The sequence below is a fragment of the Cricetulus griseus genome, chromosome 8, assembly GCF_003668045.3.
Source record: "Cricetulus griseus strain 17A/GY chromosome 8, alternate assembly CriGri-PICRH-1.0, whole genome shotgun sequence".
Taxonomy (NCBI): domain Eukaryota; kingdom Metazoa; phylum Chordata; class Mammalia; order Rodentia; family Cricetidae; genus Cricetulus; species Cricetulus griseus.
The window spans coordinates 92,604,317-92,675,938 of NC_048601.1; the positions used below are offsets into that span (position 1 = coordinate 92,604,317).

Genomic DNA, 71,622 nt, shown 5'->3' on the forward strand with positions numbered 1-71,622 from the left:
TCTCCAACCCCATCTGAACTCTATCTATTGGCCATAACAAGCGTCACAACTAGACTTTTCTAGAGCTGCCCAATGTCCCCTTCCCTTGACTTTCTTTGAAAAAAGTTGCAATGTGCTCATTGTACGGGAGTTGGGATGAAAACTAACCAGTAATAGCCATGGGACCCTAGGGGAGGAGGCATGGCTTTGGATCTTGGGAGGGTGCAGGAGAGACAAGGACTACTGAGTGTGTGGATGGCCTTTGTCTGATGGCCTGGCGTGTGGGGTTCGCCTGAGGTCTGCCCTGGTCCACAGCCCTGCTCCAGTGCTGCTCTCTTCTCTAGAAGCAGCACAGAAAAGCAGTAGCTGGCAGGACTCTGGGCTGCAAGGCACTTGCAGCCATTCATTGTCTGGGTTACATGTAAGAAACTTGTAAACTGAGGCTGGTTGCATGAGTCTCTGATGAGTCAAACCCAGGAGGCCAGAGTAGTGTGTTCAAGTTCATGGAGGAACTAGAAAGGAGGGGCACATCACAGCCAGGGACCAGAAGAATGTAAGAACAGCCAAGCAGGAAATGAGCTGAGAGCAGACTTGGGTCAGCACAGGGCATTCAGGTCCCATCGTAGTCTGTTTATTCACTAAACAAATCCTCCTTAAAGTGCAGGCCGTGCACTAGAAACTGGCCTAGGTGCTGAGAACTTGGTAGCAAACTTTTTCCTTATGGAATTTACCTTCTAGCAGGAAGAGCAAATTATAAATAAGAAACAGAATTAAATTACATAGTATAGTGTAGTGTAGTATAGTGTAATGTAGTATAGTATATATAGAATTATGTAGTATATTAGTGACAGATGGTGGGTAAATACTAACAAAGGAGGTGGGCAAGTGTGTAGGTGCTGCAGTTAGAGCACAGACATTGCTAAACTTCTGTAGCTGTATTTGAATCTGCTAAAATAAGAAATTCACAATGGTGGCACACGCCTTTAATTCCAACACTCAGGAGGCAGAGTCAGGTGGATCTCTGATTTCCAGGCCAGCCAGAGATATACAGAGAAACCCTGTCTCAGAAAAGAAGGAGGAGGAGGAGGAGGAGGAAGAGGAGGAGGAGAGGAAGAAAGAAAAGAATGAGGCTTTGAGGTCTCTTGGTGATGCAAAGGCACCTGCCCTATAAGCATAAGTCTGATGACCTCTGGAACCCACATAAAAGTGGAAGACAAAACTGACTCCAGATTGTCCTCTGACCCCCCTCATGGGCTCTGTGACAAGTCCCCCCCCCCATGTTAAAATGAGAAGGTCACACCCACCTCATTTTCTGTTCTCAGTAGCCAGTCAGGGAGGCTACATCCCCACCATTCCAGAAAGTTCCACTTGTTGGTATTGGTCTAGAAAATAGTTTCCCTCCCCTCCCCTCTATCCTTCCCCTCCCCTTCCCCTCCCCTTCCCCTCCCATGTTCCTTTCTCCCTTCCTCCCATCTTTCCTTCCTCTTTCTCTCTCTTTTCTTTCTTTCTTTCTTTCTTTCTTTCTTTCTTTCTTTCTTCCTTTCTTGGGTCAGGTGTCCTTGTTGCTCAGGCTGGTCTCAAACTGGTAGACTCAAATGTTTCTTCTGCCCTGGGCTCCCGAGTAGTCAGAACTATAGATCTGTGCCACTCTGGCCAGATCCAGTTACACTTTTCAGATTGGGTGGGTGGAAATGACCTACCGAGAAGAGGACTTTTAGGTAAGGAGATGAAGAAGTTAGAGGCCTGAAGAACATTCCAGATAGAGGGAGCAGCCAGCAAGTGGAAGAGCCAAAGGCAAGAACGAGGTTCCTGTGGCTGGGGAGTCATCCAAGGGAGCAGTGTGGAAAGATGAGGGGAGACTCAGAGAGGCGACGTTTTGAGCTACTGTGAGGACTTCGGGTTTTTCTCTGAGTAAAACGCCAATGTTAGGGGCTTTGTGCAGAGTTCTGTGACCTGGTTTTCTACCACCCTGGCTGCAGTGACGAAGAGAGACCAACAATGTGTTGAGATGAAGTGGGGATGAGTTAGGGGACCATTGTTCTCATCCAAGAGGGAGACATGCTGCTCCCTTCTCTCTTTCCTTTTGTCTTTCTTCCTTTCTTCCTTGTGGCAACCCCCCAGGCTCAGCCTCCTGGGTGAGCGGATTGCAGAGCAAGCACCAACACCAATTCTTCATCTTCCATAATTGGCACACACACCTTAAATCTAGACTCTCTTTCGCCTTCTCTCTTCCCCAGACCTCTGCACCACTGTTCTCCAAACCCCAAGAGCTAGGTCCACCCCAGCACTGTGCCTAGCTCACCTCCTTCATGCTCTCTGATTTTGTCCAGGGGTAATATTCCCTGAAGGTTCCTGTCCTATCTCCCCAGTCTGGCCTGGCTGAGGCTACTAAAGTTGTCCAGTAGGCCATTTCCTTTGGAGTAGGGAATGCAGCATCAGGCCTTGCTTTCTTTTCTCTACACTTGAGAAAAGGGACAGAGCTGATTATTTCCGCACTGCCACTCAGAACAAGGAGAAACGGCTACTTTAAGCTAATGGAAAATCTGGGAATTCCCTAATTCATTTATAGTTCATATATTTTTCTTTTGCCTGCATTTTTCTTTGCCTAGGCTGCTTCCTGAAAGCATAGTCATGCTAAGCAATGGTTTACTTTCTCAGAGTTCCAGGCAAATTTGCTTTGAATATATGTTCATTTTGAATTTAATAATCTCAATGATTTGGATGTCTGTGTTTCAGGAGCAACTTTGATCTACTTCACGAGTCCAAGATTTTTGATCTATGTAAGCTGTGCCTTGTCAATATGGGTAAGATGTAATGGTTTTACATGGTTAGAGAACTTACATTAAAGATATTGGAATGTCTCAAAATAATGGGTGCAGAATATATGTTTGTTTAAAATGTTTTAAATGATCAACTATAGAACAAATAGAGGAAATGCACAAACATATGTATAAACATGATTGTAAAAAATTATAAAGTGGGTCATGTGAAACCCCAGAGAACAGCTAGGTGCAGCCAGCTCCAAAGTCATCTCTCAGGGACCCTTCTCAGACATTCCCCTTCCTCACCAATGCCAAGTAGCTGTGAGTCTCACTTTAGAGCATTGCCTCCTTGCTTTTTGTTTGGTTTGTTTTTCTTTTTTTCCAGAGTAGCTCTGGTGTAGACAACCCTCAATGATATAGTTGTTTACTCTTCAAAGTCCATATAAATGAAATCCTGCTGTGTATATTCTGTCTTCTTTTGTTCACTATCATGTTTCTAGTACTTACGTTGTCATAAGCAGCCCTGAAACTTTTCATTACTTATTTCATTACTTGCATTCATATTTTCTTGCATAACATAGCACAATTTACTTTATTAGGAGGTTCCCAAAAGCCAGCTTTGGGCTATGTTGGGGTTTTTTTTGTTTTGTCCACAATTAAAACTTTATTGAAAAACTGACACCAAAATAGGAGGTCATCATTGTATACTTTATAAAATCAAACATAGTTACATAGTCTTGGTAGAGTCACTGAACTTGATAAGGCTTTCTGTGAAAAACACGAACTCAGGACCACGTATAGATGATTAGTGTTGCTTTCTTCTAAATGAACAGCCTTCTGTGAGCCTGGCTTTTCCTCCTGTGGGCTGGCACAGCACTGTTGAACAACCTACACAAAGAACCACTGTCTGAGCATGGCTGAAAACTGAAGTAATCTTGTAGCAACCTGGACAGTTCACATCCATGAAGTAAGAATTTGGGCTCTGAATCAGCCATTTCTTCGTGTGCTTTTTCTTTTCCTCTTCCAAGGAAGGGTGTAATATGTCTCTGGTCAAAGGCATGGTGAAGGTTCCGCCAGCACTGGCGATCCTATGTTGGTTTTTAAAATTAATTTATTTTTAATATTTTAATTATTCTTTGAGAGTGTCATGAAACGTATTTTGATAATATTTACCCTTAACTCTTCCAGATCCTCTCTCCTTCACCCAACTCCATATCCACTCCTTTGTGTGTCTTCATTTTCATTATATTTGATCTCCCTCCTTCCTTCACTCCCCTCTCTTTTCTTTCCCTCCCTTCTCCCTCCCTCCCTCTTTCCTCTTTCTTTCTTGCTTGTTTGCTTTCTGTGCTTGAGAGAGAAACCAGTGTCTTGCTGTCACTGAGCAAGAGTTCTAGCCCTCTACTCTAAGTTTTGGTTTTTCGAGACAGGGTTTCTCTGTGGCTTTGGAGGCTGTCCTGGAACTAGCTCTTGTGGACCAGGCTGGTCTCGAACTCACAGAGATCCGCCTGCCTCTGCCTCCTGAGTGCTGGGATTAAAGGCCACCAATGCCCATCTTATTCTTACATTTCTTACTTTTATTTTTACCTTTCTTTTGCTTTCTTTGAGGTTCATTTGTTGTTCGTTTTTTTTTTTCTTTCTTTTTTTTTTTTTTTTTTTTTTGGTTTTTTGAGACAGGGTTTCTCTGTGTAGCTTTGGAGCCTATCCTGGCACTCTCTCTGGAGACCAGGCTGGCCTCGAACTCACAGAGATCTGCCTGCCTCTGCCTCCCGAGTGCTGGGATTAAAAGCTTGCACCACCAACGCCCGGCCATGTTGCTCGGTTTTCACTTTTGTTTTTTTCCTCTTGTGGCAGGCTCTCAGCTCGATCTGTGTATCTTAAATTAGCCATGAACTCATGATCTTCCTGCTTCGGCCTCTTTAAAAAAAATAAGATTATAGACATAGAACATCATGTCCCACCCATTTCTAACTTCTAAACACATGTAATTTGCTTATTAAATTTTGTCTTTCTTTTTTTTTTTTTTTATTAGTTCAAGTTAGGGAACAAGCTTGTTTCACATGTAAGTCCCTTCTCCCTCTCCCTCCCCTCATCCTCATCCCCATCCCTCCTCCCCCACCCCCCTACCCCCCACCCCATCCACCCTCCACTCCCCAGGCAGGGTAGGGCCCTTTGTGGGGCTCTGCAAAGTCCACCAAATCTTCCTGTGCTGGTCCTGGGCCCTTCCCCATGTGTCCAGGGCCAGAGTGTATCCCTTCATGTGGGATGGGCTCTCAAAGTCCCTTCTTGCACCAGGGAAAAATACTAATCCACCACCAGAGGCTCCCCGGAGTGCAAAAGCCTCCTTATTGACATCCATGTTCAGGGGTCTGGATCAGTCTTGTACTGGCCTCCCAGACAGCATCTGGGGTCGATATGCTCCCCCTTGTTCAGGCCAACTGTTCCTGTGGGTTTCTCCAACCTGGTACAGACCCCTTCGCTCTTCATTCCTCCCTCTCTTCAACTAAATTCCAGATTTCAGCTCAGTGTAAATCTGTGGATGTCTGTCTCTGCTTCCATCAGCCATTGGATGAGGGCTCTAGGGTGGTATAAAGAGTACTCATCAATCTCATTTTAGGGGAAGGGCTTTTAGGTTATCCTCTCCACCATTGCCTGGATTGTCAGATCGTGTCATCCATGTAGGTCTCTGGAGATCTCCCTGGTTCCAGATCTCTTCTTGGACCTATAGTGGCTCCCTCTGATATGGTATCTCTCATCCTGCTCTCTCTCCTCTATTCTTCCCCCCCCCGACTCAATATTTCTGCTCCTCCATTTCCTCTCCTCTACTCCTCTTCTCCTGCTCTTATTGTGGCAGCTCCCTCTCCCCTACCCTCATGCTCCCAATTAGCTCAGGAGTTCATGCCACTTCCCATTCCTGGGGTCCATTTATCCCTTAGAGTCCTTCATGTTTCCTAGTTTCTTTGGTGAAGAGGATTATAGGCTGGTAATCCTTTGCTCTATGTCTAAAATTCATATATGAGTGAGTACATACCATGTTTGTCTTTTTGTGACTGGGTTACCTCACTCAGGATGGTTTCTTCTAGTTCCATCCATTTGCCTGCGAATTTCAAGATTCCATTGCTTTTTTCTGCTGAGTAGTACTCCATTGTATAAATGTACCACATTTTCTCTATCCATTCTTCAGTTGAGGGGCATCTAGGTTGCTTCCAGGTTCTGGCTATTACAAACAATGCTGCTATGAACATGGTTGAACATATGTCCTTGTTGTATGAATATGCACTATTTGGGTATATGCCCAAGAGAGGAATTGCTGGATCTTGAGGTAGACTGATTCCCATTTCTCTGAACAACTGCCTTACTGATTTCCAAAGTGGTCTTACAAGTTCGCACTCCCACCAGCAATGGAGGAGTGTTCCTTTTTCTCCACATTCTCTCCAGCATAGATTGTCATTGGTATTTTTTATTTTAGCCATTCTGACAGGTGTGAGGTGGTATCTCAGAGTTGTTTTGAGTTGCATTTCTCTGATGGCCAAGGATTTTGAGCACTTTCTTAAGTGTCTTTCAGCCATTTCAGATTCCTCTGTTGAGAATTCTCTATTTAGTTCTGCACCCCACTTTTTAATTTCATTGTTTGGTGTTTTGGTGGCTAGCTTCTTGAGCTCCTTATATATTTTGGAAATCAGCCCTCTGTCAGATGTGGGATCCGTGAAGATCTTTTCCCATTCTGTGGGCGGTCGTTTTGTCTTACTGACTGTGTCCTTTGCCTTACAGAAGCTTCTCAGTTTCAGGAGGTCCCATTTATTAATTGCAGACCTCAATGTCTGTGCTACTGGCGTAATGTTCAGGAAGCTGTCTCCTGTGCCAATTTGTTCAAGGATAATTCCCACTTTCTCTCCTAGAAGATTCAGTGTGGCTGGATTTATGATGAGATCTTTGATCCATTTGCACTTAAGTTTTGTGCATGGTGACAGGTATGGATCTATCTGCAATCTTCTGCATGTCCGAATCCAGTTGTTCCAGCACCATTTGTTGAAGATGCTATCTTTTTTCCATTGTATAGATTTAGCACCTTTGTCAAAAATAAGGTGTTCGTAGGTGCGTGGGTTAATATCAGGGTTTTCAATTCAATTCCATTGGTCTATCTGTCTATTTTTGTGCCAGTACCAAGCTGTTTTCAGAACTATGGCTCTATAGTAGAGCTTGAAGTTAGGGATGGTGATGCCTCCAGAAGATCCTTTATTGTAAAGAGCTGTTTTGGCTATCCTGGGTTTTTTGTTTTTCCATATAAAGTTCTTTCAATGTCTGTGAAAAACTGCGTTGGGATTTTGATGGGGATTGCATTGAATCTGTAGATTGCTTTTGGCAGGATTGCCATTTTTACTATGTTGATTCTACCTATCCAAGAGATGGGAGATCTTTCCATTTTCTGGTATCTTCTTTAATTTCTTTCTTTAAAGTCTCAAAGTTCTTATTGTACAGGTCTTTCACTTTTTTGGTTAGTGTTACCCCAAGATATTTTATGTTGCTTGTGGATATTGTGAAAGGTGATGTTTCCCTGATTTCTTTCTCATTGGATTTATCATCTGTATATAGTAGGGCTACTGATTTTTTTGAGTTAATTTTGTATCCTGCTACCTTGCTGAAGGTGTTTATCAGCTGTAGGAGTTCCCTGGTAGAGTGTTTTGAGTCACTAATGTAGATTATCATGTCATCTGCAAATAGTGAAAGTTTGACTTCTTCCTTTCCAATTTGTATCCCTTTGATCGCCTTTTCTTGTCTTATTGCTCTAGCTAGAACTCCAAGTACAATATTGAAGAGATATGGAGAGAGTGGCAGCCTTGTCTTGTTCCTGATTTTAGAGAAAACACTTTGAGTTTCTCTCCATTTAGTTTAATGTTGGCTATTGGTTTGGTGTATATTGTGTTTATCATGTTTAGATATGTTCCTGTTATTCCTTTTCTCTCCAAGATCTTTATCATGAAGGGATGTTGGATTTTGTCAAAGGCTTTTTCAGCTTCTAGTGAGATGATCATGTGGTTTTTCTTTTGCAGTTTGTTTATATGGTGGATTACATTGATGGATTTTCATATGTTGAACCATCCTTGCATCCCTGGGATGAAGCCTACTTGATCATGGTGGATGATTTTTTCTTATATGTTCTTGGATTTGGTTCGCTGTAGGGAGCCGTCCCTGCATTCTCCATTACAAGATGGCGCCTGCATCCGGCAGGCACCGAATGTAAACAAGATTATTGCGCAGGCGCTGGGTAATTTTCCATTCCTTGATCTCTGCCTATTCCGTGGCGTCATATGGCCGGATGAGCTGCAGCCAATCATGGGGTGACACGTCCGAGGTGGCGGTTGCCAGCCTTTATTAGGGAACGGGATTCTTGGCTCGGGGTCTCCGCTCTGGGAAGCTTATGCTCTTTCACTCTCAAGATGCATTAAAGCTTGTCTGCAGAAGGATCCGAGTGTCCCGTGTATGATTTCTTGCTGGCGAGAAATACAGAACGCTCGGGACAGTTCGCCAATATTTTATTGAGTATTTCAGCATCGATGTTCATGAGGGATATTGGTCTGTAGTTCTCTTTCTTAGTCATATCTTTGTGTGGCTTGGGTATCAAAGTGATTGTAGCCTCTTAGAAAGAGTTTGACAATATCCCATCTGTTTCTATTGTGCAGAACAGTTTGAGGAGTACTGGAATTAGCTCTTGTTTGAATTTCTGGTAGAATTCTGCAGTGAAGCCATCTGGCCCTGGGCTTTATTTGGTTGGGAGACTTTTGATGACTGCTTCTATTTTATTAGGAGTTATAGGTCGATTTAAACTGCTTATCTGTTCTTGGTTTAATTTTGGTAAGTGATATCTATCCAGAAAACTGTCCATTTCCTTTCAATTTTCAAATTTTGTGGAGTACAGGTTTTCAAAGTATGACCTGAAGATTCTCTGGATTTCCTCGGTGTCCGTTGTTATATCCCCCTTTTCGTTTCTGATTTTGTTAATTAACATGCTCTCTCTCTCTGCCTTTTGGTTAGTTTGGCTAGAGGTTTGTCTATCTTGTTGATCTTCTCAAAGTACCAACTCTTTGTTTCATTGATTCTTTGTACTGTTTTCCTAGTTTCTACTTTACTGATTTCAGCCCTCAGGTTGATTATTTCCTGGTGTCTACTCCTCCTTGGCGTGTTTGCTTCTTTTTGCGATAAAGCTTTCAGTTGTTCTGTCAATTCTCTAATGTGACTTTTCTCCAGTTTCTTCATGTGGGCACTTAGTGCTATGAACTTTCCTCTTAGCTCTGCTTTCAGAGTGTGCCATAAGTTTGGGTATGTTGTGTCTACATTCTCATTAAATTCTAGGAAGTCTTTAATTTCTTTTTTTATTTCTTCCTCAACCCAGGAATGGTGCAATTGGGTGTTATTCAATTTCTATGAATATGTAGGTTTTCTGCAATTCGTATTGCTGTTGAATTCTAGCTTTAAAGCATGGTGATCTGATAAGATACAGGGGGTTATTTCAATTCTTTTGTAACTGTGGAGGTTTGCTTTGCTGTCAACTATGTGGTCAATTTTAGAGAAGGTTCCATGTGGCGCTGAAGGTATATTCTTTTGTGTTTGGATGGAATGTTCTATAGATATCTATTAAACCCAGTTGGGTCATAACTTCTGTCAGATCCTTTGTTTCTTTGTTAAGTTTTTGTCTTGGCGGTCCTGTCTAGTGGTGTAAGGGGGGGGGTGTTGAAGTCTCCTACTATAAGTGTGTGTGGTTTTATGTGTGGTTTGAGCTTTAGTAATGTTTCTTTTACAAATGTGGGTGCCTTTGTATTTGGGGCATAGATGTTCAGGATTGAGACTTCATCTTGATGGACTTTTCCTGTGATGAGTATGAAATGCCCTTCTTCATCTCTTTTGATTGATTTTAGTTTGAAGTCTAATTTGTTAGATATTAGGATTGCTACACCAGCTTGTTTCTTGGGCCCATTTGATTGGAAAATCTTTTCCCATCATTTTACTCTGAGGTAACACCTGTCTTTGAAGTTGAGGAGTGTTTCTTATAAACAGCAGAAGGATGGATTCTGTCTTTGTATCCATTCTGTTACCCTGTATCTTTTTATGGGTAAGTTAAGACCATTGACATTTAGGGATATTAATGTCCATTGTTCATTGGTTCTTCTTTGTTTTGGATTTATTGTTGGTGGTGTCATTGTGTGTGGATTTCGCCCTCCTGTTTCTTTTTGTGTTTGGTAAAATTAGATTATCTATTGCCTGTGTTTTTGTGAGTGCAGTTATGTTTGTTGGGTTGGAGTTTTCCTTCCAGAACCTTCTGTAGTGCTGGATTTGTGGATATGTATTGTTTAAATCTGTTTTTGTCATGGAATATCTTGTTTTCTCCATCTATAGTGATTGAAAGTTTTGCTGGGTACAGTAGTCTGGGTTGACATCCATGCTCCCTTAGTGCTTGTAGGGTATCTATCCAAGACCTTCTGGCTTTCAGAGTTTCCATTGAGAAGTCGGGTGTGATTCTGATTGGTTTGCCTTTATATGTTACTTGGCCTTTTTCCTTTGCTGCTCTTAATATTTTCTCTTTATTCTGTAGATTTGGTGTTTTGATTATTATGTGTCGGGGGGACTTCTTTTTGTGGTCCAGTCTGTTTGGTGTCCTGTAAGCTTCTTGTACTTTCATAGGCATATCCTTCTGTAGGTTGGGGAAGTTTTCTTCTATGATTTTGTTGAATATGTTTTCTGTACCTTTGAGCAGTGTTTCTTCACCTTCTTCTATACCTATTATTCTTAGGTTTGGTCTTTTCATGGTGTCCCATATTTCCTGGATATTTTGTGTTAGAGATTTGTTGGACTTGAGGTTTTCTTTGGTCGATGAATGCATATCCTCTAGCGAGTCTTCAATAGCTGAGATTCTCTCTTCCATCTCTTGAATTCTATTAGTTATACTCACATCTTTAGTTCCTGATCGTTTATCCAGCCTTTCCATTTCCAGCATCGCCTCATTCCGTGTTTTTTTTTTTTATTGTGTCTATTTCAGCTTTCATGCTTTGAACTGTTTCAAGAGCTTTCTTCACTTGTTTGGTTGTTTTCTCTTGGCTTTCTTTAGATTCTTTAAGAGATTTGTTTATTTCTTGAATTTTTTGGTTTGTCTTTTCCTCCATTTCGTGTAATTTTTTGCTTGCTTTTTCTTCTATCTCTTTAAGGGATTTTCTTGTTTCCTCTTTAAAGGTCTGTATCACCTTGCCGAGATAATTTTTGAGGTCCATCTCTTCTTCATGCTCTGTGTTGGGCTTTTCAGATCTTGCTGGTGTGGAGTCCCTAGATTCTGGTGGTGTCGTATTGATCTTTCTGTTGTTGAGTGGGTTCTTACTCTGTCTTCTTCCCATATCTTCTTCCAGTGGGTGCAGGTGGGGTCTCTCTATCTCCTCTTGTGACCCAGTAGTGTGTGTGGGCCAGGGATTCAATGTCCGTAGCTCTGGATGGTCTTGGTAGTCTCCTCACTTTGAAGGAGTTAGGCCTCCGTAGGGGTCAGGTTGGCAGAACTGGAAGGAAGAGTGGGTTGTTTCCAGACTCAGGGAGTTCCTCCCTGCCTGGGTAGGTCTACTCCAGGCGGGTGCAGGACCAGAGAGATCGGGATGAATGGGGCTTTGGACGGGAGTTGGATAAGAGCAGAGGGTCACTCACCTCGTTATGGATCAGGTCGGTGGAACCTGTCTTTCCTTTCTAATAGAAACTTGGAAGATCACGATTTTCTCTAACCATGGATGTGACATGTTCTAATATAGTTTGCTAGAATTTTTAGTATTTATTACTGGATTGACCTATGGGCTTGTTAAAAACTCATTTATAAGCCTATGAGAGTTTCCTGGCTTCTGTGAGTAGTGGTTTTTATCTTAATTCCTTTAAGATCAGGGAACTCGGAGATTGCATGACTAATTTCACAATATGCTGCATGTGCTTTAGATGGTATGTCTTCTGAATTTGTTGCAGAGTTCATGACTTTTAGGCTGACCACACACAGACATACAATATACACATTTAATGCATATTTATCTATTTTTTATTCTATCAATTAGGAAGAGGTAGATAGGGACTTAACAACACCTCCAATGATTGCTGTTTCTCACTTTAACTTGGTACATCCTTGTGTCAGGTATTGGAGCCCTTGTTCATGGATACAAGGAAAACTGGAATTTGTATAGCTTTCTAATGAATTAAACTTTCATCAGTATAAAGCAATTCCCTTTGTTTCAGGTAAAGCTTTTAACTCTGGAGTAGACTTTACCTGGTGTGAATTTAGTGACATATATTTCTTTGGAATAGCATTTACATGCTATGTCGTTACTCATCCTTTTATTTCTGTCTTTTTTTTTTTTTTTAGAAATACTTGTCTTTGAACAGAATATAATTATATTGTATTTGCCAATCTTAGCCTTTAACTGGCACAATTAGTTAGTCTTTACTAGTTATTATGCTAATCCCAGAGATAGGAGGAGAAAGATCACTGACCCAAATCATCATGGTCAAATTAATTAAAGCAAGCTTTTTGTAAAATTTGTATGTACAGGCTGCCTTCCCCTAAGGTGGGGTATTCGAGCACTGGATGTGAGGAAGACAAGAATTTTATTGCTCAGGGGTAGTGGGTTTCCTAATGGGGATTTGGCAGGCAAAATAGGCAGGGTTCCAGGAGCAGAACATCAAAACAAGTTAGTCCTAATGACCTCCTGAGACAAAGACATGGTTGCAAAGTGGGCATAACAGGTGGTCATAACAAGGTAGGCATAACAACAACAGGTGGTCATAACAAGATAGTCACAGGTGGTCCACATAATCTTTTGAAACAAAGGTAGGGTTGCAAGATGTTTAAAAACAACTTTTTGAAACATACACATGATTGTCATTCCTGGGACACACTGTACAGAACCATTTGTAGTTAAGGTTATAGGTGGGGCATAGCCCAATCCTTGAGAAACAGAGGTTTAACCAGAAAGAGGAATGAACGTAGTTTGTCTTTACTATGAGATGGCTTTAAAGCCTAAGATGGAGGCACTGGTTCTTCAGGTGACTGAATGAAAAAAAATAAAAAGGTAGGACATGACTGCTCCTAGGTGTAGTGGAGGAGAAGGTTTATTGTAGACATGACGGAGAGCACAGCCAGAGGCAGAGACATCTGGGAGAGACTGGAGTGAATGGCCTAAGTCTGGCCATGTGAGATGGAGGAGGCGGGAGGAGAGAGCCAGGAGACCAGGAGACCAAGAGGCCAGGAGGGTAAAGGGTAAAAAGGACTGGCATTGCCCAAATGTCTGGATTGTATAGGGAAGAGCAGCCCAGCCCCTGGGCTGGAGAGTGCATAGCTTGCTAGGGGCAGGGTATGCCAGCCAAGAAGACCCTGTGACAGGCAGGGACTGAGGGATACTGGGAGAACCTGGCAGCTGGGTCTGCTTTGCTATGTCAATGGGCATCTCAGCCATTTGTCCCAGGTTTGAGACCTAATAGTAACTAAGGTTCCATTTAAGTCTGTTGTGTACTTTGTTTTCTTTCTACCTGGCTTATTGTGTCTCTTGTTCTCTCATCTCCTTATCATTGTATCGTCGGTGCTTCATTATAAGTTGCTTCTTCAGACATATCAGCTGATAAGCTGACTTTATCCAGTCTACTACCTGTCCATCCTCCTGCCTCTGCCTCCTAAGAGCAAGGATTACAAGTGTGCATCAACCTATCTAGCTGCTAACAATCTGAGTTTTTAATTTTAGCTTCCATTGTTCTATTATCAGCTCTAGAAGATTTATTGTTTGTTTGTTTGTTTGTTTGTTTGTTTATAATACTTTCTGACTCCCTGCGCAGATTGTCAGGCTTGGCTTTGCTTTTGATGGAATAACCATTATTTTTTTACAGGCTGTGGCTGATAGCCTAGATGTGTGTAGTCTCCTTGGGTCTGTCTCTGCTGTTGTTTAGTGTGGATTTCATCTGCAGTGTTTTTCTTGTCTTCTCTGACTGGCTGTCTTGGACTATGTGCTGGATAGTCTGTTTTAAAATGAGCCTAAGATACTGGCTTTCCCTTTTAGAAAGCTTGTAGTTGCCTCTTCTCGGATGCATGCAGGGTACTAGCTGACCTTGACTTCCAGCTGCAATTGCTGGTGGGAATGCTGATGCTGATTGTTGGGAGAGATGTTGGGCCCCAGCCCCCACGGGGTCTCCGTGAGTTGATAACCACAGATGCATCCTGTTTTATAGCCCTGGATTACAGTCTGGGCCTTGTCCCACTGGCATCAAAAATATGAACTCTTACACCTAGGTTTTTTCCACTGTGTTGTAAGCGTATATAAGGCTGCTCTCTCTCTGCAATAAAGAGACAGACAGACAGAGACAGACACACACACATTCTCCTAGCACAAACGACTGGATGTCTCTGCTTTTAACTAAATCTCCAGGCTTTCGCCGATACTTGGACTTAGTTGTGGCTTGGACACCACAGCTGATGAGCACTGGTTAATCCAGGTCTAAGGAGAAGTCTCCTGGACCAAATGTTCTCAGGGTGTCCTGGTGGTGGTGACTTCCTGTTCTTCTAAATGTTCCATTATTTTCTCATTAGCTTATTTCTTCTTTTATGCTTTTGATTAAAAAAAAATACTTAAACTCAGTTACTCTCCATAAAAGTATGCTTTTGACACTCTGTTTTTAAAGTTGGTGTGCCCTTTGGGGCAAATGTATCTTTCTGGTGTTAATTTTACTCCGCCTTTCTCGGTGACCAAAGCTTTGCCTTTTCTGTCTTGCAGGGAGACGGAATGTGGCACTTTGCTATGTCTGTGTTCCTGATAGAGCTATATGGACACGATCTTCTCCTTACAGCGGTGTTTGGCTTAGTGGTGGCTGGCTCTGTGTTAATATCTGGGGTTTTAATTGGTGACTGGATTGACAGAGAACCAAGAAATAAAGGTAATGCTTTTCTTTGGGATGCAGATGACATGTGGCCGGTTATGACCGCACCAGCTTCAGGACTTACACAATGAAATAAAATCACCAAACCATGCTAAATAGCAGTGAAACTCAATTGGAAAGCTCTGTGGGAAGAGTTGTTCAGCTTTAGGTCACATTCTTGACTTCTCCATTTTAAAGGCATCAGTGTGATTTTAGTTAGTTGGTTTTATTGTGAAGTGCTGTGGATCAGGCATGCTTCACACATGCTGGCAGAGCATGGCCACGGAGCCGCTTTGTGACCCTGAGTCCCTGAACACTTGAACAAGGCTTTTTGTATTTTAAAAAATGGCTTTTTTTGTTTGTTTGTTTTTGTGGGGTTTTTGTTTTTTGTTTGTTTATTTGTTTCCCTAGACAGGATTTCTCCATGTAGCCCTGACTCTCCTGGAACTTGCTCTGTAGACCAGAAATCCATCTGCCTCTGCCTCCTTAATACTGGGACTAAAGGCATGCAATACCACTGCAAGATTTAGGGTTTTAGATTCTTTGTTTGTTTTTCAAGACAGGGTTTCTCAGTAGCTATAGGACCAATCCTGGAACTCACTCTGGAGACCAGGCTGGCCTTGAACTCAGAGATCCGCCTGCCTCTGCCTCCTGAGTGCTGGGATTAAAGGCATGTGCCACCATGCCCCAAGTTTTTAGTACTGAATTACTGGAAAGCATGTTTTCTCTTAATATTGTAGCATTACCTGTGCAGTCAGTGCCTATGTTTATTTAATCACAACAATTTCTATGTGTGAAAGATCTCCCCTGTTCCAGATTCCTAGCCTCAGCATTGGGAGACTTATTTACTCAAATGGAAATCTCCTTTAGTGTTTAGTAGTTAGTGATAATATCTTCATAAAATCTCCCTTGCCCAGTAAAAGGCTAGGTCTTCCTAAACTGTCCTGTTCTTTGATGACTAGTCAGCAAGGCTATTTTTTTCACACCCAGCAGATCTGGGGAGACAGATCATTTAAAAAGTCAATTGCTTTAAAACCTGGAGTATTATTCCTTAGGTTAATTTGATCAGCCTCCATGAGAGATTCAGTCCAGGAAGGAGAGAGTCCCAGGCAGCCAGAGAATTTCAAATTACTTCAACTAGCTGGAACCTGGTTTTGTGTTTGGTAGGTTAGTTGGTTTTGTTTTTGTTTTTGTCATCTTTCTTGACAAGTGTGCTCTCCTTCACTTGCAAAACTCAGCTCTGCTTTTGCCTGCTTGTTTTCATTCGATAGTTTGTTTGTTTCATTTTGTTGCAAAGGCTTTGGTGATTGTGGAGTTTGCCTTTGGGTCCCACATAAGCCTGGGAAGACAGATGGAAACGATGAGCCTGGCGGGCACAAGCATGTGGTCAAACACAATGGCTCTGCTTTAGATGTCCTGTGGCTGTGATCTGCCTCTTAAAACCAACAGTAAATGCTGGGCCCTGGGTGTTTCCATTTGCAGTTGCTCATGCCTCGCTCTTCATTCAGAATGCTGCTGTGTGGTCCTGATGCTGGTGTTCTCCTACAGGAGGGAGATGGAGCAAATCTGGCCCGGCTGGCTCACTGTGAGTGTCTCCCCTCTCACACCTGCATCTAGAGTGCATGTCATCATCACCAACACACCCAAGTGTCTGCTGGGCGGTGCTCTCTCCCTAGCTCCCTCATCGTGCCCTTCCATCAGCACCCTCTTGGTCCCCAATTTCTGAATTGGAGCCCAGACCCCACAGAGAGTGTGGCAGTAGAGCAGCAGCATCTGTCTGCAAGGTACAAATTAGCATTGCATCTAATGCTGACAGGCTAAGAGGGAGAAAGTGCATTTGGCTTAGACACAGAGCCGTTTCCCCCCAAAGGTCACTGGGTTCATTATATGTTCCTCAAGCTATCAGACAAATAACCGTGTTCTACACTGAGCCAGAAGGTCTATTCTTGGCCTCCTTCCAACCTCTTCTTCCCTCCTCTGGTAGGAGGTCTGCTATGCCGTGGTGATTACCCTAGCGGCTGTGGCCAACCTGGCTGGCACTGCACTATCACCATTCAGAGGGACTGAATTCTGAGCCTCACAGGGGACATCAGAGGCCAGTTGGCTGGTGAGCAGTGCTCCCTCACCAGTCCTCTGATGGGCAGAGAAGCAGAGGTGACAAGCCATTCAGGGCTCTGGGAGGTGACAATATCCTAGCCTGTAGAAGAAAGGGAATTTGAAACCAACCAGATCTGGGAGTGGATTCAGATGAAACCTGTTCTCTCTCTTACCAGCTGCATGTACTGGGGCAAATTACTTAACCTCTCTGAAATCAACTTTCCTTATCTGTGGCATGGGGCGCGCGCACGTGTGCACACACACACACACACACACACACACACACACACACACACGCATGCACGCACACACATGCACGCTTATATGCATGCATCTCCACATACTACACATTCATTCTCTCTGAGCTCACTTTGGGAAGTCTGGATTTTGTGAGTGCTTAGCACAAATTTGCACCGAAGAACCCTTAAGAAATAAATGGCCATCGCTGTTCTCACCTAATGCACAGGTTGATGGGGGTTGGGGGGCAGCTCCTCATACAGACGGTCTGAAGCCATTTTAGACCTAGACAGTAACTACATGAAAATATTTCTAAATTCTCACCTGTGACAACCCTCCACCCCACCCCCCACAAACTATCGCTAGTGTGACTATTGATTATCGTTGATTGTGGAAGCAGAAATTAGTTTCCTAGAAAAGGAGTGCAGCAGAATGCCCTGACATCTTCGTCCTTTTCTCCCATTTACAAAGCGTGCGCGGCTCCTGTTGCAGTGCTCTAATTGCCCACTTAGAGCTGAAGATCTCATGGTACCCTGTACTCGAGCAGTCGCAGTGCCTGAGTGTTGATGGCCAAGATAAAGGAAGCTATTAAGGAGTCTAAAATAACACGCCTTGCAGAGTAGAAGCACTTAGAGTCATGTTTTCTTTTAAATCACACCCATTTGGATGTACTGTGGCTTCAATAATGCCACCCAGAATAAGAACCATGTGGATAAAAGCGGGGTGATACTTCAGTGTGTCCTCTTGTCTTGGAGTCAAAAAAACCTTCCTGTTCTCTGTTAGTTCATTTTTAAAAGACTTCAAGCTATAGCAGATTTTGGCTCAAGTTTATTACAAGTTTGAAGGTGAACTTGTGGATTCTATTCTTCAATAGTAGATTCAATAGTAGATTCAATAGGTAGAATCCATAAGCTTTGGAGTCAGACTGGCTGGATTCTGAGTCTTAGATCCATAATGTTCTTTCTCTGCAATCCTGGGAAAAGTTTCCCCTCTGTGTGTCTTGGTTTTCTAACTTGTAACATGGAATGATTGTGAGGGTTAATGGAGATGAGTGTAGGTATATGCTTTGGGACTGTATGCCTACCATAAAGTAAGAATTCAGGCAGGCAGTAGTGGTGCACGCCTTTAGTCCCAGCACTTGGGAGGCAGAGGCAAGCAGATCTCAGTGAATTCAAGGCCAGCCTGATCTACAAAGCAAGTTCCAGGACAGCCAGAACTGTTACACAGAGAAACCCTGTCTCAGAAATGCCCCTGCCCCCTGCAAAATAATTCAGCCCACTGTCCCCTATCCTTCCACTACCCCCTTCCCACACCACTGTGCTGGTTATTAGCTAGTGGCCATTAATATTATATTAGCATAGTAAAGACCATGGGTGACCTAGTCAAGTTATTAATCTAATCACTCATATTCCACTATAGTTGGTCTTGCAGTTGTTTTCCAGGTTGAAAAGGCCATTGCTAATTTGCAGACCAACCTGCTGTCCCTATCACTGGAACTGGGTTGGCTGTCAAGCCCAACGAACACATGGTGTCACCGTGTCACATTCACCAGGAGGAAGGAGGCATCCACCCACTGCGTCTCAGTGTCTCCTCCTCTCTCTTGCAGGGATGAATGCAGCAGTGAGGCGGCTGGACCAGGTCATCAGTATATTTGCGCCCCTTTCCGTGGGCCAGGTGATGACATGGGCATCTCATGTGATTGGCTGAGGTTTCATTCTTGGATGGAACTTGATTTCACTTCTTGTAGAGTTTCTATTTCTGTCCAGGGTTTATCAACTAGTTCCCTAATTGGCTGTAAAACCCCAGCAGCACACATCGGGGTGCTTCCTAGAGAGGCAACAGGAGGCTGTGCACACCCAAGGTAAGGCAAACTCAGAGAGAGTCCTTGTTCTTGCTACTCCTTCTATGTGTTTCATTTCTTCTTTCCTGACCGAGTGTCTAATCACAATCTTAATACCTTGTCTGCAAGCATACCTAAAAGCAGTGATAACCAAGAGGGTTGCAGCTGTGCTGATGGTCATCAAGTTCACATGGCTGGACCACATTGGTGGTGGCAGGCAGGGCTACTTTGCACAGCTAAATGGATTATGTATAACTTCAGGGGCTCCACTCAGAGATGGTCCAGTGTAAGTAACACTCCTGTGGGAATGCAGGATACAACCTGCAAATAGCCTATCCCACCATCTTGGGAGACAAATTATTCCTTTCCATCTTGCTCATGAACACCTTCCCCAAAGCTCCTAAACTTAAGAGAGGCAAATGTGTCAAGGAGTGCAGGCTACCCTTTGATGTAGGTGAAATAGCATGTTCCTGCAGTGTTTGTTTAAAATTAGAAATTATTATGTGGGGATGAACAGGAGCAGAGACATTTAGGTCAGAAGACATGACCTCACTCTGCTCAAGTGAGAGCCATCTTCACCTATTGACGATGTCGCCCATATGCCTGGTTGACTCAGTTTTCTTTATGTGTTTATGATTAGTACTCATTTTTCTCAAGTTATTTTTGAGATAACGGCTACTAGGCCAAATTCATGAACAAAATGCATGCATTTGGAGAGATAAATATATAGAGCTGCATAGTTAAATGATGAATGGATAGATGGATATGTAAGTGGTCAATACATGGGTGTGTCCTTATCTACTATGTGAGGCCTGTGTAAGCTTTCAGCAGCACTTTATTTTATATTCTCTGCCTCTGCAAAGGAAGAACAATTGCAGAACTAGTTTCACAGGATACTGTGAGAATTGAGTAGTCTATTCAAAGCCTAGTTTTATCCCCTCCCAGATAGTAAGGCTGAAGTCAGTGTTAGCTGTATTTCCATTGTTGTTTTGCTACCGTTGTTTCTAGTTGCCTGACAGTAAGTTCTATTGTGTGATGGAAAACTCCCACCTCTTGTCCTGTGAGTTGTTCCCCTGCCCCTCCCGCTCCTTCAGAGCCCTACTCAGCTCCTCTAGACCTTTGCAGGACATGTCTTCATTGTGCTGAATACCTCTAAAATACTTGTATATTTCTAATCCACCCCTTCAAATATCTGCTACTTTGGAAAGGAAGCACCCACACCGACTTCCAGAGCTCATCCTCACATTTCAAGCGTGTGACCTTTCGTCTGTCCACTCCCTGAACCAGCCTTCACCTTCCATGCCCATCCTGTGTCTTAGCTTAGTTCTATCCTGAGCACATCTTGAGAGAAGACTCTAGGGTGGAAAAGTAATCTGTTTAGAATGTGATCCAGGAAGCAGGGAGAAGGGGGACAGGAGGGGGCAGGGAGAATAGCGGATAAAGGGAGTGTTGTGAATCTGTGACTGTAGAGAGAATCGGGGACCTTCAGAGATGCCATGTATGGTGTACCTCAGGATTGTCCCCATAAAGGCCAAGAAGATGGGTGTGTTCATCCAGCAACTTCTGTCACTCAATGGTGAGATTTGTTCCCCAGGGAACTTACAAAGTATTATTCATACCCATCACCTGCAGCAAGTCCCAGGTGCCTGAGGAAGGGACGCTAGGGGTATTCATAGGAACTGTCCAACATGGAAGCAGAGGAGTCTGGGATGAACAACTGAGGGAGATGATTGTGTGTTTAGTTTGAACTTATCTGGGTTTTATTTTAGGTGAAACTGAGTTTGGGAAACCATGGACAGATTCATCAACAAATCCAGAACTGTGGAAAAACCAAAGGGCCACAATTCTATCCTTGAAGAACAACAGGCCACAGCCAAAGGGCTTCTCCACTGCCTGCAAAACACCCGTAGGCTACTCCACACGTGCTGGGAGGGATGGGGAACATACTGCCGACAGACAGTCTTCCTGGCAGGCTTAGGTCTGGCTTTCCTCTACATGACTGTTCTGGGGTTTGACTGCATTACCACAGGCTATGCCTACACCCAGGGCATTGGAGGCTCCCTCCTCAGCATCCTCACAGCCCTCTCAGCTGTGTCTGGCCTAATGGGAACAATTCTCTTTACCTGGCTCCGGAAGCAGTATGGCTTGGTCACCACGGGGATCATTTTCAGTTGGCTCCACGTAGGTAGCCTGACACTGTGTGTGTTTTCTGTCTTTGCTCCGGGAAGTCCTTTTGATATGGCTACCTTCTCCCTCCCATTAAGCAAGAATTCCTCTTCAAATCATGAAATGCGAAAAGATGACCAGGTACATGTTTATACCTTTGGAAGAAACCTCAACCAACCCATCTTCCCTGACCGCTCTCCTATCCACTGGACCAATAGCACAGTCCTGTTTGATGGCCAGCAGGACCCTGAGCAGCCTGACTCTTACATCTCCATCAGCTTGCTCTTCTCAGGTGTGATCCTGGCAAGAATTGGTGAGCAGCGGGTCACATGGGATATAGGGTTCTAGAGCACGTGGTATTGACAAGTGATCTTAGAAGCATTGGACCCTGCCATTAAGCCACTGTATATATCTTCAGCATCGTTCATTGAAAACGTATATGTGTCAAGAACTGCCAGAGTCCCATGGTGTGATAGCCTCAGATGGAGGCAATAAGTAAATGGTTACAAATGGGATGACTAAGGGATCAAAAGAGAGGAGGACAAAAGGCAGCTTGAGAACACACACGAAGGACATCAGGTCTGGTCTTGGAGGCTAGGGAAGCCTCCCTCTAGGAAGGCACAGCTAGAGATCTCCCAAGGATAAGCTAGACACATCATGGAGAGGGATGGCTGCTCCAGACAGTGAACAGTGAGGTGGAGACCAGGTTTTAAAGTAAAAGCTTGAAGATTCGGGGTGGTGGAAATGCTACGGTTATATCCTGAGAGTCGAGCACGTGCGTGGTACAGACAGCATCCATGGGAAAGCTATGTTTTCACTGGACTCCTCCTCTCTGGAACAGAGATGAAGCAGGAGGAGAGCTGGTAGCTTCACTGGGGAGCAGTCGGGGCGTTCCTTCTCCCAGAGATGGGGGTGAGGCTAACCATGAATGTACAACCTTCTCATCCCTACACAGTTGTTATCTGCATTTTGTCATTCATACCTCATAGTAAGAACATACCTGTTTTCCTTAGGGTGTTTACAACTAAACATTGGTCCTTTGATGCTGACAACCCTAAAATGTCATTGTAGAACAATGACGACGACGGTGACAGAAACCAATTAGCAACACTCTGGCCCTTGTCATTAGACCTACAGATTCCTACCTGGAAAGAGTCTGGGACACGGATCCCTGTGAATGGATTTCCAAGCAAGCAGGACCATTTCTTTGCCAAATTCAACAGTTCCCAAATTTAAAGTCATCATGTTCAAAGCCCAGACCAGTCAGTCCCTGTCTGATCAGAAATGAGGGGAATGGGACATATGGCAGTGAGTGGAAGATGTGAATCAAAAAACCAAGTTCCCTGTTCCTTTGCACAGACCTCCCCTGGGTTCCCAATTTTTCAGGGACTGAACTGAAGCAAAGTCTCTGTCTTTTTGGGTCTCAGAGCATCACATCATCTCTAGGGCCTTGGTGGGGTAGGACCAGGGGGCCTGAGATGATTGCTACTGAGTTCTGTCTTGGATTCCAGGAACCCTTTCCTCTGCCAAAGCTTGGGAGCCTTGGAAGAGAAGAAATGAGTTTTGCAGGTTGCTTCAAGAGGCTATAAATGGCCAAGCTCCGGAACCTCCTTCCTCTAATGTAACATACATGCAGGAGAAGGAAAGTATGTTTCTGCTTCCAAACAACTGATTTAGGAATGTAATTCATAATACATTATGATAAGTATTTAATTGAAAATGGAAACGGAAGAAAGCATTCCCAGCGACTCCTGTGCACCAGGGGTGACTGGTCTTAACTAATGAGGAGGAAATGCTCACATATATCTGCAAAGTCTGGAAGCAGTACCTGCCATCGGTACTCCAGAGCTTGGCTGGTGCGCTCTCTCTCTCTCTCTCTCTCTCTCTCTCTCTCTCTCTCTCTCCTTCCTCCTTCTCTCTCCCATCCCTTCCTCCCCCCTCTCTCTGAGGCAAGGGCATCTCTCACTTACTGTATCTCAGATGAAGATTCCAGAGCTGTCTTGACTCTCTTGAGGGATGTTACTAGAACCAGGTTGCCCAGTGAAGTTAGCAAGGCCCCTTAGTTACTGTCTGCTGATCTGTAGGTAGGACAATGACAATGGTCCTTCCCCAGCAGGGAGGTCTTGAGGTAACTTCCATAGGCAATGTGGCCAGCATAGCATTTTCAAAGCTGTAGCTGTGACTTTCGTGTTCTCATGAGTGCTGTGATATGGGGTGGTGTGAGGTGGGCAGCAAGACATAGGGACCACAGGGCTTAGTGATGACGTTGAGGCTTCCCGACTCCTGCCCACCCAATACTATCAAGTACCATTTATATTTCTTCCTGTTAGGGTTGCAGATAACCTTGGTTGCTGGTGTTGGTTGATGGTATGGTCTCGGAACTATAGAATTAAAAATCCACTGGAAGATGTGAATCAAAAAACCAAGTTCCCTGTTCCTTTGCACAGACCTCCCCTGGGTACCCAATTTTTGGACATACAGGCCTCTGTTAGCATGGTTGCTATGGTCAAACCTGGTAGCCAGAATGAGTGGTCTCGTTATTGGAGCAGCAAAGGACCCATCTTAGGCATTAATTCAATAAATGTTCCCTCTCCAAAAGAAATCAACCCACAGAACTATGCAAAGAGCCAGATCCAGCATGTTACTTAGCTGGATTGCTGCAGTAAAGACCATGACTAAAAACAGCTTAGAGGGGGAAAGGGTTCATTTTTCCTTACAGCTTACAGTCCACCACTGAAGGAGGCCAAGGCAGGAACCTAGAGGCAGGAACTGGAACAGAGGCCATGGAGGGGTGCTGTTTACTGGCTTGCTCTCATGTCTTGCTCACTTTGCCTTATATGACTCAGGACCACCTGCCTAGCAAGGCCATCCACATTAGTCAGTCAGGAAATTGTCCCACAGATTTAAAGGTCAATCGGATGGAGGCTCCACTTTCTCAGATAACTGCAGCTTATGTCGAATTGACAAAAAAAAAAAAAAGCCAGCACAAGTGGCTTCCCTTTTTAAAGTCTAAGAACTGTAACTCTTTGCGCCCTTAATTTAGAACTAATTCTCAGTGTACAATTAGCCCACACTTCACATTGTACTGCTGCAGCATTTTACAAATTCTATCTTTGTGAGTGTTTTTTTTTTTTTTTTTTTTTTTTTTTTTTTTTGAGGGCCAAGGCAGGGAGATGGAGCTGTGGACCATAGTCCAGCACTGGGTGAAGCCCTTGCCCAACAAGCTTGGAGGGACCTAGAGGCCATACGGTGTAATCAGGACAGCCGGAAGGGATAGGGAGAACAACAGAGCCTGTGGTGGCTGCCATAGCAACGTGACTAGGGCAGCCCAGCCTAGGAACTCCTGCTTGAGCAAGGGTCTTTCAGAAAGCATGGATCATTATTTCCATGTAATTTTTGAGTCTAGAGCTAAGTCCCGCGGTTGGGATAGAGGCAGATTGGAAGCCTCTGCAGAGACAATGATGAGTGTCTGGGGAGAATCTAGAAAGTAGCTGTCTGGGAAACCAACCGGGGCAGCAGGAGCTGAATGATGGTCTCCAAGGGAAGGAACCAGAACCCCCAGAAGAGCTGCGGTTGTTCAGGAACAGCAGCAGCAACAACGCAGCAGGTGTTTCTGACCCTGCTGGATGACTGAACGAACATCAGGTCCCCAGATTGCTTCTGAAGTCTAATCTCTTGCCGGGTGCTGGTGGCGCGCGCCTTTAGTCCCTGAACTTGGGAAGCAGAGGCAGGTGGATCCTCCTTCTATCCCAGGGGAGAGCAGGAAACGCTGCTCTCTCTGCTATGCAGGCCTTGTTATGCTCGGGGCCACAGAGAAACACAGGCAAGGTAAGTTACAGTGCATCTATCTGAGGGTGCTAGTTATGAAGGTGAAGCAAAAGGAAACTTCTGTACGGATGCCATTTTATTCTTTGAAAAGCAATTGCAGGCCAAGGCAGGATTGTGAGTTTGGGGCCCCTCCTGGTTACACGGTGGGGCCCTGTCTGAAAATGCCGTCACCAATAACTAATACGACTACCACCTCAGAGCCTGATAGACCCTCCCAGGCCCAGAAAGCAGGCAGTATGCCACGGTTGGCGATTCATGGAGCCCTCCGGTGGCTATGCTTGAAACACCTCCACCTCACAGATAAGGAAGCCGAGCAGCAGAAAGCTCCGTTTACGGAATGTAACAATGCTAGTTCGCACCACACCCGCAATCTTCTGGGCTCTGACACTTCTCGGTGCTTATTCTCCCCGCTTCGTCCTGGTCATGCTGGCCCCGAGGCCGCAGCAGCTCGGCGTGCTGGCTTTCCTCTCCATGCTCTTTGTGACCACTGGGCACACACTCTATTTCTTCTATGCAAGAAGGAGCGAGACTAAGAAGGCATCTGGGAAAGGCCCGTGGACACCCCCCACCTGAGAGGTAGGCCGCAGTCCTCAGAGGTCTGGGCAGCCCTGGGCCCAGCTCCCACCGCGTTTCCAACTGTTCTGTGTGCCTCTTGTGTCTTTGCTACAGCTGAGAGCAAATGTGTCATTTTCTGCCGACGACATCACCTGCTTCTGGCTTTCTTCCTGGTACTATCCTGAGGGTCAAGGGGGACAACTTGAAGGGCCCATTAACGGAAGTCAGAAAGATCTTCCTGTCAGCTCCTTCAAGGGACTGGTTTTAATTCTGCCAGGATAAGAAAAAATTCACACAAGATAGATAGATAGATAGATAGATAGAAAGAAAGAAAGAAAGAAAGAAAGAAAGAAAGAAAGAAAGAAAGGATAAAATTAGGGCAGTGGTGGTACATGACTTTAATCCCCGACACTCGGGAGGCAGAGGCAGGCGGATCCCTGTGAGTTCGAGACCAGCCTGGTCTACAAGAGCTAGTTCTAGGACAGGCTCCAAAGCCACAGAGAAACCCTGTCTCAAAAAAACAAAAAAACAAAAAAAGAAAAAAAAAAAGAAAAGAAAAAAAATTCAGTGTCAGGGCTGGGGACGTAGCTCAGTTTGCAGAGTGCTTGCCTAGTATCACAAGGAACCCTGGGTTCAACCCCCAGCCCCCACTTAAAAGCTGAGTGTGGCTGAGCGTGATGGTTCATGCCTTTAGGGAGGCAGAGGCAGGTGGATCTCTGTGAGTTCCAGGACATCCAGAGGTACATAGAGTGACCTCGTCTCAATAAAAATAAGTAAAATAAAAATTGGGTGTGGTAGCACATGCCTGTGATCCCAGTTCTTGGGAAGTAGAGGCAGGAGGATCAGAAATCGAAGCCCAGCCTCAGCTACACAGGAGCAGGGGGAGGGGAACTCGGTGTTTTCATATTTATTAGTATTTGGGAGCTAAAATCAATCAGAATATTCTGGCCCATGTTCTAGGCAGACATGGGACACAGTCAATGAGGTCTGGTCATGGCTATTTGGGTAAGATTTTTGCTGTTCCTCTTGGCTGGTGTGCTCTCTGGTTAAGTGTCCCCCATGAAGTGATGCTATTTGCTGGAGACAAAAAAGTCTTCACCTAGTTTACAAACCTTGGGCTAAGCCAGAGATTTTGTGGTCTTGTTAGAGTCTGAGAATCAAAATAACCCAAGCAGGCACCGGAGTCCACACAAAGCAAGATTTTATTGACTGGGACAGCAGGAAAATGAGGAAAGGGACAACAGCACACACTCCGGAGCCAACTGTGTACACACTTGTTCATCTCAGCAAGTGTGTAAGCACAAAACCCACAACCACCTGTGCCAAATTACAGTTGCAATTTTTCACTAATCAAAATCCAGGGATTAGGGACTTTGCTAATGTGGTTGATCTATGTCAAATGTACAACCAATCGAATTTATTTGTTATTAGAAACATCTATTATTTGTAAGGAACTGAAGAATAGCAAGCAGTTTTGCAGGCTATTATTGTTTAATGAGGAAGCTGGTCAGATACTAGAAAGTCCCTGAAAGGACCAGCTCCCCATTTTGGCAGCCATACCAGGCTAATGTGGCTGACCTTGCCTTGGTCACTAGGAGGTCAGATGCCTGCCTCATGGCAAGGAACCAATCAGAAGTTAGCTGGTGGTGCTATGCTTTACGGCTCTGGGTGTGCTTTACGGACAAGTGCACAGCAATGACGCTCAGAGCATAGCAACTGCCCTGGGAGGGCCTATGGGCCATAACAACCAGTTGACCAATCAACACAGGGCAGGCCCTCCAAGCCTGGAGGCACACCAATCCTGAGCCTGTGCATACTCCTAGACACTCCCCTTACTCTGCCCTTTAAGATCTCTATGCCGTGGCTTCTCGGTGTCTTTCCCAGCCATCTGCCATGGTGGATGGATGAAAGGCCCGAGCTTACATGGGGTTAGCTCGTTAAACAACTACAATAAAACCTCTTGCTATTTGCATCAAGTTTCCCCTTCTGCCTGGCAATTGGGGTGGCTGCAGTCCTGGGCTGAGACCCTGGGGGCCTGAGCCTCCAGGGATCTTGTCCCCAGCTTCCCTAGGGCCTGGGAACTTGAACTTCCTCTTATGATTAAAATGGAGTCTGAAACAAGATGGTGGGACTTAGGCTAGGTTTCTTTTGTCTGTTCCGGAACAGTCTGGTGGCCAGTATGAGCAAGCCTTACTTTAACAATCAAGCTAAGACCAACTGAGTAAGAAACCATGTAGTTTGCAGTGAATACGAGACATTTCTGGTCACTTACCATTTAATCAACACCAATTCTAGCTTTTTGAGGAAACTGAAACAACCCTGTATATCTCTAGGCTTAAAATAGTGATTAATTAGTTTTATGTGTTATATAAGATCATCTGGAAGTGAAAGCAATAGGGCTAGCAATAAAGCCCCTTAGGATTCATACTTTAGGGAACCTCTTTGTGTGGCAGGAGTGACCTGTAACATCAGCACCTAGGCAGGTGGGTGGGGAGCAACATTTTCTAAAACTGCATTTACCAACTTCTGCACTATTGACATCTTGGGTCAGACCGTCCTTTGTTGTAGGGACCACCCAGGTAGGATATGTTGTAACACCTATGGTCACTACCCACTAAATGCTCATCCCTTACCCAGTTATGAAAATCAAATGCCTCTAGATATTACCAAGTGTTTCTCCAATTAAGTATAACTCCATGGGAAATCACTTTGCAGGAAGGGGCAGTGGTTCAAGACAGGGTTTCCCTGTGTAATCCTGGCTGTCCTGGAGCTCACTGTAGACTAGGCTGGCCTTGAATTTACAGAGATCCACCTGCCTCTTCCTTCAAGTGCTGGGATTAAAGATGCACCACCATGCCTGATTGGAATAGCATGCCTGAGCCTTGGGGTCTAATTCCTACCATCTTCCTGAAGAAAACAAATGTCATTAGTAGCAAGAAAACTACAAAAGGGAATCTTCACAAGACTGCTTTTTGGAGTAGTTGAGTGAAAATGAGAGAAAGAGAATTTTGTGAAGCATTTTGCTTAACTTAAGGCCTTAAAATAAACAACAAAAACCTTTCTACAAGTCCGGGTGATATTTATGTACCACCTCCCCCCAATTTCCCTCCTTCTGTAAAAATGCCTGGAAGACTACATTACTACACAGACACACAGACACAAACACAGACAAGTAAATGAAGGAACCAGAACGATTCAGCATTTGTTTTTCAGTAGGGAAGCTTGCACTTTCATACAGCATCAGACATTAAATGTTGGCTCTTGATTTCCCTAACAAGCATGCAAATGTTTATGCAGACTGGGTGGGCAAAAGATTGTTTAACAAATATACTTAAGTCTTATTTAACATCTCCAGGACTACAAGCTGCATGAAATGATTTGTGCCAAGCAGTACTGGCTCCTTCGCCTCTCAAAAGATAGCTGCTTCCCTGCAAATCCTCTGTCTTAAGTGCTAACTTACCGTTCCTTGAGGTTCTTCTCTGTGGTAGAACAGTAACATCATTCTATCACACTGTGGGCCACTACTTATTTTTTGCTTTGCATATTAGACCGGTATTGTTCAACAGAAATACAATCATACTTGCATAATTTCAAATGTTTCATTCAATCCAATGACAATCACTGTAAAATTGAAATCTTTAGTGTCCACATTCCTCACATCTGATTTCTAAAACACAGTACACACCTGATGTGCCAGCCACGTTTCAAGTATTGAATAGTCAAGCATGCATGGTAGGTGCCATATCAGAATAGTTTCAAAATATGATTTCCCAAGTGCTACCATGGGAGGCCGATGCCCGACACAATGGGTACTTAGATCATGGAGAACAGGCCAGGGGGCCTGTTCAGGATTAATGGTGTTATGCTTCGTTCTGTTCCCAGAAACAAATCAAGGTGACACACACCAAACATTTCTGAGTTTGATCTCTTTGTCTCTGAAACAGACTGGAGTCCTGGGGATGCAGATGTCAGTGGTGGAGGGCCAGGACTTTTGACTCCTTGCAGTTACAGTGAGCTCCATCGGGAGGCTGTTTAACATTGGTTCTGTGAGCTTTGATAAACCACAACTGTATCACAGAATACTGGGCTCAGAACTCTTCAGATTATAAATACAAGGTAAATATGCAAAAGCAATCTTCCTGACTACTGGATGAAAGCACTTTTCAGGCACACCCGACTGTTCCTGTTCAGTCCCACGCTTTCCCTTCCTTTCTCATGTTAGCTTGCCTTCAGCTGAGTGGACTCAGGCTTCCTACAAGCCTTTGACTTCTGGCCTTCTCTGGAGCCAAATGCAGCCATCTCCACTTTCTCTAGATAGGCCTTTAGTTACCCAGTGCTGAGATTACAGGGAAAAGCACCTCTTGCGAAGCCTGGAGCGTAGATTGGCTACTGCCCTCTTCTGCTTTGAAATGATGCTCCATCATCACAGCCATTTGAGCTTTGCTGTTAGGGAGCTCAGAGCCAAATAGGCTCCAGCTGATGACATGAAATCTAATTGTGATTTCCCTGTAGTCTTCTTGCTGGGCTTTCATTCCCTCTAATTACTGTACTGTTTAGTATTTGTTGATAAACCATTGAGCTATTGTGGGAATGTGGTGGAAACTGCATAACTAGGTATTAATTCCTCACAATTGAATCTTTTTTGGGGGGAGGGGGTGTGTTTTGGAGACAGGGTTTCTCTGTGACTTTGGAGGCTGTCCTGGAACTAGCTGTTGTAGACTAGGCTGGTCTTGAACTCATGGATATCTGCCTGCCTCTACCTCTCAAGTGGTGGTTTTAAAGACATGTGCCACTTCTGCCCATCTTTCTTATGGCCCAAAATCTAAGTAAAATTATATCCCTTTTGACATGTTCATACATGTTGGTTAACCAACCCCACTTTACATGGCCAAATGGATGTGGGGCACTCATACAGAGCGCAGTTTTCTCTACCACAAGACACAAGTGTTTCCCGATTTATCTAATATAGTTTTAAAGACCCTCCAGTGGGGCTGGAGAGATGGCTCAGCAGATAGCTAACTGTTCTTCCAGAAGACCCGGATTTGGTTCCCAGCACCCACAGGTGGCTAACAATCTCTGACTCCAGTTCCAGGGTCTCTAACACCCTCTGACCTCTGACAGTACTAGTCGTATATGCAGACAAAAGTTACGCATATTAAATATCTGTTTATCAGTGTTTTGCCTTTATGTATATGCACCTCAAGCATGCCTGTCGTGGGGGAGGCGCAGAAAAAGGCATCCAATCCCGAGGAACTTGTATGTTGGCATAATGAAACCACAGAACAAGACCACTCCAGACAGGAAAAGTTTATTTGAAACCAGCCGTAGGCCTGCCACCAGAGCAGAGCAGCATCCTGGCTAGGGAAAGGTTAGGTTTTCTAGGGACTTTGAAGGTTTAGGGCAGATTTGTTTTTTTCGTTTATGGACAAAAAAACAGAAGCCCCAGCCAGGCTCCCAGGAGGGGTCTGCACCTGATATAGCCAGGCTGCATTTATGATGGTCCCCTGACAGTTGGCCATTTAGGGAGGAATGAGAAATGTTTGGGGTTCTGTTTCTATTTCCTAACAACTATCTGCCCAGGTTAAGTTCAGGCAGCCATGTGGCCATGAGAGGGCTACTTTGCAACAGTGCATAAGGGGACAATCTTTTTCTAACTGAGCAGGGTTGGTAAGGGGTCAAATCAGGTCAGGCTGATATGTGATGGTAGACCTGAGGAAACTGTCAGGTGCCTGGTGTACTCACCACCGTCAGGTAATGTCACTGGCTTTTCCCTGAAAAAGAAAAACTTAGAAACAAAGAACAATTATTATGACACTATAAAGAACTGCAGCTGAGGAAGAGGAACCAGGGCCAGATTCCTGCACTGGAGTTGCCTAGTTTGTGGGCCTACCAAGTAAATTGTTTTATACTTTTCCACTGGGCCAGACTTGTTTCTATAGTAACAGCATTCTCATTTAAGAGGCATGTGTTCCCCTATACTGATGTAAATAAATTTGCCCAATTTATTCCAGTTACGTCTGGGAGAGCCGGTGCTTTACCCTGGATGAGTTCAAAGCTCTCCAAAACCAGCTAACTTCCTACTTGTTTTCTCTACAGGACATCTGAGCATAATTCGATAGCTACCTGGTAGTGTAAAACACAAAGGTGGTTGGTCTGCTCATCTCCACTTTAGCCAGTTAAGATTAATAGGGCAGGTACTGAGCGAAGACACCAAATGGACCCTAAACACCTCACTCTCCCGAGGACACAATTCTGAGTTGCCAAAGTTTAGGGCTAGAGAGATGGCCCAGCAGTTAAAAGTCCTAGTTGGCTGGTCTTCTAGAGAACCTAGTTTCAATTCTGAGCACCCACATAGTGGCTCACAACTGTAACTGTAACTCCAGTTTCAGGAGTATCTGATGCCCTCTTCTGGTCTCCATGGGCACTGCAAGCACATGGTCCTGACACGTGCAGGCAAAAATAAGAAAAATTTTATAGATAAAAAATTTTCAAAAAATATTGTGCTAACACTGGAAAGTTTCAGGCTAGAAGTGACTCATGGTAAAATAAATAATGGAAATGAATTCTACAGGCATAAAATTATCATGCTTCTATATTTGAGATTGAGACTGCCTCAAATTCACATTCTCACTATCAAATGGACAAAGAAACTGAAAACAATTGCATACCTTTTCTCCTCCAAGTTGCACCACTTCATCTCAAGCATCGGAGCTGTAAGAGAAATAACCAGAGGTAATTAGAGACACCGATGCTGACAATAATTTCCTTGTATCAACAATCCTCAGTATACTCAGTAATGTTTCCAGTTTTAAATGCAAAACCGTATTTTTCTCTTTATGTATTAATTCATTGACCAACTCTCCATTTATTATTTTGTGTATGCACACAGAATACATGAAGGCCCAAAGGTAACTCTAGAGTTGGTTCTCTCCACCACATAGGGTCCAAGAATCAAACCCAAAGGTAGTGAGGGTGGGCACTGCTATGCCATCTCACTAAAATACATTCCTCCCTCCCCCTTATCTAGATGGTTGGCTTCACTAAGTCCTATAAAGTTGGCCTCAGGTAAATCCTTTAACCCATCAGAGTAGCTTTTCCAATCAGGTTAGAGTTCTCATCCTTGGCCAAGAATTGTGTTCCTGGAATTATGCCGGGACAAGTCAAATCTTTTCATTTAACCCATACCTTGTATTCATTAACATCCTGGGCGCAGCATACAGCACCTGCTTTAAAAGAAAAAAGAGTCAGCAAAAAGTATCAGGCATTATCGTTTTTTTTTCTCTTAAACACACACAAAACCTTTCTTGGGAATCCTAGCTGCCTTTGAGACATTAGTCCTGCCCCTGAACAGCATTCCTGTGCAATGCTGTGATCGTTACATTTCTGGCAACGGGGAGGCTATTTTATTCCCTGTGCCACTGGTCCAACCTAACCGGCAATATAATCATATAATTTATCAAATTTAGAAACAAAATGACTAGCTCTAGTATTTTTCTGGGCAAAAGTTGAAGCACTTTTATCGACTTCAAAATCAGAATCAGCATCAATCTTGTTTGCTGAAGCTTAACGGGGGGGGGGGGGGTGAGAAACCACAGTCCTGGAACTTGCTGTGTCCACAGCCCTTAGACTGTGGCTCATGCTGCCCCTCACTCCAGGCTCTCAGGCTCAATAGAAACCTAACCCCTAAAGGAAACAGAACTACCACGGCATGTTTCTTTGCTGCGACAGAATAAATACTGGATAGCTGTTTACAAGAGGCCACAAAGTTTTCCCTCCAACATGGGCTTCGCCGGGCATAGTTCGCCCCATACCGCCATATCCATAAATGCCAGCACTTAGGGTACCGGGGCAGAAAGATCCCCTGGCCCAGTGTGAGAACCCACCAAACAAAGATCGCCTCCCAATAGAAAACCAAGTGACGCCTTCCTTCTTTCACTCTCGTCTAAATCTAGATCTTCACAAATGTTAAAGCAATAGTGAGCAGGCGGGCCTGTGTCCAGTCTTAGGAACACAGGAGTTAGGTGTCTGATGCCTTGTACAAGTGTGAACCCAGCGGCTCAGATTCTCCCAGAACATAAAATCCAGGCAGACCCAATTTGTATCAGGGGAAGGCTGGGCGGCATAAAACGTGGCTAATCCGGCCACTGTGGGCCCAGAGCGCTCTGCTTGACTTGCTTGCAGACATCGGCTCTCGGAAGCACCCTCAAACGTTAAAAAAAACTGTACAAAGTGGCATTTGAAGGACACTTGTGGCGAGGACGCAGCTGCGTGGGCGAAATTACCTCTGCTCCTTGCTAACACTGGAATTATCCTGCTACTCTTGAGCTCTGATCTCATTCGCTTCCTAAATAGGCAATGTCCCCGTCGCCAGACTACTGGGCGGGCAGGAGCCCCGGGTGGGCCAAGGACTCTGCGCCTCCACCCTGGAGAAGACAAATCCGGGCAGTGCGAGGCCGAGCCTCGGCCCCACACCAAGGGGCCGGCACCTGGCGGGGACCCGCGCGCGGGGCTGGCACCGTGGGCTCCCCGAGGCCACGTGGCGGGGCCCGTATTCCGCGAGACAAGCACGACTTACCAGGAGCGCGCCGCTGCAGAAAAGGGAAGACGCCCGGGCCGACCAAGTTTAAAATGGGCCGGACAGTGAGCGGGACGCAGCCAACCAGAGTGGCCCCGCCCTGCCCGCCCCGTACCGGGTCCCTGCCCTCCCCGCACGGGGTCCTGCCCTATACCAGCTCCCCCGGCCCTCGCGCGCCCCCTGGTGGCCTCAGCGCCTCCTAGCCTGCCCCAACCCAGGGCATCAGTTCCGCTCACCGCCCCGATTGCAGAATCGCAATCGTTCATCATCTCGCTGAAGATTAGAGGAGGATCTTGGCGCCACTGCAGTGTAGAGATCTCCGCCCCCCTCCCCCGTGTTTTTTAAAGTCAAACATTAGATTTGGTACTATGCCACACCCTTTTGGGCTTATTCTCATTTAAAAAGACCCATGCCTAATTATGTGACAGAATTTGCTTCTGTTTAGGAAGCTGTGACAGCATGGACAGTAGAGTGGAATATCTTTGAAGAGAGGCTGGCGCAAGGGGAGGACCCCACGTCTGGAAATCACACTACTGGCTGTGTACTTCCAATGCTGGACAAGATCTGTAAACACCTTGCCCTCGGAGCGCTTCTGTGACTCTGGATGAGAGAGAGAAGGGGCTTGTTCTGAAGAAAAGTCAACAGCACTGAGGCCAGAACATGGGTGATAGAATGGAATTGTGCCCTCCCTCAGAAGACATGACGTGTTAACCTCCAGTACTAGTGAAGGTGATCTAATTGAGAAAAGGCTTAGCTTGGTGATCAAGTTAAGATGCGATCATTGGGGCGGGCTTTTGTTTTTTGTTTCTCCGAGGCGGGCTTTCTCTGTGCAGCCCTGGCTGTCCTGAAACTCACTCTGTAAACCAGGCTGTGCTGGAACTCAGAAATCTGCCTGCCTCTGCCTCCCAAGAGCTGGGGTTAAAGACATGGGCCACCCTGGGCCCTCTTAATAAGGGCAACTGAAATCCTTCTAAGACGGGAAGACAGAAATACAGCAAAGTGTGAGGACGGAGTGGAGAGAGCGATGAGACTACGAGCCCCAAGTGCCAAGGATTGTGACCGTAGCCAGAAGCTGGGAGAACACAGGAAGGATCCTTTTCAGTGTGTTTGCCTATTGAAGTGGCGCTGGGCCCGAGGGCACCATCTAAAAGCACAGTTGTCCTGAGGTAGAATGAGCTCCAGAAGTTTCCTTCTTTAGTGAGAGCCAAGAATTCAGCCCAGAGCCGAAACAGATTTGAACGAAGGCAGGTGGCACTGTGTTCTGAACGCCTGTAACCTTGGCAGGAAGGGAGAGGTGAGGCAGTTTCAAGACCAAGGCCCACTTGGGTGCATAGTGAGAACTTGCTCACCTTGCAAAAAGGAGAGATGGCACCAAGGAATATACTCTGCCATTCATTTGCCAAAGCAGTGGTTCTTTACCTTCCGAATACTACGACCTTTTAATACAGATCCTCAGGGTGTGGGGTATCCCCCCATAAGATTACTTTGTTGCTACTTCATAACTCTAATTGTGCTACTGTTCTGAATTGTGATGTAAATATCTGAAATCAGGATATCTGATGTGCAACCCTCAAAGGAGTTGAGACCCACAAATTGAGAACCCCTGTGCTAAAGGAACTGAGTAGTATTCATGTCCTAGGATCCAGCAATGTCTTGTTTTTCTAGGCCAGGTCTTGGACCAGGGCCTTGATCTGGTAAGACAAGCTTTCTTTTGGCATTGCCTGGCTTGACGCTCACTTACCCAGTGAACTATGTGCACCCAATGACTTCCAGGGCATTGGCAGTGTTTGGCACCCCAATATGATCAGGGAGAGTCTATCCCCAGCTCCAGAGTCAGCTAGATCCTGCGCTGAGCCATTCCTCGTGCCTTTCCAGAGGAAAGAATGTCAGTAGGATCCTGCGTTGATGTAAATGTTGCCCAGTCCACGGCCCTCCATTCTGCCTGCCACGCTCTTAGTAGGAACCCAGGAAAGGTTCTCTCAGCCGGGGCTGCTGAAAAGCCACAGAGAAAGCAGTCTGTTGGATACAAGTATCAACTTTAAACTTTCATGCTTCTTTTGATGGTACTAGCTCAAAGGAAACCAGTGTTCCTTGTTAATCTCTGCAATGCCATGATCCTGCACTTAACTCAGTGTAACTATTCGGTCCTCCCGCATGCTATGGTAGTTGGCACCCACTAGTTCATCCTTCCTGAAAAAGATCCACAACCAATTTGGAGGCACTGGGGTCTTACTCCCTCCCAGTCACTGCCCAGTGCAGTGTTAAGTTCTTGTAACCCTGATCCAGAAATGGGTGGGGACTGGGTGGGACAGTCTCAGCTTTGTAAAATCACAAGCTGAACAGTAAAAATACCAATCTCCTGCCCAAGCTGGTTCTAATGTTAACTATGTCTTGATCTTTGTCTCCAGGAGGATTGAAGACTCTCATGTCCTCAATGGACTAGCTGACACAGATGTGGGAATCTGCTTTCATAGGTTAACGAGTCCGTTCATAGGCTCTTGTGTCTATTTGGTGAGATATTTCAGTGTTTCTGTAATGCAGAGTGAGAACAGAAAGCAACGGCAGGTGTTATTTGTTGGGCAGTTTGCCATGTGCAGGTCCCTTCCCTGACACCTTGCCTGTTCTGAGTTGCTGGAGGCTTGTTTGTGAGCCCAGAGAATGTCTGCCCTTGATGAGGCAGAACGGTTTCATCTGCCTAAGTCAGCCGGCTGCCTTGGGCAGCTGGAGGATGCACAGGTGTGTGCCCTGGACACCTGGGGATATGATGTTCTTGATAATCCCAGCAGGGCTGCCAAATAGTCCACATAAAGACTCCCCACCCCACCAGGCTTTTAGCTTACACACAGCAGCCTTCTTGTTCATAGCATCTAAGATAAGATGAAGCTGTATATTCAATGCACAGATCATGACTGTGGATAAGAGGGATCCAGAGTGTGTTATTCAGAGTGGCAATCATGTCTATGTGTGATTTTCTGTGTGTATGCTGTGCCCGAAAAGGCCAGAAAAGGGTGTCAGCTTCCCTGGAGCTGGATTTACAGACAGCTGTGAGCTACCTGAAGTAGATGCTGGGAACCGAACTCATGTCCTCTGTAAGAGCACTATGCTCTTTCAACTGCTGAAACATCTTTCCAGCCATGGAAGAGTAAAATTAAAACCAAACAAACCAACCAACCCCCCCACCACCATTTTAACTCCACATCCTGCCTCAATGAATCCACCTTTTATTTCTTTTTATAGCAATACCCCTCAAAAGAGTTGTCTACTGTTCATGCTCTTGGTATGTTAAGCATCATAAGCCATCAAGGAACTGAAAATTGGAACAACACTGATACCATTTGCACACTTACCAAAATGGCTAGAACCTAGAACTGACAATTCAAATGTGTGTGAGGATGAGGAGACCCGTTCATTGATTGTGGGAAAGCAACGTGGAAGCATTCAGACGACAGTGGGTAGTTTATTACAACACTAACTTTGCTTTCATAGTGAGATCCAGCATTTCTGCTCCTTGGTATTTACCCAAGGAATGAAAACGTATGTGAAAACGCAGAAATGTTTATATCAGCTTCATTCATCGGTGTAAAATCTGAGCGCAACCAAGCTGTCCTTCAGTAGTGAATAAACTGTCCAGACAATAGAATATTATTAGAGAAACGAGCTATCAAGTCACTGAAGCTCTTTACATTACTAAGTGAAGGAAGTCAATCTAAAAAAGATTGTATTTTATGTGATCAAACAACAGAACATTTAGAAAAGGGGAAAACTTCATGGCAGAGTGAGGGATGAGTGAATAAAAGAGTATTTTGGCACACAATAACTATCCTGAATATAAGGGTGGCCACATGCCATTATATCCTTGTCAAAATCCATACAGCACACGACACAGTGAACTCTGAGTGTTGGTCACTCACTGTACAAATGCACTCCTCTCCTATGGGCTATTAATAGCATGGGAGGCTGTGTGTACAGGGAAGGACTGGTGTGAGAACTCCCTATTCTCTGCTGAGTTACGCTCTGAATTTAAAATTGCTCTAAGGGGATAGGGACATGGCTCCGTGATTAAGAGCTCTTCCAGAGGACTAGTGCTCAGTTCCCAGCACCCTCCTTCAGTGGCTCACAGACACTTGTAACTCCAGCTCCAGGGGATTTGATGCCCATTTCTGGCCTTAGCAGACCCCTGCACCCATGCACACAGATAAAAAAATAATAATAATAATAATAAATAAAAATAAAATTACTCTGAAAAGTAACGTTTTTCTGGGTATGGTATCTCCTGTCTGTAATCCTAGTACTTTTGAGGTAGAGGGAGGAAAATCAAGAGTTCAAGGCAGCCAGGTGTGGTGGGCACACCTTCAGTCCCAGAATTTAGAAGGCAGAGGCAGCTGGATCTCTGTGGATTCAAGACCAGCCTGGTCTACATAGTAAGATCCTATCTTTAAAAAAAAAAGTTCGGGCCAGATGATGTTGGTGCATGCCTTTGATTTCAGCACTGGGAGGTAGAGGCAGGCAGATCTCTGAGTTTGAGGCCAACCTGTTCTATAAAGAGAGTTCCAGGACAGCCAGGAAACCCTGTTTCAAAAATAGATAAACAAATAGAAAATGCAGATACAATAAAATGAAGTCGTTAAGTGATGTGCTATCACTGAGTAGGTTATGAAAGACTGAAGCTTCCATCACAGGCTGCCTGCTCACGAGTGTGCCCCGTCTCACTGTCTCTTACCCTCTTGTCCAGGAGAAGCCAGCAGCTTCTGCTGATGTGAGCAGCCTTGAGGGAGGCCCACTTCAAGTCTACAGCCAACGGTCACGTGAGGCGACACTGAGCTCATCACGCCCAGATTCCTGACCCACAGGGGCTGTGGGGTACTAACTGTGGGGGGATTCCTTCTTGCAGTATATGACCATAGCCACCAATCACCTGAGACACCACTCTTTTGTCGTTCAGCAGTCCTTCCACTGAGGCCCCTTTCCTTTGGATTCCTGGTTATCATGTTACTCAGTCGTTGTTTAGTCTCCCTACTGACTGCTGTTTCCTAGTCTATGTTATGAGGTTTTTCATTTTGCCCACCCCGACACTGCTCCGTTCATTAGCGCCTGTGTCAGATCCATTCTGTTCCTCCATATTCATATATTGAAACCCTACCCCTCCAAATGACTATGTTTAGATAGGGCCCTTGGGAGGTTAAGTAAGTAAGGTTCTGAGTACCAGCCCTCACTCTATGCAACACCAATGTTTCCCACGTGCCAGCAGAGAAACCTTCACGTGAGCCACAGACAAGACGGCTTCGGCAACTCAGCAAGAGAAGCTGCTTCAAGAGACCAGCACTGCAGGCATCTTGATCTTGGGCTAGAAGTCTCCAGACCCAAGGGAAAAATCACTTCAGCTGTTTAAACAATCAGCTCAGGCAAGCTAACAGGCCTCATTATTATGGGGGAAGCCTTTCAGTTGGACCGGAGTTCCAGGTCCATCCCCAGTTGCTGCAGCGGCAGGCAATGAAACATGAACACAAGACTCAACACCCGTGTGGAGTTTATTGGAAGAAGGGAACAAGGGGGGGGGGGTAGGTGTTGACCAACAGGGTACACAGAGAGAAGGAGGGGGTGAGGGGTGCTTGCTTAAAAGGGGAAGCTTGCACAATGCATTCTGAGTCCTTAAATAGCCCTGAAACAAGTGACGTAGCCATGATGTGGCCACACCACTATTCATGTACTGCACATTGTTGGGGGTGAGGCCAGCATAATGCCGAGGTTCCAACACCCAGAACCCATGTAAAAAACAAACCAACAACCATGTTTGTAATCCCAGGCCTTGGGAGACAATGACAGGATGATCCTCTTGTCTAAAACCCAGGCCACCAGGGGCAGGGACGGCTAACAAAGGCCCTCTGAAGAAATGATGGTGATTGCGGTGGAGCCCCATGACCGTGGTGCCAGTTCTGATTGTGTATTTATGACAGTTGGAAGCTTGGGGACAGCTGACCAGTTCTGATTGTGTATTTATGACAGTTGGAAGCCTGGGGACAGCTGACCAGTTCTGATTGTGTATGTATGACAGTTGGAAGCCTGGGGACAGCTGACCAGTTCTGATTGTGTATTTATGACAGTTGGAAGCCTGGGGACAGCTGACCAGTTCTGATTGTGTATTTATGACAGTTGGAAGCCTGGGGACAGCTGACCAGTTCTGATTGTGTACTTATGACAGTTGGAAGCCTGGGGACAGCTGGCCAGCTGGCACTAATTAGAGTAGGTCTAGCAGCTGTTTCCAATGTGCTCCAGGCCAAAGAGTGACTGTCTTGAGGATCCCCTCGAGGGTTGTCCTCCACGTGTGTAATGTGAGGTTTCCTGGCCCGGTTTCTGCAGCCGCCTTGCCGCAAAGAAGCACTCGAGGCTTATATAATTATGAAACTGTTGGCCGGTAACTAGGGTTTCTTATTGGCTAGATCTGATTTAATTATTAACCCATAACTACTAATCTATGTATATCTACATGGCTGCCTCTTGCCAGGGAAGGGGTCGAGACCTGTTACTCCTCTGGTGGCCTACATCTTGACTCTGCCTACGTTTCCCAGAATCCTCCACCTCTCCTAGCCCCACCTATCTTGCTTCCCTATTGGCCAACAACAGGAGAAACATACACAGAAGGACAGCCCATTACACATGCATGTGTGTCTTGCAGGTGTGCCTAAGGATGACACCCAAGGGTTGTCCAGTGGCCTCCACATTCGTGTGTACACACGTTAGCACACAATATGCCAGCACGCACACACACACACACACACACACACACACACACACACACACACACACACACAAAAGAAGGAAAAAATCTGACTACAGAGGCTTAATGGAGCAGTGATTTCATTTTCCTGGAATGGCATTTCAGAACAAGTGAAAAGAATTTAGAATTGTTCTTCTCTATGACTATCTTTTCTTGTGGTTTATTTTTCTTTTATGTGTATGGAATTTTGCCTGCATGGATGTCTGTGAACCATGGAAGCCAGAAGAGTGCGTCAAATCCCCTGGAGCTGAATTTACAGACAGTTGTGTGACGCCAGGTGGGGGCTGGCATAGAACTCCTGTCCTGTGGAAGATCGGCCAGAGCTTCAGAGCTTTTAACCACTGAGCCATCTCTTCAGTCTCTGACTGTGTTTATCATAAAATGTGGTTTTAGAGCCGGGCGTTGGTGGCACACGCCTTTAGTCCCAGCACTCGGGAGGCAGAGGCAGGCGGATCTCTGTGAGTTCGAGAACAGCCTGGTCTCCAGAGCAAGTGCCAGGACAGCCTCCAAAGCCACAGAGAAACCCTGTCTCGAAAAAGCAAGAAAAAAATGTGGTATCTCATTGGCTAAAACTGTGTCAAATGCCTGATTCTAGCTGCAAGTGATACTGCTGTGAACTGTTTAACTATGTAAATTTGTATTACATTTGTTTATGTTGCAGAATATTACTTTATGTGAAGGTGTGTTACATTTTGTACTGCCTTTGTTAACAATGTAAAGATGTGTTACATTGTTTATGCTGCATTAATGATGTAAGGATATGTGTTTAATTATTTAAAGATGCGTAGCATTTGTTTCACTTTGCCTACCTAAGGCACCTGATTGGTCTAATGAAAAGCTGAACAGCCAATAGCCAGGCAGCACAGGGATAGGTGGAGCTGGCAAGCAGAGAGAATAAGTAGGTGGAGAAATCTAGGTTCAAACGGAAGAGAAAGGAAGAAGAGTTTGAGGAGAAAGACAGGAACATACTTGGGGCCAGAAACCAGGTAGCTGCCAGACAGACCGATTCTGGAGGAAGCAGAAAAGTAAGACATACAGAAAGAAAGGTAAAAAACCCCAATACAAAATGTAGATAAAGAAAAACAGATTAAAATAAAAGCTAAGGTAAGGCTGAGCATTATAGCTAATAAAAGGTCTACATGTCATGATTTGGGAGCTGGTTCGTGGCCCGAAAGAAAGACCCTGTTACCTCATACTGAGAAATTAATTTGTACGTGTGCACTGCTGTTTCCTGTCCAAATTTGTGCTGCCATAGTTTCTCCTGAATCACACTTTTAGATTTAGAAAAACTGTATGAAAAAGAATAATCCTTTTGTTCTCTCTGGAGAAGTACATCGTGTATTTATTTGATTCCTAACCTTCCCCTCCCATGGCCTTCAGACCCTGTGGGAGACTTTCTGTTAGCAGGGGTGGGGGTGGGAGGGGCATACCAAGTCAGCTCACTAGCTTCTCTTTGCTACTACCCAATTCTTTCCTCTGTCCTAGCCATGCGTTACAGCCTGAAGGTTGGGACAGCAGTGTTGTGGATGCTGTGTTTCCTTTTGTTGATGTTTCGCTCATCTGAGTCAGCATTGTGCTGAGCAGAGTCACAGGATGCCTGGGGGGGGGGGGCTTTATATTTTGGTTCACTCAAAGTTACTGAGACTCAATAATTAAAATAGGCCTTTGGCATCAATGTTCAGTCTATTTTTGTTGAAGGCTCAGTCTTTGGGGTTTCTGATGCCCATTTGTGTCTCTCTAGATGGAATCTGCTGCCTGTAAGGATGTCGCCCTCATGGCAGGGGCGGGGACAATTGACATGTGTCTTCTAAATGGACATCTGCCTGGCTGCCCTCAGGACAGTGACCGCTGAGACACCCCTCTTCTCAGATTTATACTATTTCTGGAGTTTGCTGCTGAACTGTGGGGCCTGGTTACTCATGATAATGCTTCTCTTGGCTTAGGGATACTTTATTTCACAAATCTACCATGACAACTCTAATATCAACTACCCTGGCTACTCAATCTAAAAAACAAAACAAAACAAAAAAACACCTTTCCTCCATTGCTTCTCCTCCTCCCCCTCCTCATGTTTCTCTTCTTTTTCTTCCCTTTGAAACAAGATCTCATTCTGTAGCCCAGGCTGGCTTCAAACTAATGGTCCTTCTGATGTATGATTTTTGTTTGTTTGTTTGTTTTTCGAGACAGGGTTTCTCTGTTTAACTTTGGGGCCTGTACTGTAACTTGTTCTGTAGACCAGGCTGGCCTAGAATTTACAGAGATCTGCCTGTCTCTGCCTCCTGAGTGTTGGGATTGAAGGCGTGCACCACAGCCACCTGGCCCTTGTGATATTTTGTTTGTGTTCTGGCAAATAGTTTGCCTGGTGATCAGGGGCTGGAGCTAGCCACTAGTTAACCATAGAAGCTGGGTGGTGATGGCTCATGCCTTTAATCCCAGGTGGAGACAGGAAGTGATAAGGTAGGGTGGAGACAGAATCTCAGTCCCTTTTGGTGGGAGGATCCAGAGAGGTAAGAGGTCATTGGTGGCTGTTTCTCTCATCTTTCAAGTTATTGCCCTGATATCTGATTCTGGGTTTCTATTGATAAGATCAATTAGATTATGCTTTATACTCCTGCTTCGGCTTCCTAAGTGATAGGACTACAAGCATGTGACAGCACACCCAGCACTATTTCCATCTATGCATCTATGCTATGTATGTATGATGTATGTATGTACGTAAGTATGTATGTATGTATGTATGTATCTATCTATCTATCTATCTATCTATCTATCTATCTATCTTTTTTAAGGTTTATTTATTTTTATTTTATGTATATAGTTGTTTTGCTCATAGAGACCAAAAGAGGTTGTTGGATCCTCTGAAACGGAAGTCACACACAGTTGCGAGTGGCACTCAAAGTGGGGTCCTCTGGGAGAGCAGCAAGTGTTTTCAACTGCTGAGTCATCTCTGCGGCCCTATCTTCTTTCTGTCTTCTATCGGCCTGCCTGTCTTTTAATCTATTTTTCAACCGGCTTCCTTAAGTAAAACTTTTAAGACTTATTTAATTCAGCTTAGGGGTCTCCTATTCATGGAGAGTGGATAGTTACATCCTATCCATCTATGTTCCAGGCTCTGTATCCACACCCACACTCTCCACCACACCTGTGCTTATCAACTAAATGCACAGACACAAAGTCTCTGCTGTCAGGTATCATGTATGCACACAGTTACTCGGCCTGCAAATGCCTCAGCTTCTCTCTTTGGACAATGGGGATAATACCAGCATCTACTGTATAAGTTGTGCTGAAGAAAAAATATAATTTGTAGAAAGGGCTTGGAAGAGAACTTAGCACACCGAGAATTCCATGCACACATTTGCTGCAATTGTTAGTACTGAATGCCTTCCCTACTCAGAAATATTCATCTCAATGTTGTATCTCCCATCTTTAAATGCTGTTTAGTATATAATAGACACTTACAAATTATTTCTTGTGTGAATAAATGAATGTTCAGTAAGAAAAAGAAAAGAAAAATACCCTATGTGTGGATAATTTTTTTCTTTTTCTTTTTTTTTTTTTTTTTTTTTTGAGACAGGGTCTCACTGTGTAGCCTTGACTGGCCAGGAACTTGATCTGTAGGCTGCCAGGTTGGCCTTGACTTCACAGCACTCTGCCTGTCTCTGCCTCTTGAGTGTTGGGGTTAAAAATTTGTGCTACCATTCTGCTCTTCCAAATGGTCTCTTGTAAAGTCTGTTTGTGTCAAGGTTTCTTACCCCTGCATAGGACTCTTCTGTCCTCTGGAACAGTGGTTCTCAATCTTCCTGATGCTGTAACCCTTTAATACAGTTCCTCATGTTGTGGTGACCCCTAACCATAAATTATTTTCGTTCCTATTTCGTAGGTGTAATTTTACTACTGTTATGGATCACAATGTAAATATTTTTGGAGACAGAGGTTTGACAGAGATGTTGTGGCTCACAGGTTGAGACCCACTGCTCTGGAAGCTGAAACTGGGACCTTAGTCTTTCCAACTCAAAACTACTTGCCCTGTGGCCTTGCAGGCTATGGAGTGACCTGATCATGGGAACATCCAGCCTCTTACATCTTATGGTTCCTAATTTTCCTTGTAAAAATTGGCCAATTTCCCTGATAAACATAGATTAAAAAAAAATTCCCAGTCTGGTGGTAGTGGTGGCGCACGCCTTTAGTCCCAGCACTTGGGAGGCAGAGACAGGCAGATCTCTGAGTTTGAGGCCAGCCTGGTCTCCAGAGCGAGTTCCAGGACAGCCTGGGCTACACAGAGAAACCTTATATTGAAAAACCACAAATAAAATAAAATAAAATAAATCTAACCAAAGACCTTTATGGTGAAACTTGAAAACACCAAAGAAGAAACTGAGGGAGACGCTAGAAGATGGACAGACTGCCTGTGCTCATGGATTGAAAGAATTGATAGAATAAAGCTGGTTATATGACTGAAAGAAATCTGCAGATTCAGCATAGCTTTTTACAGAAATTAACAGCACAACCTACAGATTCAACCCAACCCTTACAGAACTAGAAAAACAACCTCTGACTCCATATGGAAGTATAAAATATTACCAATAGGAAAAGGGAGTGCTCCTTAGAGGAAGGAGGTAAATACAGGAGAAGGAATTAGGTAGGTTAAAAAGAATGTGGATGGCTGAAAAAGCCACAAGGAATCATATTATTAACTATTTGTATAAAAATATAACACACGTAATTCAGTGTATAAATATACATCAATATACATATATAACCTTTCTTATCAGGGTTGATGGTTGCTCCCTACAGGAGCTAAGAACACCTGACAGATATAATAACTCCAATGAGAAGCCCTTTTTTAACTTGTTGGCCAGGGCTGTCTGAGAGAATCCAAAACATACATCCTATTGTTGTTGCCCTTGGTGTTTGAGTGGCTACCTTAGCTGTGATGTTTTTATTTGTGAGTTCATTACAAGAAAGTTATTTTAAAAATAAAATTTAAAAACATATCCCCAACAGTCAAAGTGATTTTAAGCAGAAAGAACAACGTTCGGGGTATCATGATGATGCCTGATCTGAAATTAAGTTACAGAGCTGTCGAAACAAAAACAGACAAATAATGCCGAGCAGTGGTGGCACACACCTTTAATTCCAGCAGCCAGGCAGGTCTCTGTGAGTTCAAGGACAGCCTGGTCTACAAAGCTACACAGAGAATCCTTGTCTCAAAAAATCAAATCAAAACAAAACAAAACAAAAACAGACATATAAAGAAATGGAAAACAATAGACATCCCAGAAATAAACCCAAGTTGCTACAGCCACCTAAGCTGCAACAAAGCTCTCCAAAACACACTTCGGAGAAAAGATAGCTTTTTAAACAAATAATGCTAGGAAAACTGGATATCCACATGTAGAAAAAAATGAAACTAGATCCATATCTCTAACCCCAAACAAAAACCAGTTCAAAATGGATCAAAGACATTAATGTAAGGCTTGAAAATTTGAAGCTGAAAACACTTCAAGATATACCCAAGGCATAAATGATGATTTTCTGAAAAGGACTTCACAACCACAGGAAATAATCCCAACAATTGATGAAAGCCACTGCACAGCAAAAGAAATAATCATCAGAACGAAGAGACTGCATACAGAGTAGGGGAAAAATCTTTGCCAGCTTCACATCAGACAGATGATTAACATCTAGGCTACATAAAGAACTGAAAAAATGAAACACACTCACAAACCATCCACTGACAAGTTGTCTAATACACTAGAGAAGCAATACCGGGGCTGGGAAGAAGGCTAAGTTGGTACAGTGTCTGCTGTATAATCATTGGAATCTGAGTGCAGCACCTATGTAAAAAGCCAGACTCTGCAGCAAGCAAGAACAGGAGGGAGAAGAAGAAGGGGGCGGGGGAGGGAGGAGGAAGATATACAGCCAATAAGTACTTAAAGTTTTTAACGTTCTTAGTCATCAGGGAAATGAAAATTAAAACTATTTTGAGATTCCATCTTACCGAAATTAGAATAGCTATTACCAAGAAAACAAATAGCCGATATTGGTGAGGGTGTGGGTTTTGAAAGAGCAGCCCTTGTATAAGGTATTGGTGGTGGTAGTGAAAAATTGTGCTAGAGCTATAGAAATTATTAATGGTGGTTTCTCAAAAATAAAAGTAGCACTGTGATATGACCCAGCTACACCACTCTTGGGCATGTACCAGAAGAACTCTAAGTCAACATCCCACAGGAACACTACTTACAAACCCATGGCTATTGTGACACTAGTCACAATAGCTGGGAAATGGAGCCAACTTAGTTATATATTAACAGATGAGTGGGCAAAGGGACTGTGGTATACACACACAGTGGTATTGTATTTAGCTATAACAAAAAATGAAATTATGATGTCTACAGGAAAATAGACACACATGGAAGCCATTATTGTTGGGAGCATTGCACAGAGAAATGAGGAGAGATCCCACAGACCTCCAGAGAAATGAGGAATGTGAAGTGTACAGAATTGTCTTTCCAATGGAAAAGATGTAAAAGCAAACAAACCAAAAAACAAAAACAAAAACCTGTTCTTCCATCCAAAGAGCTGAGGCTGGAAGTGATAACAGCCAGGTGATCTGTGTTATCTGTTGGACTGGACCATATCAAGCTTCTACAACCAGGACTGGAGGTGGCTAGTGATCTGAATGGCTCTTACAGACAGGGGCTCCCCCAAGTTCCCACAACCAGGACCAAAGGTGGCTAATAACCTAAATGAGCTCTGTGCTATCTATATGACTGAGACCAGGCCAGAGCTTTTGCTAGGCCATTAAGCTGTACAGGTAGCCTATCTCTAGGACCCACCTTCTTGAAATAAATGACATATATCCCAAATTGAGTTTCAGTGTAAGTACACTCCCATGTGCACCAGGCATTGTATTACACCAGGAAAATTTTTTTCAAATTATATTGGGTTTAAATGTACTGGGAATAACCTACCTGATATCAATCTCTTTAGAAGTCTTAATCCAGGTTGCTGAGGTCAGTCTGAATTGAATTTTCATTATCTCTTCACAGTTAGATTCTCTGTCTGACCACAATGTGAGAGACCCCCTCACATTATGTTAAGTGAAATAAGGCAGAGTCAGAAATACAGACACTGTTTTTCTCACATATGGAACCTGGAATATATATGGTGTGTATACATAGGTCATGAAACTAGGAACGTGGTCTTGAGAGGTGAGGTAGAGATCTTAAAGCCAGGGGTCTCAACCATCTAATGCTGCGACCCTTTAATACAGTTCCTCATGTTGTGGTGACCATAAAGTTATTTGTTGCTATTTCATAACTGTAACTTTGATCCTGTTGTGAATCATAATGTAAATATCTGATATGGGACCCAAAGGGGTTGTAAGCCACAGGTTGAGAACTGCTGTCGTAAGGGAAGGCAGGGGAGAGAATAATGGAACACATGTCTCGTGAGAGCAAAAAGAGGGGGCATTTTTCAGGGAAGAAAGGAAGCAGCAGGAGTTGGGGAGAGGTGTCAGTTACTTTTCTGTTCCTACGATGAAATACCACAACCAAAAGCAACTTATTAAAGAAAGAGTTTATTTTGAGAGGGAGAAGAGTCCTAATCGCATGGCAGCAAGCAGGAAGCTTAGCCATCACCTCTTCAACTACAAATGAGTAGCAGGGAGAGTGGGGACAGGAAGAGGAGCCAGCTGTAAGTTCCCAAATGCTGCCCTCAGTGATGGACTTCCTCCAGCAAGGCCACGCCTCCTCATAACCTTCCCAAACATTGCCACCAACTGGGGACCGAGTGTCCAAATAACTGAGCTAATGGGAATGTTCTCATTTAAACCGCCATAGGGGCCCAGGAAGCTGGAGGCAGGCAATGGGGAGGAGGTGTGTTAGAACGCAGCAGAGTGGCACAGAGGTGTGAGAATGTCACAGTGAAAGCCGTTCCTTGGCGGGGCAATTTAAAAAATAAAACAAACAAACAAAAGGAAGCCAATCGCCTTCCTTTTTGTTTGTTTATAACCTTCTTGGTTATTTAGGAGGCAATCCTCTCATATATTTGGAGAAAGAAGCCCCTGGAGAGGCAATTGATGTCTCCTAGAGAAAGAGCAGCTTTTTCTGTTCGTTTGTTCTTGTTTTTTAACGTGGGTTCTGGGGATCAAACTCATCCTTACGCGTATAAGGCAAGCACTTTGCTGAACTTTTTCCTCAACCTGTTTTCCACTTGTCTCTGCTGAAGTCCTAACCCTTCAGTGGAATCGTTAACTTCTCTTGGCATCCCAGTATGGGCTATGTCTATTTAACTCACCCACCTCTCCAGGCCTGGTACAGCTTAGTGTACCCAAGGAGACTCTCCCCAATATCCTTAAGTCTACTTCAAAGCTTTGGCCTGAAATCAGCCGTGATAATGTGTAGTCCTGTACGATGGTCGGCCAATAATAAGGGCTGACTCCTATAGTCATTTGTTATGCATCACCTCCTGTTAATCCCACCGACTGGGAATAGGACCACTACCACAGTTTAAAGCCAAATTTAAAGCAAGTTTTAATTAAATATTGGCCAGGTGGATGGGGTCTGGCCAGGTCCATATACAGGTTCCTGGGAAATGGCCCCACGTCACTGTTTGCAGCAGTTTAAGAAGGAACACCCATAATTCATTGCATTTCCCATCAGGTCTAATCTGAGACAAGCATACATATTCTCATGTACCTCCAGCCCACGTCCAGTCAGGAGCAAGCGTATGCACATCCGAATGTATTTCCTATCTGTTAACCGCCCGCCCACATGTGATCATGCACATCTGTACAGATGGGTCAAACAAACTTGTTTAGTGGAGGGAAAACGTGCGGCTTGTTTTCTCCCATAAACAATGGTCTCCAGCATTCCAGGAAATAGATCTATCCTTGGGCAAGGAGCTTACAGATCAGAGGCATTTTTGTTTCATGGCTCTCTGAGGCGTTGTAATTAAAACTTACAATGTAGCTTTGGCTCTCACACACCCAGGCTGCAGAGCTAGTGAACTGTAAAAGCCACTGTTTGAACAGATGGTGTGCTGTACCCTGCCACCACCTGCTAGGAGGGACTTGTCCGCCTTCAGTTCGTGTTTTATCCCAGAATAAAAACCACTTCAAAATACTGTTTGATCAGCTACCTGAACAACTCGTCTATATCCATAATCACCTATCCAGTCAATATACTTTAAAAACAATGCTTTTATAGGAAGGAGTTTACTATGAAATGAGAACTTAATAAATTAAGCTATAGGTCAATGGGAAAGTTTTATAAATTATGTTTTCACATTAATATTTAAAACTTTTCTTCCTTTTTTTTTATTTTTTGAGACAGAGTTTCTCTGTGTAGCCTCTGGCTGTTCTGGAACTCACTCTGTAGACCAGGCTGTCCTGAAACTCACAGAGATCTGCCTGCCTCTGCCTCCCGAGTGCTGGGATTAAAGGTGTGCCCCACCACCACCTGGTTTAAAGATTTACTTATTTTATGTATAGGAGTACTTTATCTGCATGCATGCCTTGATGCCAGAAGAAGGCACCAGATCCCATTATATATGGTTGTGAGCCACCATGTGGTTGCTGGGAATTGAACTCAGGACTTCTGGATGAGCAGCCAGTGCTCCTAACCACTGAGCCATCTGTGCAGTGTATCTAAAACTTTTCTGTAGCTCAGTGGAATATTCCATATGAACAATAATATACGGGTATAGAGTACCCTGGACTGGAATTTGTAATCCCAGGATCTGCTAAAGATGTGAGTGGTCGTTTTTACCCCTGTGGTTGTATTTTCTATTTGAATGTGAAGATCTGAGCTCTATGCCTCTAAGACTTGATTCTACCTCTAACAGATAGTGGTAAGTTCTAGAATATCAGAGTGCTTCCCAGGACGTTGCTTTCCCCTGTTATCCATTGGATTTCCTCTCTCCTTCCTTTCTGTTCTTTGCTCCTGCCTTCCTATTTGCATCCAAACACAATGACCTGCTCTTCACATTCCATGGGCACACTTGAGTCCTTGCCTCTGCATCAAGTGGGCCCCAGGAGGGAAGGCAACAGACTACAAAGGACTGGACTTACCCAGCAGTCAGACGAGCCTCTTCTGTGTACTCTTCATTTTTGCTGCCTAGCTTTCCAGTCTAGCTTTCTATGTTTCTTGAGCCCCGTGGTGGGAAAAGATATCCCCTTCTGTTTCTCCACGTTATACATTCCATCTTTCGTTCAAGAATCCATTTCCACTGAAGTAAACTTTCTTTGTCCCATTTCCACATTTTATTTTATTTTCCCTTTTTTCTTTTGAGAAAGATTCTGGTTGACCCTGTTTGAGTTGGTGCTCTATGCTTTATCAAGCAATGTACCCTGAAGGACAGAGGTGCTAAAGACCGTCCTTGTGGACTCGGAGGGCAGCCAAGAGGATTATAGCAGGCTGACAGCACGCTCAGGATGTCCATAGTCGCCTTGGAGTAAATTCTGAGAACCCTATCTGGTTACTTTCACCAGCGGTGTGCCCATAAATAGCATACTGGGAAGGTTTCCAACAATGAGCCGCTATCGCCTCTTGGGGTCAGAAGTGTGCAGGAGGTGACTGCAGGGGGCGCCCCAGTTTCCTTTATAAAAAAGGCTTTGGACTGTTCTAAGTTCTGTCTGTGCCACAGACTATCACATGTTTAGCTCAGCTTGAACACATTTAAAGACAAGGGTTGGCAACATAACTATCTTGAGCTTAGGGAAAGTTAGTATAAAGATCTCTTTGGGGGAAAACATTAAAAAAAAACATAAACAAAAATAAAAGCTGCATTATTCCACTTTCCAACCCAGTATTTTGAAAGTCACCCCCACATGAGAACCCTTTGGAGTGCTTAGCTTTGACACGAAAGCTGCTTTTTGCATGTCCAGGAGGGTGATGTGTCTTTGTGCTACTGTCACTAGGCCAGCCTGTTGGGTAGTTATTAGCTGTCCTATCGGCAGCATTGGAATTACCAACTCCAATACTTCCTAATTGAGGGTTCAGTGAGTTCAGAGCTGCCCTTGCAGCTATGTGTTCAAGTTGAATCCACTGTGCAAATTCAGTATTTAATTTATTGTTGTAACTATACATGGCACATCTGACTGAATTTAAAAAGCAAAAGCAAGCAAACAAAAAATAGCCCAGAAGGACCCAGAAACTTCTTTCAAATTATTTATTTATTTATGTTTTTTTTTGAGACAAGGTCTCCCTATATAACCTAGTCTGTCTGATAGCTCACTGTGTAGCGCAGGCTGGCCTCAGATTTGCAATCTTAACTTGCCAGACTCCTAGGTGCTTTAATAGGAACATAGCTCTAGCCGCTTGTCTTTCCTATGTGCTTGTCTATGAGTATATGCGTCTTTGCGTGTGTGGTCACTGCGCACACATGTGGAAGCCAGAGGTTAGTGCTGATGCTTCCTCAATTACTCTCCACCTTCTCTTTTGGGACAGGTTCTGTCACTGAACCTGTACCTCATTGGTTCAGCTAAACCCCTTGCCAGCAAGTCTCAGGGATTTTCCTGTCCTTCCTTCCCTTCAGGTGTCTCTGCAACCTTCATGGGCAGCAGAGAGTCATGGGAGACAAGAAGGTAGTTCTACACAACAGGACTCAAACTTCGGGAGTCTGGCCTCGAGTTGTTTGTATTAGGCATATTTAAACACAGCACAGTCTGGTGAAAAGTGTTCTTGTGATGATTAACTCAATCCCACACGGATAACAAAGCATACTTAAATCTCTCTCTCTCTCTCTCTCTCTCTCTCTCTCTCTCGTTCTTCTGGGACAGGGTTTCTTTTTGAGGAACAAAATAAGCTAAAGACAGATCAGTGGTGATTACATCGAAACTTTTGTAAAGTACATGTGCCAGCTCCCATAACAATAGATTCTGTAGATTGACTGAGGAAAAACAAGTTTACAAGAATGGGTCTGGAGGAGGATCCAGCACTAGAAAATCTTCAGCCCGCAGATCGTGCAAAGATACCCAGGCTAGAAAATATATCTACTCTAGCCTACTGGGATGAAAACAAGTTTTGCATTCCTTCCCTTGAAGAACAATCCTGTGTACTTAACACCCCAGGTTCCCCTAGTGAATGTCTGTGAGCACAAAGGCATCCGTGCCCACTATCCCTCCCAGCACTGGTTTTAGAGACAAGGGACTCTGAAAAAAAAAAGTTTTAGTTTTATTTTACATGGGTGCTAGGGATTAATCCATGGCAAGTGCTTTACTGGCTGAACCATCTCTGCAGCCCCTCATTTTATTTTTAAAAATAACATGAACTAAGAGGCAGTGCTCCTTGACACTCCTTCAACTGAGGCTGACCTTGTCACAAGGCATCTCTTACTACTTCTAATTGTGAATAGAAGATTGAGATATTGGGCCGTAGAAGAGAATCACGTCTGCCAGTAGATTCACCTTGAATACACATTGTTGCAACTATCAACTTGCTGATTGCTCAGAATAATTGGTAAGTAACAGGGCTGATAATTACAGTGTTACAGGTAAGGGAACAGAGACTAAAGAAATGATGACAAGTGGGCCAGTAAGATGACTCAGTGGGTAAAAGTATTTTTATTTATTTTTTTTTTATTTTTATTTTTTTGGTATTTCAAGACAGGGTTTCTCTGCGAACCTTACGGAGGCTAGCTCTTGTAGACCAGGCTGGTCTCGAACTCACAAGGATTCTCCTGCCTCTGCCTCCCAAGTGCTGGGATTAAAGGCATGCGCCACCACCGCCCTGGCTCGTGTTAGTTTTTTTTGTTGTTATTTGGTTGGTTTTCTTTTCTTTCTTTTTTTTTTTTTAAACCACACACACAGTGTGTCCCTGGGAGGAAGCTTTGGGATATTTATTTATTATGTATACAGTCTTGTACCTGCAGAAGGCACCAGATCTCATTGAAGGTGGTTGTAAGTCACCACGTGGTTGCTGGCAATTGAACTCAGGACCTCTGGAAGAGCAGTCAGTGCTCTTAACCGCTGAGCCATCTCTCCAGCCCAGTTTGGTTGGTTTTCATATTGCTGTGATAAAAGCGACTTGGGAGTAAGGGGTTATTGGACTTACATGTCCCACTTACACTCTGTCACTGAGGGAAGTCAGGGAAGGTACAGAAAAGCAGGAACCTGGGGGCAGAAACTGAAGCAGAGTCCATGAAGGAATGACCACTTGGCTTGCTCTCCATGGCTCGCTTAGTTTGCTTTTCAAACTCACAGAGATCTGATTGCCCCTGCCTCCCGAGTGCTGAGATTAAAGGCATGCATCACCACCACCCAGCCTTAGTTTGCTTTTTTATACAAACCAGATCCACCTGACCAGGTGTGGCACTGCCCAAGTGGGCTAGACCCTTTCATATCAATCATTAATCAATAAAACGTCTCATAGGTTTGGCTGTCGGCATCTGATGGAGGCAATCCCTCAACTGAGGTTTCCTCTTCCCAGAGGACTCTAGCTTGTGTCAAGTTGACACAAAACTAACCAGCACATTGTGGTTTCTAATTGAAGAACTTCTGACAATAAAATCAAAGATTGGACATGGACAGAAATAGTTGGTCTTCATTGGGTGCAAGTTAAATAAATAATTATCTGAAGTAATCCTGGGCTCTGAAAGAAGGAAAATGTATATGAATTTTGAGTAATCATCAAGAAACACATTTCTTTTATTTGGGCATGCGTCAGGACTCAGAAGCTCCAAAACAGCAGAGTCTTGTGTGTCTTTCACCAGTTCTCCCTCAATGGGACAATCATACATAACTATAACACAGAGACACAGTTAGGAATCGGACACTTGTACAAGACTATTAATTCAGAGACTTCATTTGCATTCTAAAATACTTTTAAATGAAAAGAGAGACAAGATAGTGTATATAGTATGTATCTTACTTGTCTGTTTTAAAAGCAAGGGAGAGAGAGATTGAGCTCTTATTCATTTCCATATGCCCAGACTACATCTGGAAAGAAATATGAGAAGTAGACACAGGGCTTCCTCCAGTAAGAATTGGGCAGAAGGTGTAGAGGAGACAGAATTTTAAACACATGTTATTATGATCCAATTAATTTCTTTATTTATTTAAAAGATAATAAGGGGGAGCTGGAAAGATGGCTCAGAGGTTAAGAGCACTGGCTGCTCTTCCTAGAGGTCCTGAGTTCAAGTCCCAGACACCACAAGTTGGCTCACAACCATCTATAAAGAAATCTGGTGCCCTCTTCTGGTATGCTGACATGCAGGCGGAATACTGTATACATAATAAACATATCTTTAAAAAAAAAAGCCTGGTCTACAAGGGCTAGTTCCAGGACGGCTCCAAAGCCACAGAGAAACCCTGTCTCGAAAAACCAAAATAATAATAATAATAATAATAATAATAATAATAATAATAATAATGTTTTTATATACTCAGACAAATAAATTCTTGATATATTTTTGACTTAAAATGTGAGATAAATATGTATATATGCGCACCATTTAAAAAGGGGGTGTGTTGAAATTTATGTGTGCCTTTTCTTTAAATGCAAACGCCTCTAGAAGAATATTTAAGAACACTGGCACAGAGACAGAATCGGGAAGGTGAACTTCCACTATGAAGGGTATGTGCCCTTTCATACCTTCTAAACGTAAATTGCATGATTTTATTTCTGTTAGGTTCAAAGCTCCAACCCCCAATTAAAAAAAATCAGTGCTGATGACATTGCCCTAAACAGAAGGACTTTGGCCAGGTGAGCAGAAGGATTGCTTGATCCCCAGTTAATCTTCATTTCAGCCCGTGGAGCAGTCTAGTTAGGTAGTTTTTCTGTCCATTCTTTATAATTTTTGTTTCAAGAAAGAAAAGAAAATTGGAAGGGGGTGGGGAATCTACCTACGCGCTAAAAATGCTTTCACTGTTCACATTCTTTTTTTCCTCCCAAAATATTTGGCAGGTTTGCAACTGCTCTCTAGCTGGAACCCAATTCTTTTTTTAACTCAACAGTTTTGCTGTTTGTCTTGTTTCTTATAACTTAGTCTCATGATTTCCTGCAGTTTTCTGTTCTACTCAAGTACTCTCCTGTGATCTCTCTCTCCCTCCCCCCCTCTAATATTCATGCTCTGTCTTCTGTTTTCCAAACCTTCAAAAAAATCAGCTAGGGACCTGGGGGGAGTAGAGGCAATTGGGGCGCCCCTCAGTGGTAAACTCACTTAACTTAGCTTGGGAGAAATCAGCTGTCCCTCAGCTCCTGCCTGTGAAGGTTAGCCTCAACTCTCAACCCTCTATGGCTCTTCTTTTGAATTCCTGTAACAATGCATAGTCTGTGCTACACCTGGACCCACTCCCTTTAGTGTTGTTAGGAGAATGTGTGCTCTGTCTCCAAACAAATGACCAAATTCTTTTCAACTATGGCTGAGTATGACAGTCTTCTGAAACTCCTTTTTCCTAATGTAGTCATATGTTTGGTTGATGTCCTGGTCATGCTTTGTTTTATTTTTTGGTTTTTTGAGACAGGGTCTCATGAAGCCCAGGCTGGCCTTGCGTTTGCTGTGTAGTATAGCCTAGGATGAACTTGACTCCTGATCCTACTACCTCAGCCTCCTGAGTGCTGGGTTACAGATGTACATGATGTGCCTAACTGCACAGATGCTTGTTGCTTGTTTTTGTTTGTTTGTTTTGCTTTGTTTTCTTACCTTTTGTTTTTTTCATGTTTGAGTCAGGATCTCCCTGTGTAGCACTGAGTAGCATATAACTTGATATGTAAACCAGGCTGGCCTTCAATTCATAGAGATGTGTCTATTTCTGCCTCTGCCCCCTGAATGCTAGGATTAAAGATGTGATCCACCCGGCGAGGCTGCAATGGAGAGATTAGTCAGTCTCTTTGTTAAAATTTTATTTCATGCATATACTTGCTTAACAATTCTAGGCCGCAATTCTAAGCAAGAAATCGTTACTCAAAAGCACCCTAGCAGAACAAAAGAGACTAATATAAGAATTAAAACCCAGGAAAGCACATGGCATTCTACTACTGTATATTTTTAAGCAGAATATTTTTGAGAAACAAGATGCATAAAAATTTTTCCCTTTTTCGTTTGGCTGCATTTTAGAAACAGGGCACTGTTTGCTTGGTAACCATGGTGAACTAATTAGCTTCTCTGGTGTATTATCAACCAATTCTCAAGGACCTTACTTTGAGTCAATTGCAGGATTCTATTCAAATCTTGGCACTTCTGTTTTCTAAACCTTTTTTTTTTTCATTGCATTGTACTAACAATAGGATGTATTCTTTGAGGACAAATGCAGTGGGGCAGGAGAGACAGAGAGAAAGATAGGGGACATGGGAAGAGAAAGGAGCTCCTCTCTCTGGTGTCTGGCTCAAGTCTCCTACCAGGTGAGCAAAGAATTCCATAGCTGTTAGCAGGATTTGTTGTGAAGGCAGCCTACACAGAGACAATATTCCTTTTATAGGGAACTAGTTTCAATAAGAATGTTGGAACAATGACCATGCTTAAGGCTTAGGCATATATGGCCTTACTCCTTTCCCAGATGTGAACCCGAAGTTTTCTGGGAATCTCACACAAAAAGAGTCTACAACTTTGTTTATAGTAAAAATGTATCTTAACTCCCTGTGACACCCTTGTAACCGAGAGCCTTACCTTAATCACCTGCAGTCCTCGCCAGTGCACCTTGGGAAACGCCCTTTGAGCTCACTGAGTTCCTTAGCAACCTTTGAGAATAACTCCAGAAGCCAGGGAAAGTATCTGTATGGATATTGTGAGGACACTGAAGTCTCTTGGGAATTCTACATCTATGCTTTGGGTGTGTCATATGCCATTATTTGTATGTTGAATATTTCATTTTCTTCCTTACTTTTGAGTGTGGGTATGATAGGTGGAGTTAGTGCCAAGTAAGCTCTCCATAGAAGTTTTAGAATTGGAGGAAAAAAGTCTGTAAAATTTGGTTCCTTGAAAGTAGTAAAAATAAAAAGGCAAACTACAAAGAACGACAGATACGACGTTTGTTACATGTGTGAATCACTGTTAGGTGATGCCACGTAACTTTCCACTCTGTAGAGGTCAAGAGTGAGACTGTTAGCTCAGTGAATTGCACTCAGTTAGGCAGGTTCAGGCTCAGGAGTTGTGTTTACAGTAAATGATGGCGGCAGGAATCATTTCCTCTTCTGCACATGAGGAAGAACCCAAGAGGTTAAGTGACTTTACTGTGATGACACAGCTAAGTTGAGGGCCAGGAATGTGCAAACATTCCTTTTGAAAACCATTTGACCCAGTCTTTATGCTTCATTTTATCTTTATGTTATTTTTTCCAAAATTAGTCACATGGAGAATAATATATTTGTATTGAAAGCCCCCCGGAGGCTCAGGCCCCCAGGATCTCGATCCAGGACTGCAACGACCCCAATCACCAGGTGGAGGCAAAAGCTTGATGCAAACAGCAAGAAGCTATACTGCAGTTGATTAACGAGCTAACCCCATGTTAGCTTGGGCCTTTCATCTATCCACGATGGCAGATGGCTAGGAAAGATGCCTAGAAGTCACGGCATAGAGATCTTATAGGGCAGCATAAGGGGAATGTCTAGGGGTACACACAGGCTCAGGATTGGTGTGCTTCCAGGCTTGCCCTGTGTTGATTGGTCAATTGGTTGTTATGGCCCATAGGCCCTTCCAGGGCGATTGCTATGCTCTGCACGTCATTGCTGTGCACTTGTCCATAAAGCACACCCAGAGCTGTAAAGCATAGCGCCACCAGCTAACTTCTGATGGGTTCCTAGCCACGAGGCAGGCATCTGACCTCCTAGAGACCAAGACAAGGTCAGAGCAAGCACATGCTAGGCTGTTATGGCTGCCGAAATGGGGAGCTCTTCAACTCTAACTAGATTGTAAAACCTTTAAGTGTGGACTGGACCTTAGTGACCCAGAGCACAGGTTGCTAAAAAGCCTCCATACTCAATCCTCCAGAATAAATAATAAATAAACCATAACTAATGGCCGGGCGGTGGTGGCGCACACCTTTAATCCCAGAACTCCTGAAACAGAGGCAGGTGGATCTATGTGAGTTTGAGACCAGCCTGGTCTACAAGAGCTAGTTTCAGGACGGCCTCCAAAGCCACAAAGAAACCCTGTCTTGAAAAACAAACAAAAAACAAAACAAAAAAACATGACTAACAAGTACAATGCTAAGATTAGTTAAGTACTTTGTTCTTTGCGAAGTTTCTCTCTTACAATGCTAGCTCTCTTTTGATTCAGTTAATTTTCTTTGTTGATTCCAAAAAGAACAAAGGAAAGTATTTTTTACTTAGTCACTATTGTCTTTCAGGATGTCATCTCTCATCCTTCACTGACTATGATATTACAACATGTTCAACACTCATGTTTGTGGAAACATCTCATAAACAGTAGCTACTTTGATTCCTCACAGTAATTCTGAAAATTATGCTTATTTTCATAAGACAGTTTAGCAAGATCTATAGCCAGCCCAGTGGTGCAGGCCCAATACTTGGGAAACTAAAGAATATGACTATAAATTCAAGGCTGGCTGAGACAACTTAATACAATCTTTTGTCAAAATAAAAAAGGACTAGGGAATCTGGGTGGTGGTGGCACACACCTTTAGTTCCAGCACTTGGGAGTCAGAGGCAGGTGGATCTCTGTGAGTTCAAGGCTAGCCTGGTCTATAGAGGGAGGTCCAGGACACGCTCCAAAGCTACACAGAGAAAACCTGTCTTGGAAAAAAAAAAACAACCAACCAAACAAAAACAAAACAAGATGGCTCAGAGGTTAAGAGCACCAACTGCTCTTCCAGAGGTCCTGAGTTCAATTCCCAGCAACCACATGGTGGCTCACAACCATCTGTAATGAGATCTGGTGCCCTCTTCTGGTGTGCAGATATACATGGAAGCAGAATGTTGTATACATAACAAATAAATTAAAAAAAAAAACAAGCTGGGCAGTGGTGACACACACCTTTAATCTCAGCACTTGGGAGGCTGAGGCAGGCAGATCTCTGTGAATTCAAGGCCATTCTGGTCTACAGAATGAATGCCAGGACAGGCTCCAAAGCTACACAGAGAAACCCTTGAAAAACCAAAACCAAAGTACAGCAACAACAAAAAAGGGACTAGGGCTATAGCTTAGACACAGAACATTTTCTTAGCATTTTTGAGGCCATGAGTTTAAACCCCGTGCCCTCTCCCCCAGTGTTTCAGTTGCTTTGCTCATTGCTCTGACAAGGGCAATTTAAGGACAAAAAAGAGTTCATTTGGGATCAGTTTGAATATAGTCTATCATGGTCTGGAAGTCATAGTAGCAGGAGCATGAGAGAGCTGCTCATATCTCCTCCCTAGACAGAGGACAGAGGTTAATGCTGTTGATCATCTCGTCTTTCTACAAAGTCTGGGACCCCAGCCTATGAGATGGCGCCACCACTTTCAGCTGAGTCTTAAATCCTCAGTTTCTGGAAGCACCCTCAAAGACTCACCAATAGTGTTTGTCCACAGAGATTCTACATCCAGTCAAGTTGACCATAAAGATTAACCATCACACAAAAATGCATTTCCAGGAGGAACCCTTGGTAACTCCCTGGAGGCATTTGAAAAGAGGAGGGACAACAGTAGGACTCTTATCAGAAGACTGAAGATACTAAGGGTGGAGACCACAGATAGGAAGGGCACCTAGCTTCTGGCTATTGTAATGTCGTACTCCACGAGACCTGAACCTAGAGGACACATCAAATGCACACAATCGCATTGAAAATTCTAACATTTCTCCTTTAGCAGAAATATCTAAGGAGCATAACTACCAAGCTTCGGGCTCTACAGCATTGCCTCCTTTAAGTAGAAATCACTGTTGACATTGGATAACATCACTTTATGGTTGTCAAGGAGTGAAACTATTCCCTGGGTAAATGGAACAAACTCAGGACTAGGCCATCACCCCATTACCCTTATCTTTCAGCTTAAAACACAGGTTCTGTTGATTTTTTTTCTCACATTTATCCTTCTCTCCAGCTTGAGTGACACTGGTTCTTCAAAGTTTCTTGACTTTCCTAGGCAATGTTAAGTTTCTTCATTGCCTTTCTATGCATAATCTTATTGTCAGACCATATATACATTTAATTGGAATAAGCTATTTAGTCCCTTCTTAACCACTCAATGATGAAAGAAAAGTGGCTCTTTAGAAAGTAATCTTGAGGGATGGAGAGATGGCTCAGAGGTAAAGAGCTCTGGCTGTTCTTCCAGAGGTCCTGACTTCAATTCCTAACAACCACATGGTGGCTCACAACCATCTGTAATGAGATCTGGCTCCCTCTTCTGGCCTGCAGGCATACATGCAGACAAAACACTGTACTAAAATTAGAAAGTAATCTTGGGCCAGGGTGTAGCTCAATGGTATACAGTACATGCTTCCTAAGTGCAAGGCTCTGGATTTCATTCCTGCACTAAAACTAATAAACAAACAAGCAAATAAACACAAAAATATGCTACCATACAGTAAGGCTCAATGAGGGTTTGAGAAAGGAAAATGACCTCAGTTCTGATGGACCTGAGGGGCCACAGGCCAGACTCACTGCATTATCAATCAAGCATTTGAATAGAAGATGACAAAGTGTATGCAGAGGAAGTCAGCTAACAAGGAGCTATATAAAGATTTAAAACACGCTCTCTCTCTTCTGCAGCCGAGCAAGATGCCCAAGGGAAAGAAGGCCAAGGGGAAGAAGGTGGCCCAGGCCCCCGCCTTCGTGAAGAAACAGGAGGCCAAGAAGGTGGTGAACCCTTTGTTTGAGAAGAGGCCTAAGAACTTCAGCATTGGGCAGGACATCCAGCCCAAACGAGACCTCACACGCTTCGTGAAATGGCCTCGATACATTCGGCTGCAGCGGCAAAGGGCCATCCTCTATAAGTGGCTTAAAGTTCCTCCTGCCATTAACCAGTTCACCCAGGCCCTGGACTGGCAAACAGCTACCCGGCTGCTCAAGCTTGCCCACAAGTACAGGCCAGAGACAAAGCAGGAGAAGAAGCAAAGACTGTTGGCCCGTGCTGAGAAGAAGGCTGCTGGCAAAGGGGATGTCCCAACTAAGAGGCCACCTGTTCTTCGAGCAGGAGTCAACACAGTCACCACCTTGGTGGAGAACAAGAAGGCTCAGCTGGTGGTAATCGCCCACGATGTAGACCCCATTGAGCTGGTAGTCTTCCTGGAAGACTGGAAGCTGGAAGCTGGGGGTCCCCTACTGCATCATCAAGGGAAAAGCCAGGCTGGGACGACTGGTCCACAGGAAAACATGTACCACCATTGCCTTCACACAGGTTAACTCGGAAGACAAGGGTGCTCTGGCTAAGCTGGTGGAAGCTATTAGGACCAATTACAATGACAGATATGATGAGATGTGACGCCACTGGGGGGCAATGTCCTGGGTCCTAAATCTGTGGCTCGAATTGCCAAGCTGGAAAAGGCAAAGGCTAAAGAACTCGCTATTAAACTGGGTTAAATGTACACTCACCGCTAAGTTTTCTGTACATAAATACAAACATATCTTCCAAAAAAAAAAAAGATTTAAAACACTGGAGCTAAATAGTGGCACTTACACCCTGGCAGTAACTAACAGCTATCTAGATGTACTCAAGGCCTGCTCAACAGGAAGGAAGCAGTGCTTGGTACTGGAAACCTAGCCAGCTAGAGGCTAGTGGGGTCACGGATCTTAATGAGAACCTACTACCCTCACTTACTAAACTCACCTAATGCTATGTGCATTCTGAATACTTACCTATATGCCCACAGATGAATGCAGCTCCCAACTCTCATCCAAGCAGCTTGTCTTTGCAACAGACAGGGATCATTACAGAAAAGCACAACTGGTCCAAATGCAGAGAATAACTGATATGGGGTGTCCAGCCTCGGTGGATACATTTGCAACACAACTTCTGCACTTAAGGCTCAGGAAACAATGCAGAAGAAGAGATGGAAAGACTAATAAGAGTCAGAGGTCCAGAAGTCACAGAAATGACAGGAAATACACCTGTGATATGTCAACACTATGACTACCTACATAAGAGCCCAACTATGACAATACGAGCAGACATGCAGATGTAGAATGGAGAAATCTCATAGGACCCCACTGCTAGACAAAGAACGATAGACAGCTAAGGGATACAGAGAGTGGGAGAAATAGTCTTCCCTCAGTGATGAGGCCCCTAATCGATTATCCCAAGTGGTTAGCACTGAGCTCATGAACATGCAGAAACACTGGAAGGGCTCAGCAGGTTGTATTTATGTATTTGTGTGTGTGTGTGTGTGTGTGTGTGTGTGTGTGTGTGTGTGTGTGTAACAGTAACAACTGAGGACGTTCAGAATTTTTAGAGGGCATGGGGGAGGCCTGGAGGAGTTGGAGGAAGGATGGGGAATGGAAAAAATCATGAAATTGCATTTTAATTTTAAAAAGTTAAATAATAATAATAATAGAATACTGGGGCTGCAGAGACAGCCCAGTGGCTGAGTGTGTACTGCTCTTGTTGGTACCCATCATCCACATCAGGTTACTCTGACACCAGGGGAATTCTACACCTCTGGCCTGAGTTAGCATCAGGACAAGAGTTCATATTCACACACTCCCATACAGACGGCATGGCATGTACACATTACAGACGTACACGTAGGCAAAACACCCATACACATAAAAAAGAAAGAGCTCTCTTGGAGCTTGAGAAATTAAGAAGTTCTAGACCTGCAATCAAACACTCAAATGTGACTGCCTCAAATACAAACCAATGGCCTCGTCCCCAAATAATCAAGTTTTCTAGGTATAGATCCCCACCAGGAGGAATAGCTTTTAAAGTAGTAATGTCCAGCCAAGAGAGGACAACCACCAACCCTCTGTATTAAGGAAGACAAGATGTGAGCCTGAGGTGAGTCAGACATTATGGATTGTTGCTACTAGAACTTACAGTAGAGGAGGGAGCCCCCTCACACACAGCCAGCAGGAGTCACATCTCACTGACTCCTTTTTGTTTCAGTGTGATCTCTTGGGCCAAAGGTCAGACTTGGTGGTACAGCCTTGCAGATCACTGTGAGTTTGAGGCCAGCCTGGGACTTTACAGAAGGGTTCTAGAAGGGTTACACAGTAAGAACCTGCCACAACAGATAAACCTGGAATTTCATGTGAAATTTCCCAATTTAAAAATGCTGGGAAGTGAAAAAGATCATAGGCCACATGGTGGTAAATGCACACCTTTAACCCAGCACTCTTTAGAGGCAAAAGAAGGTGGATCTCTGAGTTCAAGGCCAGCCTGGTCTATAGAGTTCCAGGATAGCCAAGGCCGTCCCTGCTTCCCTGGTTGCTTGAGGATGCAGTAGGCACGCACTTGGGGGACTTCTTTTGCCTGTTTTTTTTGTTTGTTTGTTTGTTTTTTTGTTCCACAGTTCCAAGCAGAGGAATCCTGTCTTAGGAAACCAACAAACAACAGAGCGTGCGTGCAGAGGCGGAAGGAAACCTAGAGATTGTGCTGTTGGGTGAGGGTTCATCGTTAACCTTTCAGGCAGTCATACCTCTGGCTTTAAGGAACTGAGTCCGGAATGTTAAAGAACTTATCCAAGACAACACAGGCTGGTAAACTGAATCAGAGTGAAGCTCTGCCGTTTGGAATTTAACCGAAACTCCTTCTATCTCAAAGAAAGAACACTGGGAGATGTGCTTTACAAACTGGTAAAAACTGTGGAAGAGAAAACAGGAGTCGTTGCAGGCAAAAGAAAGCCCCGAACGCGCGCCTACGGCGTCCTCCAGCCAGGGAAGCAGGAGATAAACTCAGTGCACGCGGATCTCAGGGGTTCGAGGACGGCTTAATCTAGACAGCGAGACCCTGTCTTTAAAAACAAAAAACCTCCCTCTCTCCCAAGAACAAGCCCAAGCTAACACACGGACGCGACCGGCCACGGGAGCGCAGGTATCACCCAGCGCCGGGCAGCGGGGAAGGCGGCGAGTTACGGCCTCTGCGGGCGACGCCTCGCGACTCCTGCCGTAAAGGCCGCCGCGGCGCATGCGCAGCTCCGCTCCCGTCGGGCTCCGGACGCGCTCGTCGTCGTGGTGGAGACTTGTCCTTCCTCTGGCCCGTCGTCACCATGGTGAAGCTGAGCAAAGAAGCCAAGCAGAGGCTGCAGCAGCTCTTCAAGGGCGGCCAGTTTGCGATCCGCTGGGGCTTTATTCCTCTCGTGATTTACCTGGGTCAGTGCGGGGCCGCGGGGGCCGCGGGCGGGGTCGCCGGGCCGGAGCCAGCTCCGAGTTGTTCCGTTAGCCCTGCGGGTGGTGGTGGAGCAGCCCCAGCCCTCCTCAGTCTGTACCTGAGGTAAAGGCAGGGCCTTTCCAGACTGAGCGCGGGGCCAGGCCACCCCTGGGGAGACGAGAGCGATGCTGTCAGTGGACGGAAGCTGCATCAGGTTAAAACGCCGCTGCCTCACAGCACGGTTATGACAGAAGTCGGAAGCCTAAGCTTTCTTACTTTTATAATGAAGGGGTTTGGTGGGTTTTTTTATTTCCTCCAAAGTTACTGACCCCATTTTTCAGGGAAAGAAACCGAGCCATAAAGTCATACTTGCTTGCCCGAGTGAGTGTCCAGGCGGAGATATTCACCAGTGGTTGCACACTGCTCCTGGTTGAGTAGTTTTTTCATTTTTAATCTTAGTTGCTTCATTCAGTCAAGAATGTCAAAGGAGGGCTGGAGAGATGGCTCAGCGGTTAAGAGCACTGACTGTTCTTCCAGAGGTCCTGAGTTCAATACCCAGCAACCACATGGTGGCTCACAGCCACCTTAAATGAATCTGCATGCAGGCAGAAGACTGTATACATAATAAATAAATAAAATCTTAAAAAGAAAAAAAGAAGGTAAAAGGAAAACAGCATAGGATTTTATCTCCAGCTCTCTGGGCTTGAGTACTTATTTGACATTTCAGGATTTCCATTTCACATGCTAAAGTAGGACCTCACTAGGTGCTACATCCAGTTTGCTTTAGTTGACTTGCCCTACATAGGAACAGGATAATACATTCATCGGCAGAGCCTTTAACTAGGGTAGACATTCTCCAGGCAGATGTACCTGTGAGATGTGTGTGAGCTGTGATAACGTGTATGTTTTGATAGAACTTAGATATTTTTCCTTTAGTATCATTGCTGAGACCCTGCCTCATGTAGCTCAGGCTAGCCTTGAACTCAGAGATCCACCTGCCTCTCTACCTCTCAAGTGCTTGAATTGCAGGCCTGCACCATCACATCCAGCTCTTTCCTCCTCTGTTTTGGAACAAAACCAGATAATGACATTATATAGGTATCCGGGATTAAAGCAAGTAGTTGTGATAGCCTGCTTTTTTTGTTACTTGTTTTGAGACAGCTCTGTCACTAGGTACACTAGGCTGGTCTTTGCAGCAATCCTCCTGCCCCTGCCTCATGACTTGCTGGGATTAAAGGCCCTGCTGATACTTTACTTTTTGTAGGCTGTGTTTATAGAATTCTTTGCAGCCCTCCCCCATTTTTCATAGTCTCTCTGTAGGTGAGGCTGGCTGAACTTGGAACCCTACCGCAGTCTCTGGGGGAGTTGGGATTACAGGTATACTGGGCCCTTCTTTGGGAATTTCTTTCTCTGCCCCACCCATCCCACCTCCCTCCCCAAGATGAGGCCTTACCATGCATCCTAGGCTGGCTTGGCTGTAATCTCAAGATCCTCCTGCCTTCAGCTCATTAATAATGGTTTGCAGGTGGGCACAGCTATGTCTACATTGAGATTCTGTTTTAGCTAGAAGCTGTAGCAACTTGTCAGAATCTTTGGTCTGAGGACTAGATGATGCAGTCTGGTACCTTTCCTAGGACATGTCATAGAAATGATTTTCACTCTAGCATCCAAGTCGGGATGTTTAAGACTGATGCTAACAGGGCTGCATGGCCAGTACTTACTCCTATTTCATTGTCTTTTCCTATACCTGATGTGGCGTTTAATTTCATGTTTAAGCTATTTCCCATGTTCTACATCTATAGCTTCTCAATAAAATTTGAAACTGCAGATTAACTTCTTACATATTTTTAATTTTATTATAACTATTTTGTTTTGGTTTTGGTTTTCCAAGACAGGTTTCTTTGTGTAGCCTAAGCTGTCCTGAAACTCGCTCTGTAAATCAGACTGGCCTTGAACTCATAGAGATCCTCCTGCCTCTACCCACCAAGTGCTGGGATTAAAGGTGTACACCACCACTGCCCACCTCTTATTTGTATTTTTGAGACAGGGTTTCTTATGTACCTGTTCTGGAACTCTGTATACCAGACTGGTCTCACAGAGATCACCTGCTTCTGCCTCCAGAGTGCTGGGATAAAAAGTGTCACTAAGCCTAGCTGTAATCTATTTTCAAGCATACCTTGTAGCACTTCATGAAGGATAGTACTATAGAGTATGACAGAAAGTGCCATTGTAATAAAGAATCTGTTGGAACATTTACCAACAAAAAGGTTTTTTGTTTTGTTTTGTTTTGTTATTGACACAGGGTCTCATTGTGTTACTCTGGCTAGCTAGGCTATGAGAACCAACCTGGCCTTGAACTCACAAAGATCTGCCTGTTATTGTCTATGATTAAAGGCATGTGACACTCCACCCAGAACAACAATAGGTCTTATTATCCACCAATTGGAAAATGATTTTCTATAGTTTCCTGCCTTTCTGTTGCTTTTACCTCATACCCTTTTGAGGATATTCATAAATCAGGCAGCTTTGGGAAAATAGTACCTCTCTTCAGAGACATGCTTATAAAAGGTTCTGGTTGCCAAACTCGGGAGTCCTGTCTTGGACACATGCAGCTGCTGTTTGGCCCTCTTTGTTTGGGGTTTTGCATTGAGTCTTAGGTTATTGAAGCAAAACTGATATTCTTACTCCAGCTACTGTTGGGAAGAATGAACTCCTTTGTGTATGCCTGACCCAGAATCTTTTGTTGTCTTCCAGTATCTGAAACCAGCAAGTTAGTGTGTTGCTTGAAAGTAGGATACAGTTGAGGTCCCTCACGGGTGTGGCTTTTTTTCTCCCCAAACTTAGACTCGCCAGTGCTGGCTACCATACCTAGCCCTTCACAGTTCTTGACATTCTTAATTTTAAATAGTTACTCAGCAAATTAGTGTGTATCTGAATTTAAATTCTATTTAAATAGTAAAGATTTTATTTACTTGAACTTGTAATTAGTGTGTATTTAACCACCTAAAAAGGTGGTTAGATAATATTAAGTGACTTCCCCCTCCTTTTCTATCACTAGTCTTTGCTTTATAAAGAGAGTAGTTTATGGAAAATAAAATAAGATGTCCTCAATTATACTTCCAGAGAAAGAGTACTTTTATCTTTATGCTCTTTATAGTCTTCCAGTGTGGTCTGGGACCTGTAACAGTCGTGGAGTGCCCTGAATGGAAGCAGGGCATGTTAGATAGACTCCTCTGTGTACAGTGGGAACCACTGCCCTTTCTGCTGAGAAGTCCTGGATGCTGTTCCACATTCTGGTGGAAATTAGAAATTTTCAGCAGCACAAGTCACTTGAGACAGCTATCCTGGATCGGATTGAAAGAGAATTGATTGTAGGCATTTTGTCTACTATAGTTGTACTTTGATTTATTTATTTAAAAGTTTTTATTTTTCCCTTCAGGATTTACGAGGGGTGCAGATCCTGGAATGCCTGAACCTTCAGTTTTAAGGTATTGCTCTTGAATATCAACATTTTGAAGGCAGATGCTCATACATTAATTGGTGTTGAATCATTGGGAAGTGATGACCCATAATTTTATCGGTTACTATAGTCTTTAGGTTGTTGGAAGAAAAATTGTAGATTAGTCAATTTATATTAATTACTGTGTAGCTGCTTTGCTTTCTTCCCCATCTTTATTTACTATGTTATAGTCATTATGTTAAACATTCTAAAAAGAATTAGTTTATCACTTTATTACATGGAAGGGTAATCTTTTTTTAATATTTTATTTATTATGTATACAACATTCTGCTTCCATGTATATCTGCACACTAGAAGAGGGTACCAGATCTCTTAATGGATGGTTGTGAGCCACCATGTGGTTTCTGGGAATTGAACTCAGGACCTCTGGAAGAGCAGTCAGTGCTCTCAACCTCTGAGCCATCTCTCTAGCCCCCGAAGGGTAACCTTTTATATCATAGTCTAACGGAGATACATAGAATTTCACCTAAAAGTAAAATTAATAAACCATATGTTTTTCACTTGTCAGTTACTTAGGTTTTTCAGTATTATGTATAACAACATAACTTTTCAAAGTTATTGTTGTTGATTATTTTATTCTGTGTATAAGTGTTTGATTGCATTTATGTCTGTACCTTGTGCATGCCTGTGACCATGGGGACCAGATGAGGGTGTCAGATCCCTTGGAACTGGAGTTACAGACAGTTGTAAACTTGTTTATAATGTTGGGAATTTAATCCTGGTTCTCTGGAAGAGCAGCCAGTGCTCTTAGCTGCTGAGTTACCTGTTTAGCTCCCCAAGCATTTTACTGCACATGGCTTTTGTTTATTTTGTTTCTTCATAATAAGTTATTTTGAGATTAATAAATTGAAGTCTGTTAATAATTATAGCTCCCAAATTGCATTGTCACGTTTGTTACCCAGTAACAGTCTTGTTGGTATTGCGTAAGCTATTTGAAAATTTCAAGCACACAATGTGCATGTTAGTGTGTGTGTGTGTGTGTGTGTGTGTGTGTGTGTGTGTGTTCATCTATTAGTTCACTTTCTATTGTGATTTGTTAGTGAGTTTATAAAGAGGAAAGTTTTGTTTGGCTCACATTCAGAAGCATTGGCCCTGTTGCCTTGATTGTGGTAGTACAGTTCATGGCAGTAGTAGGAGTGAGAGGATGCCTTCTCACCTCCTGGTGGTGGGGAAGCCAAGAGAAGATGGGCTAGAGTCTCAATATCCCCTTGTGGGACATGCCCCATGATCTCACTTCCTCCCCAAAGCTTTGCCTCTTAAAGGTTCTACCACCTTACAGTATTCTTTCAGGCGGTTTAGTACATCTTTATATTTGTGCTTTTAAAATGTAGCAACTAGTGAAAACGATACACAATGTGTGTAAATGCTTTATAAATATTTTTGTAAAAGCACGGTCTAAACAGGTAGGGGTGATCTGGAAGGGCTGGTGTGCCGGTCACTATTGTGACCAGTGGTGCTGAGACAGTTGAGCTGTTTCGCAGACATCCATTATAACTGAAACAGCCTTCATTTGATATACCAGGCTTTCAGTTTCTTCTTTCACTTAAAGAATGGGCCGAAAATACCTTTTTTAAAAAATGGGCAGATTGGGTATTCCTTGTTTGAAATACATATGCTAGAAGTACTTCAAATTTCAAGTTTTCTTTCTTTTTCTTTTTTTTTGGGGGAGTGCTGAGGGATCGAATCCAAGGCTTTGTGCATGTCAGGCAAGCATCATACCACTAAGAGCCACACTCCCAATCCCTCTAAATTATTATTGCAGTTTGCAATAATATTACTCATGGTCACCTACAACGTGGGAGTTATTTTAGGGGCTTTGTATGTTTTGTCTGTAGTTGTCACTTCAGTACCTCCAGAGCAGTACACATAGTTGGTAGGTAATAGAATATCTCCAAAACCTATATAGTCTACACAGCATTGCATAGCCTACTGTAAGTTATCTTACCAACTTTTCCTGTGCTGTGTGATACAAATTTTCTCTACTCTGCTTACTGCTGTCTTTTTTTCAGAAGAGATTTTGCTTTTGAAGAGTACCCACCACTCATGTCCATGATTTAACCAGTGTGCAGTTAAAGTCTTTCCTATTAAAATTCTCAATAGATAGTTCTGACTTTTTTATTTCCTTACTTTATTCTTTCCATTGGTCTGTTTTGACACAGACCAGTGGAAAGAAGGAGTTGAGGCAAAGTCTTGTTTATCCCAAACTGGCTTTGAATTCACTATGTAGATCAGGCTGGCCTTGAACTCAGCCTCCTGAGTACTAGGATTACAGGAATTCGACTCATGGGATGACTTCTTAAAATTGCCTTCATAAGCTGGGTGGTGGTGGCGCACGCCTTTAGTCCCAGCACTCGGGAGGCAGAGGCAGGCATATCTCTGTGAGCTTGAGACCAGTCTGGTTTACAGGAGCTAGTTCCAGGACAGCCTCCAAAGCTACAGAGAAACCCTGTCTCTGAAAAACAAAACCAAAATAAATAAATAAATAAATAAATAAAATTGCCTTCACAGCTCCTCATTAAGTGAGTCCCTTTTTCTTAGCCTTGATTCCTTGAACTAAGTATTTTCCTGTGAAATAAGAGTGAGGTAATATGTCTGCTCTTGACTGGCCTAGTGATTGCAAACCAATTATATCTTTAGAGAAACATTCATTTACGACACATTGCCATTGATGTCATTACTGGATCAAGCTGTGTGAATATTTTCCAAATACTGGAAAGTGTCAAGAACGTTTTCTCAAGAGGCCATTAAGCTTTCAAAGCTTCGGTTCCCCTTTTATAGTTTGGGTATAATATCACCTAAATTAGGTTGCCATGAGAAATGAGTAACAATGTTTTTTTGTTTGTTGTTTGTTTGTTTTTGTTTTAAAGATTTTATTTATTTATTGTGTATACAACATTCTGCTTCCATGTATATCTGCACAACAGAAGAGGGAACCAGATCTCATAAAGGATGGTTGTGAGCCACCATGTGGTTGCTGGGAATTGAACTCAGGACCTCTGGAAGAGCAGTCAGTGCTCTTAACCTCTGCGCTATCTCTCCAGCGCCCATTTTATTGATTGATTGATTGATTTTTGGGGGGAGGGTTGAGACAGGGTTTCTCTGTGGCTTTGGAGGCTGTCCTGGAACTAGCTCTTGTAGACCAGTCTAGTCTCGATCTCACAGAGATCCACCTGCCTCTGCCTCCCGAGTGCTGGGA

General features: G+C 44.0%; 2 protein-coding genes, 1 long non-coding RNA gene, 1 other non-coding gene and 2 pseudogenes across 4 annotated transcripts in view; 3 read left to right on the forward strand and 3 right to left on the reverse strand.

The window, feature by feature from the left end:
- Positions 1-3,508: 3,508 nt before the first annotated feature.
- LOC100761291 (40S ribosomal protein S27-like) lies at positions 3,509-3,801 on the reverse strand. The gene has a single exon (XM_035448656.1). The coding sequence runs from the start codon at positions 3,799-3,801 to the stop codon at positions 3,547-3,549; it is 255 nt and encodes an 84-aa protein (XP_035304547.1). The 3' UTR covers positions 3,509-3,546.
- A 7,622-nt stretch (positions 3,802-11,423) lies between these two features.
- LOC100763228 lies at positions 11,424-21,339 on the forward strand (annotated as a pseudogene).
- Positions 21,340-30,666: 9,327 nt separating this feature from the next.
- On the reverse strand, positions 30,667-34,030 carry LOC100762940. Its single transcript, XR_003487705.2, has 3 exons — positions 33,950-34,030; positions 32,560-32,600; positions 30,667-32,085 (listed from the first exon to the last, which is right to left on the reverse strand). It is a non-coding gene; the product is annotated as an uncharacterized LOC100762940 (long non-coding RNA).
- On the reverse strand, positions 32,431-32,501 carry LOC113837101. The gene has a single exon (XR_003487736.1). It is a non-coding gene; the product is annotated as a small nucleolar RNA SNORD93 (small nucleolar RNA).
- A 27,344-nt stretch (positions 34,031-61,374) lies between the features above and the next one.
- LOC100761000 lies at positions 61,375-62,196 on the forward strand (annotated as a pseudogene).
- Positions 62,197-64,721: 2,525 nt separating this feature from the next.
- Tomm7 (translocase of outer mitochondrial membrane 7) overlaps positions 64,722-71,622 on the forward strand; it is a 10,084-nt gene continuing 3,183 nt past the window's right edge. The window contains exons 1-2 of the mRNA XM_027429569.2: positions 64,722-64,908; positions 68,346-68,394. Coding sequence (XP_027285370.1) covers positions 64,806-64,908; positions 68,346-68,394 — 152 coding nt within the window. The 5' untranslated portion in view covers positions 64,722-64,805. The remainder of the gene's footprint in view (positions 64,909-68,345; positions 68,395-71,622) is intronic.

Excerpts from the sequence above, each read along its gene's own strand:
- LOC100761291 (XM_035448656.1), bottom strand. The coding sequence starts at position 3,801 with ATGCCTTTGACCAGAGACATATTACACCCTTCCTTGGAAGAGGAAAAG.